Source organism: Sabethes cyaneus, chromosome 3, assembly GCF_943734655.1.
Source record: "Sabethes cyaneus chromosome 3, idSabCyanKW18_F2, whole genome shotgun sequence".
Classification (NCBI taxonomy): domain Eukaryota; kingdom Metazoa; phylum Arthropoda; class Insecta; order Diptera; family Culicidae; genus Sabethes; species Sabethes cyaneus.
In genome coordinates this window covers 42,244,588-42,301,008 of record NC_071355.1, presented here as the reverse complement: position 1 = coordinate 42,301,008, position 56,421 = coordinate 42,244,588, and the positions used below count along the sequence as shown (strand labels likewise).

At 40.3% G+C, this 56,421-nt stretch overlaps 8 protein-coding genes across 8 annotated transcripts; 4 read left to right on the top strand and 4 right to left on the bottom strand.

Annotated features, from left to right (window-relative positions):
* Positions 1–18,506: 18,506 nt before the first annotated feature.
* LOC128743372 (leucine-rich repeat protein 1) lies at positions 18,507–19,807 on the bottom strand. Its single transcript, XM_053839929.1, has one exon. The coding sequence runs from the start codon at positions 19,805–19,807 to the stop codon at positions 18,563–18,565; it is 1,245 nt and encodes a 414-aa protein (XP_053695904.1). The 3' UTR covers positions 18,507–18,562.
* A 500-nt stretch (positions 19,808–20,307) lies between these two features.
* On the top strand, positions 20,308–21,246 carry LOC128743511 (protein ARV1). Its single transcript, XM_053840107.1, has 3 exons — positions 20,308–20,483; positions 20,545–20,824; positions 20,885–21,246. Exons 1-3 carry the CDS (start codon positions 20,349–20,351, stop codon positions 21,244–21,246), a joined length of 777 nt encoding a protein of 258 aa, XP_053696082.1. The 5' UTR covers positions 20,308–20,348.
* An 18-nt stretch (positions 21,247–21,264) lies between these two features.
* LOC128739507 (probable proline--tRNA ligase, mitochondrial) lies at positions 21,265–22,873 on the bottom strand. The gene is made up of 3 exons (XM_053835001.1): positions 22,596–22,873; positions 22,287–22,541; positions 21,265–22,233 (listed from the first exon to the last, which is right to left on the bottom strand). Exons 1-3 carry the CDS (start codon positions 22,695–22,697, stop codon positions 21,265–21,267), a joined length of 1,326 nt encoding a protein of 441 aa, XP_053690976.1. The 5' UTR covers positions 22,698–22,873.
* Positions 22,874–25,653: 2,780 nt separating this feature from the next.
* On the bottom strand, positions 25,654–27,111 carry LOC128741659 (uncharacterized). Its single transcript, XM_053837615.1, has 2 exons — positions 26,732–27,111; positions 25,654–26,670 (listed from the first exon to the last, which is right to left on the bottom strand). The coding sequence occupies exons 1-2, from the start codon at positions 27,069–27,071 to the stop codon at positions 25,919–25,921; spliced, it is 1,092 nt and encodes a 363-aa protein (XP_053693590.1). The 5' UTR covers positions 27,072–27,111; the 3' UTR covers positions 25,654–25,918.
* A 4,532-nt stretch (positions 27,112–31,643) lies between these two features.
* On the top strand, positions 31,644–32,719 carry LOC128741660 (ATP synthase subunit O, mitochondrial). Its single transcript, XM_053837616.1, has 3 exons — positions 31,644–31,772; positions 31,915–32,361; positions 32,425–32,719. Exons 1-3 carry the CDS (start codon positions 31,743–31,745, stop codon positions 32,578–32,580), a joined length of 633 nt encoding a protein of 210 aa, XP_053693591.1. The 5' UTR covers positions 31,644–31,742; the 3' UTR covers positions 32,581–32,719.
* A 525-nt stretch (positions 32,720–33,244) lies between these two features.
* LOC128742723 (protein SET) lies at positions 33,245–34,680 on the bottom strand. The gene is made up of 2 exons (XM_053839170.1): positions 34,091–34,680; positions 33,245–34,028 (listed from the first exon to the last, which is right to left on the bottom strand). Exons 1-2 carry the CDS (start codon positions 34,512–34,514, stop codon positions 33,694–33,696), a joined length of 759 nt encoding a protein of 252 aa, XP_053695145.1. The 5' UTR covers positions 34,515–34,680; the 3' UTR covers positions 33,245–33,693.
* A 4,546-nt stretch (positions 34,681–39,226) lies between these two features.
* Positions 39,227–56,171, top strand: LOC128744307 (eukaryotic translation initiation factor 2 subunit 3). Its single transcript, XM_053841186.1, has 4 exons — positions 39,227–39,403; positions 45,897–46,071; positions 54,660–55,770; positions 55,833–56,171. Exons 1-4 carry the CDS (start codon positions 39,329–39,331, stop codon positions 55,888–55,890), a joined length of 1,419 nt encoding a protein of 472 aa, XP_053697161.1. The 5' UTR covers positions 39,227–39,328; the 3' UTR covers positions 55,891–56,171.
* LOC128744306 (histone-lysine N-methyltransferase SUV39H1-A) lies at positions 46,532–49,159 on the top strand. The gene has a single exon (XM_053841185.1). It carries the CDS (start codon positions 46,595–46,597, stop codon positions 48,449–48,451), a length of 1,857 nt encoding a protein of 618 aa, XP_053697160.1. The 5' UTR covers positions 46,532–46,594; the 3' UTR covers positions 48,452–49,159.
* Positions 56,172–56,421: the final 250 nt, after the last annotated feature.

The window sequence follows — 56,421 nt, the reverse complement described above, 5'->3', positions numbered from 1 at the left end:
TATAAGCACGGGATATTGAAAGTAGGCTTGATTTATAGCCTAAATAAAAACTTAATTATATTGATAAAACTAACTATCACTCATCCTTTTTCGTAGTTGCTTCATAGTGTTTGTATATTGTAGCCTCTAGTTTTGAAACTAAAAAGTCTTCCTAATTAGTTAGCTAACATATGTCATTTTATGCCTAAAATAATATAAACTTAATTTGTACAAAATCGGTATTGTACAAAAATTTTAACCATCATTGATTAAAAGATAATATGGATCAAAAGATAAGAGGGATACTAACTGCCTTCTGTTAAGGGGGCATAGTACCTTTTCAATTTTTTAAAACCTAAATTTTTTGATTGATTATTTCGAAAGATTAACATTTTGACCATATGTGTTTGAAGTCGTTTGCATGAATTCCAAATATTGACAAAGTTACAGCTATTTGTACCACGCATGTATGGAGCGATTAAACAACGAGTAAAAACTTCAACGTCGTTTTTCTCGAAACCAGATTTTGAAAGTCGGTACCATAAATATCTCAAGAACGGCTCAAGCAATTCTTATGATTCTTTTTTTGTTTGAAAGCCAACAAAATTATCTAGTGTTTGACCCATCCTTTTCTTGATATTGTAATTTTTGTATTTTTTAGAAATGTTTAAAGTCAATTTTTTCGCTTAAAAACCATACTTTTATGTATTAATTGTCGCCATTTTGTTATGTGTTCGGATTCTAAAAAAGGATGGATCAAACACGAGATAACTAAATGTTCTTTCATGTCGTTTTGGAATTTTTCAATTCGGATAAGCCCCCAGCGCCAATCCATGGTACCGCAATTCATGGTTTTTTTGAACGACTATCTTCAAGGAGCCGTAGGGGCAAGGGCCAAATCTGTTCTTGCTTTTAATATATACGTTATTATTTTCCATGCAAAAAGGTACGAAAAGAAGACAAAAACGAGAGAATTTTTTTGGACGATTTTCGGAAACTACGAATTCGAATTTCCATTTCTGTTTCGTGCTAGAAGTGTTAAGTACACTCATTTTTCGAGTTTTTCAGGCTGTAGAGCATACGGACAATTGATTTTATACTCATAGCCTACAAATTTTTTTTTGCCCCCCGATTTTTCAAGCCAATTTCCAAAGGGGGGGTGACAAAAACTTAAAAAATATTTGGCAAAGACCTTATATTCCGCCGATAAGTAAGCAGGTTGACTTCACATCACCTTTTGATCGATTGACAGATCGATTAAAAATCAACCCGACTAACGTTGTACTACGTCATCCGTGGTCGCATCTTATACACAACCCCTCTGATTTTTTTCTTGGGGGATGTAAAGTTTTCTTTAAGCACCTCTCCCCTCTGACTTGTGACAAAATTAATACCTCCTTGTCCACCGAAATTGAGTGACCCTGAGATCTAAAATATTCAACTGTACCAGATAGAAAATAGGAAGGTTCACCTATTTTCTATCTGGTACAGTTCTTCATCGACTATCATTTAAAATTAAAACCTTGTATCTAACCTTACCTTTAAACCTAGTAGAATTACCAAGTCTAATTTTTTCAAGCACCATTTACAGTATGATTTCGAATTTGACAACAAATGCGTGTCGCCTATGTTGCCAAAATCGAAACCGTGGCAAAATCTAGACCATTTTTTAACTGAAAAAATTGCATATAAATGTGTCAAAAATTGAATAATTACCACTAATTAACGAATTTTTCACGATTGCAACGGTTTTATATTCAAAATGTTCGAAGGGGCTGTCGCAAACCTTTAGATACTTTGCAGTAAGACGTAGTCCTACGTCAGTAAAAGTCTGACCTTTCGAAATATGTAGTCACTAAATAAAAACTCGAACCCCACTGTACTTAATAAACTACGTTTAATACAAGTTATATTACATATTTTTAATGAATGGTTTAAATTTTTGAAACTAATAGGCGACATAATTTTTTTATGACGTAGAAATCGTTTCAACCATATCTGAACAACAGGTAATAATAAATTTCCAATATACAAATGTCACACACAGATACATACATAACGCATATCAAGTCACTGAAACATTGTTCAATTGTTGGGCTGACATAAAAACAAGACCCACGGCGACTGTGACTGATTTCAAATTTTTCAACCGACTTTCATACCTTTCTAACATAGTATAAGAAACGTAAAAGCTGTTCAACCTTGTGTCCTATTAATAAATAGCAGTAGTATAGTTGTACTATTAAAAAAAAGTTCTTTGTTATTATTTTGTTCATTTACATGGAAGAAACTATGACAATCCAAATTTAGGTCCATTTCAGAATCAAAAATAGGTCCAATTCAAGATCATGTTGGGTCCATTCAAGATCAAAAATAGGCTTTGGCTAAAAACGATATATTTAATAAAAGTTTCATCAATTATACATTTTTAAAGTACTGATAATGTAGAAAAATCGGAGGGGTTGTGTACAAGACACGACCGCATATATAGGTGACGCAGGACTACGTAAGTCTCTTTGTAGTGATAGTAGCATGTATTCATGCTTGTAATCATTCGATTCTTCATGTATACATGCTTTATGCAACATAATATATACATGCTACATGCGTTGTATGTAACATTTATCAAAGTAGTAACATTGCATACGTTCAATTCTCAAAAGATTGTGCATTTGAAAACAATTTAACAAAATCAAGAACACAAACTATTGCTTTCCTGCTACCTTACTGAAATTAAAGATTGTTTTTATTACCCATGGTTCCTCACGTAGAAGAGGTTTTACCAATTCAATCCTATTTTATCAACAGCACATCTTTTCACTACACTTCTAATGAAACGGTAAGCATGCGTATTCATACAGAGTTATATTATAACCGAACACTACAGCTGTAGCACATTTTTCCAACACAGATATCAAATTCGCCGAGGTTTAATCGTCTCGCAGTCGCAGTAAAGAATTTGCGATCTGTTGGTACAACGAACTTGTGTCATTTTTCCTGGCACACTTTCCTAACACAGACATCACATTGGACTAGGTTTAATCGCGTTCGTAAGAAATCTGTTGGCACGAGGGGGCTTCGTCACTCTCTCTGTCGTACTTCCCAAGCAAGGACATCAAAATGGTCTAGGTTGAACCGCGGTGTTAAGAAATCTTGTTGAAATGAGGAAGCTTTGTCACTTGTTTTGGCTTACTTCCCAAGCACAGATATCAAATTGGTATAGGTTTAGATCATCGCAAAGAATCTTCCAACCAATCACGAAGCGAGAATTCTGGTAAAACATAGGTTCATTATTTTCAATTTTTCAATAGTTCAACATCAAGAATCCATACTTTTCTTCATTTGGGTCAATTCTTAGAAGATTTTCCGATCGATTGGTGTAAGAATATTAAAAATCTATCGGAAAACCGCTGAGCTATTAGCGCTCAAAACCTTTCATTTTTCGTGACGCTCGCATTTTTCGATTTCTTGGAATGACACCCTATCTCAAAACTTGCCGTAAGACGTAGTCCTACGTCAAAAAGGTGGTACTTTCCAACAAATAGTAACATCACCACATATTATTTATAAATGACGAGTAAACTGAGCAGGAGTGCGAGTGGTGGTGTTAAAAAGCGCTAAATAGGTCCATTCAAGATCAATTACCCTAGGATATTATCGTATAGAAATCTATACCTATAAAGAAGGATTTCTGTCTGTCTGTCTGTCTGTCTGTCTGTCTGTCTGTCTGTCTGTCTGTCTGTCTGTCTGTCTGTCTGTCTGTCCTGTGTTCCTTATAGAATCAAAAACTACTGAACCAATCGGCGTGAAAATTTGCATGTAGAGGTTTTTGGGGACAGGAAAGGTTTTAGTGATGGTTAGAGACCCCTCCCCCCACTAAGAGGGGGGGCTCCCATACAAATGAAACACAAATTTCTGCATAACTCGAGAACTAATCAAGCAAATAGAACCAAATTTGGCATGTGGGTGTTTTCGGTGACAAGAATTTATTCTAGGGTAATTTGAGACCCCTCCCCTCTTTATAAGGGGAATTATAACTCCTCTCCCCTTTAAGAGGGGGGGTTTCCATACAAATTTCCTCATAACTCGAGAACTAATCAAGCAAATGGAACAAAATTTGGCATGTGAAAGTTTTCGAGGGCAAGAAAATTTTCTATGTTGAATTAGGACCCCTCCTCACTTTAAGAGGGGGGGCTCCTGTACAAATGAAATACCAATTTCCTCATAACTCGAGAACTAATCAAGCAAATGGAACCAAATTTGGCATATGTGTGTTTTTGGAGACAAAATTTTTTTCTATGATGAATTGGGACCCCTCCCCACTTTAAGGGGGGGGGGCTCCTATACAAACGAAATACAAATTTCCTTATAACTCGAGAGCTAATCCAGCAAATGGAACCAAATTTGGCATGTAGGTGTTTTTGGAGGCAAGAATTTTTTCTATGATGAATAAGAACCTCTCCCCACTTTAGGAGGGGGGGCTCCTATACAAATGAAATACAAATTTCCTCATAACTCGAGAACTAATCAAGCAAATAGAACCAAATTTGGCATGTGGGTGTTTTCGGTGACAAGAATTTATTCTATGGTAAATTGAGACCCCTCCCTCTTTATAAGGGGAATTGTAACTCCTCTCCCCTTTAAGAGGGGGGGCTTCCATACAAATTTCCTCAAAACTCGAGAACTAATCAAGGAAATGGAACCAAATTTGGCATGTGAAGGTTTTCGAGGGCAGGAAAATTTTCTACGGTGAATTAGGACCCCTCCCCACTCTAAGAGGGGGGGCTCCTGTACAAATGAAATACAAATTTCCTCCTAACTCGAGAACTAATCAAGCAAATAGAACAACATTTGGCATGTGGGTGTTTTTTTTGGTGACAAGAATTTATTCTATGGTGAATTGAGACCCCTCCCCTCTTTATAAGAGGAATTATAACTCCTCTCCCCTTTAAGAGGGGGGGCTTCCATACAAATTTCCTCATAACTCGAGAACTAATCAAGCAAATGCAACCAAATTTAGCATATGAAGGTTTTCGAGGGCAAGAAAATTTTCTATGGTGAATTAGGACCCCTCCCCACTTTAAGAGGAGGGGCTCCTGTACAAATGAAATACAAATTTCCTCATAACTCGAGAACTAATCAAGCGAATTGAACCAAATTTGGCATATGTGTGTTTTTGGAGACAATTTTTTTTTTCAATGATGAATTAGGACCCCTCCCCACTTTAAGAGGAGGGGCTCCTGTACAAATGAAATACAAATTTCCTCATAACTCGAGAACTAATCAAGCGAATTGAACCAAATTTGGCATATGTGTGTTTTTGGAGACAATTTTTTTTTTCAATGATGAATTGGGACCCCTCCCCACTTTAGGAGGGGGGGTCCTATACAAACGAAATACAAATTTCCTCATAACTCGAGAACTAATCCAGCAAATGGAACCAAATTTGGCATGTAGGTGTTTTTGGAGGCAAGAATTTTTTCTGTGATGAATTAGGACTTCTTCCCACATTAGGAGGGGGGCTTCTACACAAATGAAATACAAATTTCCACATAATTCGAGAACTAATCAAGCAAATGGAACCAAATTTGGCATGTGGGTGTTTTTGGAGGCAACCATTTTTCCCATTATGAATTAGGATTTCTTACCTTTTTAGGAGGGGGGGGGCTCCCATTCAAACGAAATACAAATTTGCTCATTACTTTAGAACTAATCAAGCAAATGGAACCAAATTTGGCATGTGAGAGTTTTAGATGGCAGAATTTTTTTTCTGTGGTGTATTACGACCCCTTTCCCTTTTAAGAGGGTGGGCTCCCATACAAATGAAATACAAATTTCCTTATAATTTGAGTACTAAACAAGCAAATGGAACCAAATTTAGCATGTAGGAGATTTTTGAGTCTTGAATTTATTTTATGATAGTTAGAGACCTCTCACCCCTGTGGTAGGAGGATATGGACTCTCATACAAATAAAACAGAAATTTTTGCGAAACTCAAAAACTAATCCAACTCGAGAAATTCGAGACTCTTCCATAAAACATTAATCAATAACAAGACCACAAAAACTATCTATAGTAACACTAGATCATTCAGGACGAGCCGGTCGCGAGTGTTGCCGGTGACCCGCCGTCGGAAGCGCCGCCCACTGGGGGGCTTGCAAAACTCGAGATAGTGACAAAGATCATCCGAGATTCATGATTTATGTACAACACAGGTTAATTTGTGGCAATACGAAGTTTGTCGGGTCAGCTAGTATCTACATAAATGAATCATTTAAAATTACTCAGTGCGTATAACGAATCCAAAATACTACGTAAAAACTGGTTTTGCGTATCGAATAAGATTATGCTGGATTATCGGTACGTAATTCAAATTTGTAACCTTAATATATGAAAATCCTAGTTGGGCAGTACTTTGTCACACTTAATCGGAAGGCTCTTTCGAGTTTCGTTGGTCCTGCAAAACAGCTTCACTAGGGTGTAGCAGGCTTTGAAAATCGCTACCGCAAAAAAAGCTAAAGCACTGAACGAAGAATAAGGAAATTCGGACTGGACCATCGGAATAGACCCATGCGACGAAAACGTTCTACGGATCTCGTAACTTCCAAGGGAGCACTCGAGTGCGTTCCGGTGTATTAAAGAGCCGCAAGTTCGACATCGTAGCGTTGCAGGAAGTGTGCTGGAAGAGCTCAACGGTACGTACGATCAGAGATGGACATACCATCTACCAGAGCTGCGGCAACATACGAGCTGGGTACTGCTTTCATAGTGATGGACAAGATGCGGAAACGGGTCAAGGATCGGTTCTTTAATATAAGCATCATCAACGTGCGCAGCCCTCACCTTAGAAGTAACGATGATGACAAGGATGAATTCTACGCGCAGTTGGAGAGTGAATACGAGCGCTGCCCCAAACATGCTATCATGATCGTCATCGGAGATTTCAATGCTCAGGTCGGCCAGGAGGAGGAATACAAACTGATGATTGGAGGGTTCAGCGCATACCCGCACACCGGCTGATTAATGGAATGGGCCTAAGACTTATCGACTTTGGCCCCTCCAAGAATATGGTCGTACGTAGTACCTTCTTCCAGCACAGACTCCTACACAAGTACCTACACCTGGAGGTCACCAAAGCAGATAGAATTACAGATCGACCATGTTTTGATCGACTGTCGGCACTTCTCAAACATTATCGACGTCAGATCCTATCGAAGCACTAACATTGACTCAGGCCACTACCTAGTGATGATTAAGATGCGCCCAAATGCGCATCTCTGTTGTGAACAACCGACGCCAGTTTCGATTAGATCTCGCGCAGCTGAAGCAGTCTGACGTTGCCGCAAACTACGCGCATTCACTCGAAGCTGCGCTGCCGGAAGAGAACGAGTTGGACGAAGCCCCTCGTCAGTTGTTGGAACACCATCAAAACAGCCCTCAGCAGAGTAGCGGAGAGCTCTATCGGGCATGTAGCACGGAATCAGCGAAAAGATTGGTTTGACGATGAATGTATGAGGGTGATAGATGGGGAGAACGCTGCGTGGGCGACCAAGATGCGCAGACGAAGCGCTACCTGGAAGCGCAGGAATATACAGAGTTGTAACGGCTGCATCGTTCTCAGGAAACGCGAAAGTCCTACCAGAAGCTGAACGGATACCGCAAAGGCTTTGTGCCGCTAACCGAAATGTGTCGGGATAAGAATGGCAGTATTCTGACGGACGATCGTGAGGTGACCGATAAGTAGAAGCAGCACTTCGACGAACACCTGGATGGCGCCCAGGCGGAAAACCATGGCGACAGGGAAGGCGATTTCGGCGGTGCAACAAACGGGGAAGAGGTGCCAGCCCCAACGATAGGCGAAGTTAAGGAGGCCATCATGCAGCTAAAGAACAACAAATCAGCTGAGAAAGATGTCATCGGAGCGGAGCTTATTAAAATGGAACCAGAAAAGCTGATCGTTTGTATGCACCGGCTAATTGTTAGAATTTGAGATACGGAAGTGTAGAACGATGGGGTTATCTGCTCGATCTATAAAAAGGGCAACAAGTTGGACAAGTCCAAAAGGGCCGCGAATACAGAGTTCCCATGTTATTTGTTCGTTGACTTCGAAGCCGCATTTGAGACCATCGACCGGAAAGAACTATGGAAAACCATGTACGAGAACAGCTTCCCCAGGAAGCTCATCAAACTGATTAAATCTACGATGCATGGTACACAGTGCTGTGTTCGGATTTCGGGTGGATTGTCGAGTTCATTCGAATCACTGCTGTTCAATATAGTGCTGCAAGGTGTCATAAACCGAACACCAGACTAAAGCGCGACGCAGAAAAGATTGGCGTGTAAAACAAAGTTCATGCTGGCCAGCGGAACCGAGCATGGTACCAGCCGTGAGATTCGAAGACATATCAGCGGAAGTCGCGCTTATTGTGGGCTCCACAACCAATTGGGGTCGAACAGACTAAGCCCCCGTACAAAGTGCACCCTGTACAAAACGCTTATAAGACCGGTTGTTCTCTACGGTCATAAAAACATGGACAATACTCGAGGAGGACCTGCGAGTACTCGGTGTATGGTGTTTGCCTCAAATGCGGTAGAAATAAGACGACTAGGAGCGCAGCGAGCAAGATGATTAGAACGGGTGGAGCGAGATTTGGCGGAGAATAATCGGTATACGAGGAACTAGACAGCGGTAGCCCACAACCGACTTAATTAGAGAAACCTTGTTCTTTGACAGGCTTTGTCTTAGGACGGCAAACCACTTAAATAAGTATGTAATTCTCACCCTTTTGGCATCTCTATATCGAGCTGCAATGAGTAACAGCGTCAGGATGTCCCGGGCTCAAAATTTGACAGCGGGTCCAAATCAGACTGCTGGTATTTGAGTGAAATGCAGTGGTGAACTGCTATTTCATTTTCACACACACGAGATGTGTGGTAATTCCACTAATTCCAAAAACTTCAGCCGCGTAGTATCCCGACATATACGCAATCTACACGTCGTAAAGGTATGTTTGATAGTCGGTATTCGAAAATTACCGAGAACCTTTAAGAGTTATTATGACATTGTTAAAACAAATAAAAAAAACTAAGAGTCCGAGATGGCTACCTTGCGGAATTCCGAAGAAAGCGGTGAAAGCCTACGAAAGCAACCTGTCGATAGATACATTAACAAGACGATTCGACAGATACTATTTTAACCGTTGAAGCAATGCTGAGTTTGCTTTGTTTAGCGTTGGCGATTTGATGATTCAGGTTGTCAAAGGCAGCAGGGAGGTACCCCAAGTAGCACACGTTGTCACAATTGAGTCGCAGCGGCTGATATGCGACAAATTTAAATGTAAAACTTCGGTTACAGTAACCTAAAATATAACAGTTGTGTAACCGAAATAGCGCAACTTATGTAACTAAATCTGGTTGCATTAACAGTTACTCAATAACCAATATGTAACATGTATAGTTACAAAATGGTTACTATTGAAGTTACACATAAACTGTAAATTGACTTTCAATTGGTGGCAAATTAGTTATCCTGTAACTTTTATTGCATAGCGAAAATGTAGCAGGTTTATTATTTCAATCTATGGCTGTCAACGTCAAGCAGTAAATTTAACTGTTGAATATAGAAGAGTGTATAAATTATTATTTCAACACAAATTTTAATGCAGTTTCAAATTTATGGTGAAATGCATGATTCTAGCTTTGAAAAATTCACGCGCTCTTATTTAATATAGCTTTTCGTTACTTACTTCTTTGAAAAATTGATGTTTTGTAAATCAAATATAAAAATTTAAATTTTAATTTTTTGATTTTTTAAATTTATTCTTAGCAATAATGAATTAGTGGAGCATTCACCTAGAAACCATTAAAATCCAAGTTGTTTTCGCTATCACTTCTATCACAGTAAAATTCATAGCCATTTTGCTTTTGGTTCTAACTACTACACCATCGTCCTTGAAGTTTTGTATCGTTTTCGGCATATTGCATGAAATGATTTTAAGCAGCCATTGTTCATTGTTCACATTGTTTATATCGGGAAAAGGTATATTTTAGTGATTTTTGTGAAAAGAAAGTGTTAATTTAATATCAAAGAATAGTTTCAGTTTGAATAAAACAGTTACCACCAGTGTTAATCATAGAAGGTTACATTTCAGTTACATTCTAGTTGTACGTAACCTTAGCCTTCGACCTGGTTACGGTATCGGTTATACGGTAACCAATATTAAATCTGTTGTAGTCACTTATTTCTTATGTCGTCATTTCTAAGTTACACTGTAACCTATTTTCATTGCCGGTTTCGTTTCGATGTAACTTGATCGTTTTGACGTTTGAGAATAATCATCATTTGTTTACTTAATACCAATGTCTGGGCGGAGAAGTTTCCAAGTACCATCAATTAAGTAAATAAACGCATTTACAAGAGCATTTCACAACCCGTGTACCAATTGTTTATCTTTACCATTAGCAATATTCTTCAGGTCTAGTTTTTCCTTAATCCGTTGTGTTTACAAGGAACAGTGAACAAATTGTTGCGAAAATGTTACTAGCCGACTTTTTTTTGACTTCGTAACTGCTCGTAACGGAAAATTAACTGTTTTGCGACTAGCAAGTTGATGACAGTTTGGAAAAAGGTTTCATTTGTGTCACTTGATAACTATTTGGTAACTCGTAACTGAAAGGTGACTGTTTTGCGACGACCAAGTTGTTGACAGTTCGAAAAAAAGGTTTCAATTTGGTCATTTGGTAACTACCTGGTAACTTTTTGAGATTTTTGTCACTAGAAAACTAAAAAGTAACTATTTTTAATTTTATGTAACCTAACTCGTTACAAGCATCCTAAATGTAACTGCTGTGCAACCTTTTTGTATTTTTTTATTTTTATGATTAGTTACAAGTGCTACTTGGGACGTATAGATGACGTCTGTCTGAGAATGGTCGTTGAAGCAATCCATTACGTAGGAAGTGAGTAATAGTAGATTTGGTGGACGTTGAGAGCTTGGGCGTGAATCCGTGTTGCTCATTGGCCATGTACTGCCAGACGAGCTCGAAGAGTTTTGATAATGGCCATATGGCAGCAATAGTAACCGCGCCCGCAATAAAAGCCAAAATCAAACTGAAATAGCGCCCTTCGTTAAGTCGATTGTCAAACACCGTTCGTTAAGATCAACATAGCGTTTTTGTTTTTTAGCAAATAAATAAACGTTTTCAGGTTGTCGGTAATTGCTAATGACGGGTTTAAAACTGTAAAAATACCCAGAGCGAACCTGTCATCTAATGTTTTGACAGCCGTTCAACAGCCGAAACTGGGGCGAATCTAAGCAAAAACAAAAACGCTATTCGCGTTAACGGCATTAAACGATCTCTTACACACTCATAGAAATGCCCGTATGTACGTGTGGTTGAAAATCTGCCAAAATGCTTCGATCTCTTGCGCTCTTTAAGAAATTCCTATAGATCATTTCACGGGAGCTCCTAACCACACTTTTCTGACAGCACTTGGTGGTTTGTTTATATGGTGTTAAATTTTGAATTGAGTTCTCTATCTTTGTCCGGCAGATAATGATAGAAATTTATAGTTTTTATTTAAGAGAAAGTTCCTTACATGCATTTTACAGAAACTGATGCAGTAATCCTTCACGAAATTTCAAATCGAGCTGCTGGATGTGACAAAAAACATGTAAACAAACCACCAAGTGGTGTCATTTGACGGCAAAATGACGTCATCGCAAAATGATCTATTCAGCTTCACCCATACAGTAAACTTTTGGAGGTGGCAGCAGCTTACTTCGTCAACGCGAATAAGACTTTGCTTTTGTTAACTTTGTTTTTGTTTCAATATCCTTTCTCGACACTATACCGAGATTTGTAAAAAAAAACTAAAATTTTGATTTTCTATTTTACCGTGCAATGTTACAATTTTCGTAACAAACACGCAAAGAACACATAACCCACAAAACCATTCGACTTTCTTGTCCAGTGCCACTGTCGATAATTTTATTTACCTGATTAATGTCGGTGCTGCTCACCAGTCTAAACATTTTTTTCTTCTGAAAGTTGTGCTTGAGTGCTTGTTACTTGTTTATCATTCTGGGAGCGTAAATACATTCGATCTGGAGACGCCATTGCGGACGGTTGTGCTGAGCGCTAGTTGCGGCTTACTTATCGAGTTTTTTTTCGGTTTATATAAAAACGTTCTCAATAGTCTTGAAAGTTGTCTTTTGTTAAATAGTGCATTTTTTAAAACCCATTAGTGATAGAACACGCCACAAAGAAAAGTAATTGAGTGTCCTCAAAATGGCGTCAGGTGGCGGGGGACCGGAGCCCCCTGACGAAAACGCTAGAAACGCAGAAAACAAAATGGACGACGAACACGAAACATACCTGTACACGAAAAATGATGAAGGCCCCTATAGGATTTATATAGAAATACTTAACAAAGCAAAGCCCATTAACAAGTTCTCGCTAGGAGCATTGCTGAGGAAAATTCCGGCATATCGAAATTCCATAGATGATATGAAGTACCTTGGAAGATCCAAAATTATTCTATTTTTCCGTTCTTGGATACAAGCAAATTCTCTCATTAAAGAAAAATCTCTCAACGAAAAAGGCTATATCGCATACATACCACGCCATCTTGTCTGCATAACCGGAGTGATAAATGGAGTAGATTCTGACATCGACATAGAATACATCAAGCAGGAAATCGAAAGCAACGTTCAGGTGGAAAATGTATACAGACTAAATCGATGGGATCGAGAAAAAAATAAGAAGGAAGCCACAAATCGTGTAAGTGTGACGTTCAGAGCGCGAAACCTACCGGAGAAAATAAAGCTATTTGGAATCACGGCAAAGGTTCAACCGTTTGTGCGTAAAGCAGAATTGTGCTTTAACTGTCACCGTTATGGGCACAAATCCGCAAATTGCAAGTCGAAGAAGAGATGTGAGAGATGCTCCCGAGTACATGACGAGAATTCCAGTCAGTGTCAGAACGACGTGAAATGTTTGCATTGCCGTAATTCCAACCATCGAAGCATAGATGAAGAATGCCCAGCACGAGAGCGTGAAGCTGGAATAAAGAAACTGATGGCTAGACAAAACCTTACATACGTGGAAGCAAGAGAGCTGGTAGCACCCGCTCTATCAAGCAACAGATACGAACTTTTGACATATGCTGATGACTATCCCACAATTTCGGAAAGTTTTGCCAAAATGACAGCGGGAAAGTATGGGTATAAGCAAATCGATAACAGCAACAAGGCGAAGATTCAGAATAATACAACACAAGAACAAAATCACAACGCTGGAAAAAGGAAGAAGATTGATGAAGAAAATACAAAACTTGACAGCGCAGTTCCATCTACCTCCACAGTAACGACATCAACCACAAAGAAACAGACCGACGCGGCCCGCGGAACCGGTCTAGCTAACCCACATGCCACTACCTATACAGAGAGATTACAAGCGATGTATGAAAAAGGAAAGACGCATGCTCAAGAAGCTGCCTTTCGTAGCGTGCGAGGAGAACTCATGAACTTCTATACAGATCTGCTACAAATGCCTGAGGTTACTGAGGGAGTTAAAGAACAAATCAAAGCTTGCACAAGAAAACATTTTAAATTTGATTCTGTCATATTTTAGGTCTGCATATAAAATGGATGCCCACTTAGTAAAGTTTAACTCTAGTCTACTCGTGTTCTAAAAATGGCTCATTACAAACTGCTACAGTGTAACATTCAAAGCCTAACGAAAAATAAAGAAGAATTACAACGCGTTCTAACGGTGGGCGACTATTCAGCAGCCATAGTTTCAGAGACATGGACGAACGTGGAATTAGAAAACACTAGTAAGTATAATATTACTCGATACCAAAAATTTGTAAGATCTAGATCAGATAATTATGGTGGATGTGCCATCTTTTTAAAAAACAATTTTGGATATTCTGCAGTCAATCTACCAATAACATCTGAGCTCATGCAAACAATAGCAATTAAGGTTTATACATGGAATATGGTTCTAGTTTCAGTTTATATTAGTCCCTCAATTACCAAAACCGACTTAGAATTGGATATGAATAATCTATTATGTTTTTTGAGACAATTCGATAGAGTTCTTATCGCGGGAGACTTCAACTCTCATCACATAGCATGGGGTAATGACTTCAACGACGTAAAGGGCAAAATAATCATGAACTTAATAAATGATCATAACATTATATTACTTAATGATGGATCAAAAACCTTTGTGCCGATCCAATTTAACAAAAAAAATACAGCAATAGACCTTACACTTTGTACACCAAACTTGTTCAATGAGTTTACGTGGAAAACTCTGAATGATAGTATTGGGAGCCATCACTTGTTAATAGAAATAGAATTTACTAAAACGGTAGCAGAAAGACCCCAATTTACGTATAATTACAAAAAAATCAAAGAGGATTTAAATCAGTTAGATGCGGGAGACATTACAGATATCGAGAATTTTCAAAAACAAGTTTCTGATATTCACCATAAAAACAGGATAAAAAACAGGCGCACCCCTAAGCATTGGTGGTCGGAAGAGCTCTCCAAAGCGTGGGATGAAAAGAAAAAAGCTCGTAGTACCTTTAACAAATGTTCATCGATAGAAAATCTTATCCTATTCAAGAAAAAACAAGCAATATTTAATAAAATTAAAAAAGAAGCAAAAAGTAATAGTTTCCAAACTTTTGTACAAGAAATTAACCCTCTTATGAGCTCCAATGAATTGTGGCTCAAAATTGGAAAGTTGACTGGCAAACGAAAAAGAATTCAAACTAACAATCTCTTACAAGAGGATCCGGACTTGGCTGAAACCTTCCTCGCCAAGCATTTCGGTCCACATGAACCGTACTACAACTCCGCGTCGCGTTTTAGAATAAATTACGACCTATTAAATTTTGAAAAATTTAATAGCATAATTTGTAGGAAAAAGAAAAACAGTGCCCCTGGTAATGATAAGATCTCATATACATTACTCAAAGAATTAAAACCTGAAATCAAAGTCGGAATAATAAAACTATTGAATATAATATGGAAGGAATGCCACCTCCCATTGTCTCTAAAAACGATCAAAGTAGTTGCGTTACCGAAACCGAATAAAGATCAAGCTTCTATTGACGGTAAAAGACCTGTGTCATTAGTTCCTACACTAACTAAAATAATGAATTCAGCAGTATTAGACAAACTAACACAACATTTAAATGACCATAATTTGATACCGGACACATCTTTTGGCTTTCGTAAGGGTAGCTCAACTATCTCATGTACAAATTTCGTCATAAACGCAATTAAAAGTAATAAAAGAGAAAAAATGTTAACAGCAATACTCTTCCTAGATCTCTCTAACGCTTTCAATGCCGTTAGAACAGATATACTAGAATGGGTTTTACACCATGCCCGGGTTCCTGAGGAAATTACCTTGTGGATCGTTCAATTTCTTAGAAATAGAAAAATAATATTTGAAACCAATGATAATACCTTGTCGCGTTTGGTATCAAACGGTTTGCCACAAGGGGATGTATTATCTCCAACTTTATTCAATATGTATACAGCCACTCTGCATAAGATTTCAAGTGATGATACTATACTAGTACAGTATGCAGATGATTTCGGCCTCATAGTTAAAGCAAAAACGCTTGAAGCATTAAATCGAAAGCTTCAAGAAAAAGCAGACATTTTGACAAACGAGCTCGCCGAACTGAACTTCAGTGTTAACCCCCAAAAAACAAAGATAATCTTGTTCCAAAACAGCAATAACATTCTATCGGTTAAAGTTAACGGTGAAGACATAGAAACAGTAAAATGTCATATGTATTTAGGCATAATCCTAGACCGATTCCTAAGTTTCGGTATCAACATTAAAAACATAAAACAGAAAATAATAGATCGATTAAATATGATAAAAGTCATAAGTGGCGTAAAACTCGGCGCTCACCCGGAGACTTTGATAAAAATATACTTAGCAATATTCCGAAGTGTAATAGAATATGGGTCACCGATTTACAACAATGCATCTAAAACCAATAAACAAATACTTAAAACGATAAATAATCAATGCTTACGTAAAATTACAGGATGTACTAAGACTACGCCAATCAATTCATTGTTAGCAATAGCAGCAACAGAACCGCTAGAAATTAGACACCACTTCGTTGCTTGTAAAGAAATAGCCAGGTACATATGTAACCAAAATATAATAGCTAAACAGTTGATAACGATTAGAGAACAAAATGTCACAGACCAGGTCACGTACTTAGAGTCCGTGTACTTAGAAGAGATCTCCACTTTTGATAAGATTTCGCCGTTAGTTGAAATGGGCAAAAACTCCTGCCAAGTTGAAATTAAAACACAATTACCAAATGTGACTACGTCGAAAAACAACACAAATCCGGTTGAATTGAGGCAGGCAGCTTTAGGACTAATACGTGGTAAATACTATAACCGACCAGCAGTGTTTACAGATGCGTCTAAAGACACTAATGGTTGTGGAATAGGAATATTCAATGCTTATAATAAGCAGAGATATTCATACAAACTAGATAACGAAACGTGTATTACTACAGCAGAAATAATCGCAATAGATACAGCCCTCCAATTACTAGAACTAAGCCAAATCTCAAATGCCGTGATTTATACGGATTCAAAATCGGCCTGTCAGATTTTAAAAACCGGTTTACAAAGTAATCTAATTCCAATGTTAATCAAACAAATAATCACAAAGGCTTGTGTTTTGAAAACAACTATTCAATGGGTACCAAGTCATGTCAATATTTTAGGGAACGAAGTTGCAGACAAACTAGCTAAACTTGGTGTAACTGAAACTAGAACCATATCAAACAGCATTTTATTATACGATGCTTACGATATATTCAAACGAAAAATGTATGACAAAACAAATGACTGGTATCGAGAATATTCCGCGACAAAGGGACAGACCTTCTATAAATTTCAAAATACTATAGAAAAAGAATCATGGTTTTTCCACAAAAATTTAAATAATCAACAAACTAGGTTGTTGAACAGGTTGCTCACCGGGCACGACTGGTCAAAATACTGGAAAGCCAAAATGCGTATTACCGACGATGAAAACTGTGAAACCTGCAATGAACCGGAAAACGGCGAACACATAGTGCTGCACTGTAGCAGATTCGGGCCGATTCGCGCTAAATATACATTTGATTGCAGATTTAAAACCTTAACTGAACTTTTTAACACAAAAAATTTGAACTACTTCACGGAAATCTGTGAGTTTTTAAACGAAACTAAGATGGACATCTAAATCGAAGTTTAAATACTATAAAGGATTAACTTTAGCTCTCTCAAATAAAACCTCATCAGGTAGTAAGCAAACTGCTCAAAGTATCGGGTGTTAAACAAGGTACTCAACATCAATGGTTTATTAATGCTCCCGCAAAACGAAAAATGCTTCGTAAGAATAGAAAACCACAGGGCTATATAGTCATCGTTACTGAGCCCTACCGGAGCTGTCAAAAACGCAGTTCCACGCAGAGAAAGAAGAAGAAGAAGAAGGGAGCGTAAATAATTGCCAATGCCATGGTTCGAAACTGTGCCGTATTGGGATGCAGCAACAGTGATGCAACGATTCTGTGCCATCGATTCCCAAAGCGACAGGACGCCTTCAAGCAGTGGCGAGAAGCACTGCATCTAACCAGCATGGATCCAACCTGTTTGCTGCGGCGATTTGTCGTTTGTACGCTGCATTTCCAAGCTTCCGATTATCGAAACGCAAACTCTAGGATGCTTAATTCGGTAGCCGTTCCGAGGGTGGCAATTATCAACAAAGGAGGGTTTTATGATGTACCGACTATAAACCAACCTAGTACGTCCAGCAGTGGCAATAGTACAGAAATTGTAATCCAAAAACAAAACGAGATTACAATTGTTGCAAATAAGAGTAGTCCTACCAGATCAAACAGTATCGAGGACGTGGTGGATGACAAAATTGAAGCACTCGACGAAACCGACGATGACCAAAATGAGACGAACATGATTGTCTATATAGATGATGAACAATCGCTTAGAGAAATGACGGAATCATCATCGGTTGAAAACGAACCAGAGGAGAAATTTGATAAACGAGTTTCTAGAAGGGGAACTAAACGCCCAAAACCAACCTATTTAAAGGATGAGGACAATGGTAAAAAGCCAAAAATTCGGCTGGACAGCATAGAAATACTAACAAATAAAGTACAAACAGTGGCAACCCAAACTAGAGACGTTGTAATTCTGAGCGAAGAAGAGAACTGGGAACGAGAAACTGCTGATGAATTTTATCCCGAGTACGCCAGCCATACCCGGTTAGAACTAGTCAAAATATTAAAACAGAATGAGGAACATATTAAGGAACTAAGTAAGAAACTGGCTAATTTCGAAACTGCACATGCAGCCATGTTGAAGAGCATGGAATCATTTAAATCGATAATAAGCTAAAAATAACAACTGTTGTATAATATATCTCCTAAATTAATTAGATTTTAATATTACTTTCGATTTTTAAATAAAATTGGAAAAATTACACATAAATAACATAAAAAAGTGAACACTTCCTTCTACTGCCTCGCACTGCACCGTTGACTGCAAAACACGCTATCGGCGTAAAGAACGTGATTGCTGTTCAAAATCAAATGCTGGCAGTTCAGCTTTATCACCTTGGCTCGTTCGTAAACTTTGGAGGTAAAACAGAGCAATCCACATCCGCAGATCGGCGTCCGGTTCATAATCTCAACCAGCAAGAATGGAATCATTCCCGTTGTGTAATATATCTTACGGGCCACGACGACTCGAGCAGCCATTTCCCACAGGGCTGGAACTTGACCGCGCACGTCCGCGATTCTCAGATCCGGCACCGTCAGTGAATCGGTTGCGAGTTTATTTTCCGACAGATCCACTTGGTCCAGTTTCATACGGCTCATGGATTCTGGCACGGCAGTTATTTGGTTTTTTGACAAATTGAGGAAACGTAGCTGGGACATTTTCCATACGGCAAACGGTAGCTTTTGGATGTGATTCGACTGTAGGTCGACTTTGACGAGCGCACGTGTGTATATGAGATTGATTGGGAAATATGTTAAGTTATTCTGGGCAATGCGCAGACTTTGAAGGCTGGATTGGATGGCAGGGTTCGTCAGCCACTCCCATTTGTCGTTTTGAAGTGCGTTTCCCGATATGTCCAGATCGCTAAGCCTTAGCTGACCGAGTGCGCTAGGCAGTCTTTCTAAGCAATTGTTTGTCAAATTAAGAGAGCGTAGGTTTTTCAGCAAAAGAATTTGCGGATCAAAACGTGACAGCTTGATATCCGAAATCGTTAAACTCACAAGATTGCGGGAGAATCCTTTCAGTGGGTAATCTCCCCTGCTTTTGATTACACATTTCGTGGCGAGTACTTTCGCGGAGGATAAAACTGAAGTTTTCTTGTTCGCCACTGTAAGGCAGGGTAATTTCACCGGCACCGAACTTCCATCGCCGGTTGCCTGTTCTCCAGTTAGTACTGACTTGAGCACTTTCAGAAATCCGGTCAGTTGAACAACCTCGCTTTTTACTTGGACGTCATGCTCCGGAATGCGAAACGAGATGGTAACCTTTCCTTCCGATAGGAAGCGCGTAAAAATTTTGCTAATATTCTTTTTGATATTGTACTTCGTACCTGCCTTATTGGCATTCGTTATCAGCATGATGACCGTTTCCTCGGATTTTTTGTCAACGTTCTTACCGATAGCCAGAACAGTTTTTTGAAACACTCGCTTAGTAGACGGCACCGCTCGGCTAATCACGCACGTTTCGCATATTAGCTTCATTGTGGGTTGTGGCACTTCACTATTTTGTTTTCTTCGTTCCGCAGCACAAACAACCCAAACAACATGTCTTATTTTAATGGTCTTATTGCAGAGTAATTATTTATTTTACGCAAATTTCAGAAATTATTCCCGGGCAAATTTTCGGCTATGTTCACTGCCTTTCCACCCTTTCTACACTCTTCACCAACATGGTCGGAGATGCCAATTGGACAGATATTTTCTATAATTAAAAAAAAACTAATTTGCTATCTAATCGAAACATTATCAATTTCATTTGTAACTTTTTTTTAAATAAAAATAAAAGAAAAAAGGCATTTGCACAAACTGATAACCTAAACATCGAAAACTTTTATTTATCAAGGCATTTAATCGATTTAATCCATTTAATAATCAGTCCCTGAAGTGAATCTGGCAGTCCTGATCAAAACATAAATATGTCGCAAACAAAAAAAGCAAAAGTAAACAAAATCAGCTGTAAAAGTGTAAATTTATTCTTCTTATTTTCAATTTGAGGAAAAAAACTTTGATTAATTATCAAACTATGAAAATATTTCATGGATACTTTACTACCATGCAGAGAACCAATAATAGGCAACTTGTTTGCATCAACTGTGGTGGTTCCGTCACGGAGCTTTACCGAAAAATCAGCCCGACGGTATTAAAAATTACTGAATGCGTAAGTAATGTATAAACACAGAAACCAATAGTTACTAATGACCACAATCTTTTAAATGTAGACCAAATGTAACAATCCAGCCGATAAATACATAGAGTTTGAGGTGTTGATAATCCTTATTGATCTCGTCCTGTTAGCCAAACCGGCCTACAGACACATACTGTACAATTCCGACTGCAAGAACCTATGGAAGATCGGCATTATTCTTGTTCTGCTCGAAGCGTACTGCCTTTGGACGGAGGCGTTCAGTCGGTTTACCAATGTAAGGTACCGATCGGATCAGGCTGATCCTTTCCTAGCAGAAAAGGGATTCTACGTGTCATCGGTGCATATTTTAATTGGTGAGTGCTTCTCAAGGTTACAAAGCTTTTGACCTACGTTATTTGACATAAATTTCACAGGAACGATTCTACTGTACACATTTCTGTACATGCTGACAAAAATCTTAAACCGATCCAGCGCGGTTTCGAACGACAGCGACAAGTGTTACCGGACAGTTTTGCTACACGGCGTAATCCTAGCGAGTATCGGCAAGTTCTTTTTTATTCCAATCATTATCTGGAAACAGAACGTATCCGAATCGAGTATGGCCATCCACATTTCGCTAGTGGTTGCCTATTTTGTGATCTCACTCACTCAAATCCACTCGGTGATTACACGCAACTGCTCCCGGAAAAAATCGGCTGTCATCGTACTGTTAGCGTTTATCATAAAAACTTTTTTTCTAACACAAATTAGTGTACTGTTAAAAACCTTTATGTAAAACTAGAATTGTTTCTTGTTAAGTATGACTATCACAAATCCTTTTAACTTCCGATAACGTCTCATTAAATCCTAAAACAACCTGAGTTCCCTGCTGCATATTGAATACCTCGAACAATTCATTCCCTACATTAGTGGCCTTAGAACTAATAACAACAACAACCGGAAACCCAGTTTTTCGAGCATCCATCAGTCTTTTACCAATGGTCAAACTGGTTCGATCATCTACAACTACGTCCGATCGGAGCGCAGGTAACCGGTCCATTTCATCTAGCATCTTTTCTAACCACGGTCCAGCGCCCGGCTCTTCCTTACTTCCCTTTTTCGGAGGAATTAGACAAACTTTAAATGGAGCTATCGGAAGCGGCCAACGTATGTCTTGTTCGCTGGACAATACCTCAATGCTTGCTGCGATCAACCGAGTAATTCCAATCCCATAGCAACCCATCTGAAGAACTGCCGGTTTACCGGTTTGATTCAAGTACTTTGCTCCCAAAGCTTTGCTATACTTGTCCTCTAAAATAAATGCATGGGCTATCTCAATACCAGTTTGCCTGGCTATGCTTTCACTATGGCACTGTTCACATTTACTTTTGGAAGTAAGTTTTTCCTGATTGAAACTCATTCCACAAGCATTACAATGTACCAACTGATCTTCCCCAACTTCGCTGAGAAAATGATACTCGTGCGAAATGGAACCGCCCATAAGTCCAGAATCACCACTTACCTTCACATAAGGCACTCCCAAAGCATCGAAAAATCTCCGATAAGCTTCGTTAACCAGCTCATAAGTTTCATGCGCTTCCTTTGTGCCAACGTCAAACGTGTACATATCTTTCATCAAAAATTCTTTCGCCCGCATCAACCCGAAGCGAGGTTTCATTTCGTCTCTAAACTTCGTTGTTATTTGATACACGCGTAACGGAAATTGACGATAGGACACCGGTGAAATAGCAGCAAGCAGTGCGGTGACGCTTTCCTCATGAGTCTAAGAATAACCGAAATTTAAATTTAATTTTCCAATAAATTGTTTCCACTTACCGGTCCCAAGATTTGCACCTTTTCGTGACGATCGATCGTTTTCATAAGTTCTGGCCCAGCCGAATCGAGCCGTCCACTTTTGCGCCAAAGATCGGCGGACATCAGCGTTGGCAGTGTAAGTTTCTCCGCTTCCGCATACCGCTGCATATGAGAATCCACTAGTGCAATCGTCTTCTGGAGCGATCTTTGCAGCATTGGAAGGATGTAGAATGTGCCATTACCTGCCTGTCGGATTAGTCCCTGTTCGACCATCAGCTGAAAACGGAGGAGATTATTACTTCAAAGGGACGATGAAACAAAATCTGTTACCCGTTGACTTTTCGATGTAACATCCTGATGCTTGATAACGGCATTTTTCGGCACCACCAAGACCGGTTGGAATATCTTTGATAACCTATGCATCGCAGGCATTACAGGCGAATTATTGCAATAGACTCAGTTGACAAAATACTGCTTAAAATATTAATTTGCTGTTTAGAAATTCTTGCCAACCAATCCAATTATAATGTTTAAATGCCGAAATTGCACCAAGATGTATGAAAGAAATAAACCTTGCTTCTAGTAGCAGTAGTAGGTAGCAAATAGTGCACTAACTGTTAAGTTACTATTAAATACCACTGCCATAAACATAAACAAACTTTGTTAAACCGGCGTGATTCACTTCCTAATTCAATATAAATGTTGTAATAATATAGACCGGCCGATCGAAAATTATCACTGCAAAGTTTTTTTGAAGGTTGTGTTTTCAAGGTTTTTTTTTTTAAATAAGTACGAATCCGTGCACGAATCATTGATTTCTGAGATACTCAAAACCTAGCTCAAAATGATAGTATAGGTAAAACCCTGTATATAGAGTTCTTTTTTCACCAACACGAAAGATGCATTTCACTTCACTCGAAAGTGCAAACAAAATGTTATCCACAGAAATTAAAGATTGTGGACGACATCTTTTTCACTTGGGTACTTTTCTTTCGCGCGTGCATACGCTCGTGTACAAAGGCTGCAGGAAAGGGCCAAACAGAAGCTGCGTCAGCGCCGATTTAACGGTACTAGAAATGGTCAGGAGTAAAAATTTGACTACCGGCGGGTACGGGGCGGGTTTCGGGTAAATTTTCCGCTACCCGACGACCATCTCTACTATAGGTACTGTGATGGCCACTACTGAGTACGCGCCAAACCTCGAGGCAATGCTACCGGATGAGCGAGAGCGAAGCCCCTCTTGAGGACTGCTGGGATAACGTTAAAGCAGCCATTAACAGCGCAGCGAAAGGGATTTTTGGTTCACTAAAAAGAGTTGACTGACTAACGATTGGTTCGACGAGGATGTCAGATGATGTTAGACGAGGAAAAACGCAGCACGGGTGCAGTAATGCACCCGTCAAAACGAGGAACGATATAGACAGAAACCCCGATTTTTTCCGGAATAAGAAGCGCCGCCTGGAAGAAATGGAGTGCAAGGACGTGGAACAGCTGTATCATTTTCAGGAAAAAAGTAAATTTGTGCCGCGAGCCGCAACATGTCGGGATAAAGACAGAGGGATCTTGTCGGAGGTGATCTAAAGGTGCTAAATGACGCGGGGACGGAATACCAAGGGAATGACTACATCAGTACGGTTGATGATGGCGATGTGTCGACTCCCGCAATAGATGAAGTGATCGAAGCCATCAAGCAGTCCAATATAAAAGGGCGACAAGTTGGGATGTGAAAACTATCGAGCGATCACAATTCTCAATGCCGCCTACAAAGTACTTTCTCAGATTATCTTTCGCCGCTAGCAAGTAAATTCGTGAGAAATTATCAAACCGATTTTGTGGACGGGCGATCGACCACTGACCAAATCTGGTGTGTTGCGACTGATCGCCCAAAAGTGTCGCGGATACCAACTCTCTACGCAACACCTATTCATAGATTTCAAGGCTGCGTACGATACCTTCGACCGTGAAAAGTTATACAAAATTATGACCGAAAAGGGCTTTCGCCGGAAGCTAAAAGGCCACGATGGATGGCACACTACTGTGTGAGGATATCGGGCGCGTTATCATGCCGATTAAAACAAGCAGAGGACTTCTATAAGGCGATGGTGTTTCCTGCCTCCTATTCAACATCACACTAGAAGATGCTATGAAACCTGCGGGTTTTAACATGTGGCACGATCTTCAATAATTCTCGCCAATTTACCTGTTTCGCTGACGACGTGGACATTGTCGCCAGGACGCTCCAAGTGGTTGCTGAGCAGTTTACCAAGCTGGAACGCGAAGCAGTGAAGGTTGAAATAGTGGTGAATACGTTTAAAACCAAGGAATTGTTAGCAGGAGGTACCGAGCGCGATCGACCCCGCATAGACAATAATGTGGTAGCTCATAGGAACGAGTACGAGGCGCTGGATGAATTTTTTCATATTCTTGGCCGAAGTCATGCTTACTACGCATTCCACAAGATCCTATGGTGTAGTAAGCTTCACCTAAGTACTAAATGTATGGTGTACAAATCGCTAATAAGACCGGTAGTCCTCTACAGGCGCGAAACGTGGGCAGTGCTCGTCATTGACTTGAAAGCACTGACCGTTTTTGAACGTTGTGTACTTTGGACAATCTTTGACGGGGTATGTGAGAACGGTGTATGGAGGAGAAGGACCACGAGATGACGCAGCTGTTTGGCGAACCCAGTATCCAAAATGCCGGTCAAGAACCCCGCAAAAATGGCATTTGTCTCGAATGCGGTTGGTACCAGACGCAAAGGTGTGCTGCGTGTTAGTCCAAGCTGAACAAGACATGGAAAGTGTGGGACAGTCGAGCCATGGACCGAGTTTGTTGGCGGAAAATTGTTATGCAGGTGAAATCCTATGGGACATCGCACCAGGATAAGTAAATAAATATGATTAAGTCTGAAGCTTGTAAACTTTTTGACTATCAATCGTACAATGTACAAAGCAAAGCGAAGCAGAGCCTAGGTGCTACATTCCGTTATCGAAACTTGACCTTCTGTTTTTATTCGACAGACTTGCTTCGCAGCCAGCTGTTAAGAGTACAGGACAATTGCAGGGCCAATTGCTACGATCGTATTGACTCTCGTACAATGTACATCATTCCAAAAAGCAACGATCACAACCCTGCGTTTAATCAAAAATACTTTTTAGTTCAATAAATTTAGCAAATGCTGTTCAAATTCCAAACAGTTAAGAGAGTTAAAGGTCGATTGATTCGTGTTAACTTAAAAATGATATAAAATTATTAGCAATTTTGTTTTTATCATAGCTAAAACGCTAAACATTTATAGTAAATATATTTATTAACCCGTGTTGGGCATGTTAACAGCTAAGTAGTTCAAAAAGAGATGGACACAGCTTATTGGTCTTTATACCAGGTTAAATAAACGAGCTACGTGCTTGTTGTCATATCATGTGTATTGGGGTTAAACACGTTAACTAAGTTCGTTGTAAAATGATACATTACCGAATGATTTAACACTAGATGAATTTACTTACAGCAAATATCAAATCGATTAACTTTTACCTGTTTCTGTTTCAGACAAAATCGGGTAGTTTTTAAAATCTGTATTGCTCAGAAACGGATACCTGATCGATGAAAAGAGACTTCTGGCAACCGAAGTGGCCGCCCACAGTTTTTTGCATTCACTCGTACTTCTCCTCTTGCAAAGCGTCCAAAAACTCCTTCAGATCTTTTACCACTTGGCGATAGTAGTCTAGCTTTTTCAGCAGCCCAGAAGCTTCCGCTTGTGATTGGGTCAGCCGGTTTACCAGCTCATTCCGCTCCTCGTGGTACATGGCTTTAGGCATTTGAATATACTCTTCGCCTTTGAAAATGAACTCGTATATCGATTCGTTTTTATTCTCTGTCACGTTGGGTTCCTGGCTACGGCTACTGCATGATTGTTGATCTTCTTCGACGATTTTGGATTTGGCAGACCTGCTACTGAATGCTGCTCCGGAGACCGTTAGTTTTGGTGATGATTTTAGGACAGAGATCTGTTTTTCCGGTGAAGAACTGACGGTCGTTTCGGCTGGTTCTTTCGAGACTTGCAGTAGCGGGTCGATAGCTGTTTTCATATTTTGAACGGACTTAGTACAGGCATCAAACGGAACAATTGTTGGCCGCTTCTTTAGTTTGACTTTGCGAAGAATCGAACCCATGGGAGGTGATTGCTTTTTTAGAGTACTGTTGAGGATTACACCAGTAGGAGTAGATGAAGAAACCATGGTGGACGTTCCTGGAGCTACGAGTTTCTCTATTTTGGCAATTTTCAGTGTTGTGCTGGAGTGTTGCGAACCTTTACGTTTGGGAGTGTTTGTCTCAGGTTCATCATCTTTCATTTGATCCACGTAGATAATCTCTGTAAGAGTTCCTTCGCTCACTTCTATCAAGCCTAAGAGTTAAATAAAAATACTAATTAAAAGCGCAAACCAGTACAACCATTAGGTATTTACTTTCATCCAAATGCTCTTCTATCGTTATATCATCAACGTCTAACGACGAACTTTGCACTTGTTCCGGTTCTGCCTCGTCATTTTCCTCAGAACCGTACGGTATAGGAACTGCGGTATTAAGCAGTATCTTTCGTCGAGAACTGAAGCATACATAGATACGAGAAAAATGTTTGTCACACATGAATGGTGTGCCGTTCTCAATGGGATCGACACAACCAGCCTCACGCCATTTCTTTGCTCGCTCTTCGTCTTTGGGAAATTGGAACAGTGTACGGTGTGGATCACTGCGACTGTTTACGTTGCAATCCTTGTATACGCATGTCCTTTTGACACGATTCATGTCGGAAAGAATTCACCGAGCTACGAACAAAGCAAATAAAGCGTATTTACGGTTTTCAAAAATCCTGGCGTCTGTTCTGTTTACGTATGATATGACACTAGCCAAGCACACAGAGGCCATCAAACCGAAAGCGCAACCATCAGCGGCATCACACGCTCGTTTATTTTTACTTTAAATAAGGTTAAATTGTACTCAGTTTATATTGCTGACATTTACCGCACGCACACGAAGTCTTCGCCGCATATATTGCTGATTGCAAGGAAAATTGTACCATCCAAAGTGCGAAATCGCTCATAAAACTGCGATCCAGCATTAAATCGTTTCGGTGTCTTCGGCGCACTTTTTCGTTTCATTCCAAGCAATAAGTGCGCCGAAGAGACCGAAACGATTTAAGCCAAAATAGCACTTTTATGAACGATTGCGCACTTTGGATGATAAAATTTTCCTTGCAATTAGCAATATTGCTGTTTGCAAGGAAGACTGTCCAATCTCGTGTCCAATCAATAAGTGCGGAATCGCTCATAAAGGTGCTATTTTGGCTTAAATAAATCGTTTCGGTGTCTTCAGCGCACTTATTGCTTGGAATGTAACGAAAAAGTGCGCCGAAGAAACCGAAACGATTTAATGCAGGATAACACTTTTATAAGCGATTTCGCACTTTGGATGGTACAATTTTCCTTGCAATCAACAATATATTGTCAATTGCAAGGAAAATTGTACCATCCAAAGTGCGATATCGCTCATAAAAGTGCTATTTTACATTAAATCGTTTCGGTATCTTCGGCGCACTTTTTCGTTATATTCCAAGCAATAAGTGCACCGAAGAGATCGAAACGATTTAAGCTAAAATTGCACTTTTATGAGCGATTGCGCACTTATTGATTGGACAATTTTCCTTGCAATTGACAATAATAATTGAGATTGCGCTGACAGCTCCCGTAAAGTAATGTACGGAAAGAAAACGTGCGATGTATCCAGTTTTTTACGAGCCATAATGGCGGCGGGCGTAGCCAGAAATTTTTCCGCTAGGAGATTCAGCGGCATATTCAAACAGGACATCGAACCTACTTTGCCCTTCGCAAAACGCTAAGATCAAGAGGCATAAGCCGCCGGACTAACCTGACAATGTACAAACCTCCTATTAGACCAATAGTTTTTATGGATTTGACAATGCTCATGGAGGACACACGCGCCTTTGCGGACGACATTTGGCGGAGTACAAGCTGCAGCTACATACCTACGATTTTCAGCACAAAGTTGTATAGCTGTATGAAGCTGGTCGCGCCTAATAGTCGATTGCCTAATCTTATCGTATTGAAATACCTATATGAGTGTATCGCTCTAAATTATTACTTAGTGCGTAAATTTTGGAGGCGATATGCGCAAAGCAAAGCAAAGCCTAGGTGCTACATTCCGTTATCGAAACTTGACCTTCTGTTTTTACACGACAGACTTCGCAGCCAGCTGTTAGTGTACAGGACAGTTACGGGGCTAGTGCAAAAATCCTACTGACTCTAGCATCAGGGCCTAGGCGAGATTCGAACATACGACGACTGGCTTGTTAGACCAGTATCATACCTCGAAGCTTACTGGGTAGGAAGATCGAATTGAATGGAACTTAAAACAGCACGAACCACCCCGGCTCTAAGCTGCTGACAACGATGTCGAGGATCATACAACCAGCCCCGTAAATTTTCCTGTGCATTACACTTGGCTATGAAATTTCAAGCTTGAAAGTGTAAATCAAATTTTCTTCTGAGGGGGGGGGGGTTTGAACCCCCAAAAAACCCCCCGTCGCTACGCCCATGCATTTTAGGCTGTGAACCATTTCACGAAATTTTTAACTTTTTAGTTAAAATTTGACAGTTCGAAGGTTATTTCTCCTCGAGTGGTTAAAATCAGTTCAGAATGCGAACCATTTCATATTTGACAGATTGATAGTTGTTGTACTCAATGAGAGCATATATAAGGTGAGGATGAAGATATGTTTCTATAACAGCGAATTTATTTATTCAGTCCAGGTTGGAATTGGATGAATTTTTTGTGTTCATTTGCTCCTATTTGATGGATAACATTTATCTCGCTTCATTTCGGGTTGAATAACATCCATACATCGATGAAAAAAAATTCCAGGAAAAATCAGTGAAGCACATCGAAGCTCTTTCCTCACCTCTGGCATATCTCATTGGCTCTCAAAACTTGGTTAAAAATAACCATGCTCCCGAGCAGGGTTATTTTCGAAAAACCACCGAACTGTCAAATTTTAACCAAAAAGTTAAAAATTTCGCGAAATGGTTCACAGCCTTAGTAATACATCACATGTTTTCTTTCTGCAGGTTCCTTTGGTTTTGCCGTAAACGCGCGCAAACAAAGCGTGCGATGTATTGCTACAATGTCAAAAATGTTGTACAAATATTACGAAAACGTCCGCCATTATGGCTCGTAAAAAGCTGGATTAGCGAAATGTCAAAAATGCTGTTCAAATATTACGAACACGTCCGCCAATATGGCTCGACCTTTACAACAGACCTCATAGTTCCTAGCACCACAGTTTGCAGCAGATTTTTACCGGTTAGCTGATACATAAGCGAATTCATAAATTAACCTGGGTTCGTGCTAACTCGAACCCGAAATTTATGAACGATACGGGCAATTTGACAGATCGACCCGTAAACCGTAATGCTAGACAGTTTTAACCTGCGCTTCTAACTGAATGCTGTCAGTTTAACCGAAATGCAATCCCGGTTAATTTATGAACGCTTTGACAGCACTTCGATTGAAACTGAATGCTAATCGACCTGAGCCAGGTTATTTATGATTCGCTAATAGTTTGAAACACATGACACAACAACCTTCGCGCTGTTCCAAATCCAGTCAGAAATATTGCGGTTATTTACATAAATTTTCATCCTGTTGCGGCGGTAACCCGCATCGTCAATCACCGCAACGAGAACAAGGAAAGGTGGCCAAATATTTTTTGGTTTATATGTGCAATAGAGGTTTTCCGTCAAAAATTTTTTTTTTCACTAAATGTTCGGTTTTGACTCTTAGAAATGATACCCATATAAAACTTTCTTTATTAAAGCCTCTAACTACTGTAAAAATGAAAAACTAAAATACGTATATTTCAACCGGTCACTTCTCGGATGTCTTACATGCCTTTTTGTACCAGTGTCCTCTATTTTCACCACTTCGAAACCATTTGTGCCACTCTTTACTCTTGTGGCAAGCAACAAACGAAATGAAAAAGAAGGTAATCATTAGCTTTTCATTCGTTTTATCCTTTTCACTCTACCGCTGATACACATATGTCAAAAACTGTTATGCAATGCTGCCAGAAAATCTGAAAATTTTGATAAACAGTGCAGCCGAAACGAATTTTTTAAAACTCAACATTCGTGATTTGGTGAAAAGAAACTCAACATTCTTGCAATTTGCATTGTTTAAAAAATCGTAGTAAATTCTAGAGTCAACGAAAAAAATATATTTTTGCACCATTGTCACTCGTATTGGGAGTACTTTTGAGAAAAAATAAGAAAAGGAGAGGTATGATCTGACGGAAAACCTCTATTGTTACTGATGCTTTAGCAACTAAAACTACATAAATAAATGTCTTTTAGCATCTTACATTCAAAAATATGTATTATATAAATTCATTGAATATCATAAGTATAAAAATATGTGTAAATATAGTAACAAAATTTAAGAAGTACGGAATGGGGTTGCAATATCTAAACAATAGAAATTAATCTATTTGTATGGCAGCTCTGGACAAAAGCACATCCTTCAATATTTGGCGAGGTCAGCATTAGGCGATAATGTATCGATATAACTGGTACCGATATTCGTGGACGAAATCTCGATAGTTTTTTTTCGAAATAGTTAATTGCGGCATGCATATAACAGCTTTGTAAATGTTAACGCGTTATAAAACAAGTCAAACGGAGTGTTATAAAACAAATGTAAAATGCAGATCGTCACGTGATGCGAGCATTTTTGCTGATTATGCTCTCAGCTGAGTATACGTGTCGTTGGGAAAACGCAATGTGAAACAGATTAAACACGCTAGATCAGCACAAACAAATCGTGTTTATGAGCATTGTCTGCATAAGCAAACGATGTTATATGGAGTATGACGTTTGAACCATTTTTAATTTGCACGTCGTGCAAACCAACGGGGTTCAAATTAAAAAGTGTTCAGATTAAAAACGGTCAAACGAACGGGGGTCCACGGTATCGAACTGCAGTAAACGTCAGCGACAGCATGTCCGGGGCTCAAAATTTGACAGCGGGCCCAAATCAGACTGCTGGCAGTTGAGTGAAACGCAGTGCTGACATGCTATCTCATTTTCGCACACACGAGATGTTGGCGGCGAAAACATGGTTGTCTGCCGATGGGGTGGCTTATCCGCTCCTTTCAAATGTTGGTCGACAAATTATGTACAGCTGCTGATGGGGTTCAAAATAGGTTGGTTACCCTACTTCCATGTTAAATAAAACATTTTTCGAACAATATGAAATAAGCGTGCACCCGTGATTTTGACAAGTTGCGCAAAAAAATCGACATGTTCTGTTCCTGTCATATTAACGTTTAGATCCAGACATCTCGAGCCAAGGCGAGCTATCCGAAGCATTCGAGAAAAATAATCATTCAGATTTCCTAGCGAAAAAATGGCTGCATCTGGTAAATTATCGGTTTTGGTAAGTAAATTACTCTAACGTCTGAAAAAATAACGTAAAGAGATTAATATTAAACTTGTTTTTGACGGCGAAGGTTATGCCACAGCTAATCGGAGCATTAGTTATGTAATTTTGCATTGAATGTTCTTTGTATTTGTTTCAGGCCCGTCAATTGAGCACTAGCTCCGCAACAGCCCAGCTGGTCAAACCACCGATTCAGGTTTTTGGTTTGGAAGGTCGCTATGCTTGCGCCCTGTACTCGGCCGCTTCCAAGACCAAAGTGCTAGATGCCGTCGAGAAGGATCTCAAGGGGCTACAGAAACAGATCCGTTCCGATCCGAAGGTTCGCGATCTGTTGATTAACCCGACCACCAAACGAAACGTGAAAGCCGCCGCTCTGAAGGAAGTTTCCAATCGGGTTAAGCTTAACGCTGCCACTGGCAACCTGCTCGCGCTGCTGGCCGAAAACGGGCGTCTGGGTCGACTGGATGGCATCATCAATGCCTTCTCGCTGATTATGGCCGCCGAACGGGGAGAGGTCGTGTGTGAAGTCGTAACCGCGAAGCCTCTGGACGATGCTCAGCGCAAGCAACTGGAGGGTGCCCTGAAGGTAATTGTAGATGCTTGATTAGGTTGAAATGGGTTTTCTTTTTACGTGCGAACTGTGTTGTAGGCGTTCCTAAAACCGAACCAAACCATCCAGCTTACTGCTAAGGTTGACACGGCGCTGATTGGTGGAATGGTCGTCTCCATCGGCGATAAATACGTGGACATGAGCGTGGCCAGCAAAATCAAGAAGTACACCGACATCATCACCGCTCCGATCTAAGATGGGTTGGGTGTAGCGTTGCGAGTGGTAAATGAATTTGTAGGATTTGTTGTAAAGTTAAAATATTTCTGCAGTATATCGAACAGTCATGCAGAAACAGAATAAAAGGGAAACATCTTCAAATAGTTTTTTGTATTCATATGTGGACCGTCAATTTATATCATACAATCATACAATTACAATTACAATCTACCCTTATCCAAAGCCCATGTTCTGAGTGTGATGATCCCAAAGACAATTCTATTCAGAAAGGGTGAAGCTGAAATGGAGAATTTCGTTGGTTTTCAATTTTTAAAACTATGAAGGCACCAACTGCGTGTAAATCGGGCTAACATAAATCTAAGGTCTCCTTAAGCTTTACAGACATATCCTGTATACCAACGGATTCACGGTTTGTCGAACGAATGATAGATGATATTTTCCCCTCCACCAGCAAAATCAAATGGCCGAATCCTGGCTCTATAAGATTAAGCGCAGCTTTGGAGCTTTCAGCACTAACAAAAAAAATTAATCAAATCATCTGACCGGATTTCCAAGAAGATATTCAAAATCAAATGCAACATTATATATAGAGAAAAGTGCCTGTTGTTGAGCGTAAGGAATTGCGCGCAGTTCATACCCCATGTTTCGGATTGAAAATACTTGTTTTTTATCTTATATTAAGTGTACTTTATTATACGATAGTTCAACTACGTCTTAGTGCATTCTTTAATTTAGATTTTAAATCATTTACATCTGAGAAATAACTGAAAATTTAATCTGATTATATTTTGTCTCCAATTAGTTTACCAACCGCAGTCATGAGTTTTGATGAATGTAATAGATACATTTAACTATTGTTCTATGTAAAATGTGGAGCCCTTCATGTATAATTATCATTACAGATTCATGTTCGAGCAATAAACTTTTTTTTGTTAAATCAAGAATGTTAATAGCTACTTTTGTGACTGATTAACGAACTTAAGATTAGGTAGCATTTCAAACGCACAACTCAACCGCACCGCGCCAGGTCTTAGCGTTACTTACTTTGTCCACAAACATATGCTACAGGGGACATTAGAAAAACATGATACATCAATTTTGCTGTCTTGGCATCGACCGGACACTGGAAGCTTAGGCTTCCTCTTCCTCCTCGTCGAGTTCGTCTTCCTCTTCTTCTTCACCTCCTTCATCGCCAAACTCTTCCTCGCCGCCATCCTCTTCAGCTTCCGGTTCGACCTCGATGTCCGGCACCAAATAGTACTGCAGTGGGTTTGGCCACAAATCGTCTTTGATCAGCTCTGCAATATCGTCGTTGATCGGATCATTGTTATCCGTGAACCAGTCGAAGAAAGTTCGATATTCCAGACCGCGCTTTCGTCGATTTGCCAAAGCCTTTTTCGGCAACATCTTAGTCAGATCACGGTCCGGTTTCCACTTGATTGCTGTACTGGTCGAGACTGGAGTTTCTGTAAAATAACAAAGTTTTATTAGTGTACAACTCAAGCAAAATAGAATAGTTTCAACAAACCTTTACCACCGCTGGACCCCAAATTGAATTCCTTTGTCAACATCTTGTTCTCGAAATAAGGATTCGCGTCGAAGTAAAAATGAATGCGATAGCCACTCTTGATGTCCTCAAACTCTTCTACCTCCAGTTTCTCCATGAACTGCAGGCATTCCTCTTCCTCCTCCTCGAGGATGCCGGATATTTGCGGATGGTTTACTATGGCCGTAACCCAGAAACTGGGAATACGTTTGATGATTTCATTCCGCTTTTGGAAGTACGGCTTTCTCAACGTATTATACTTTTGCTCCACTTTGAGAATTTCCTCGCTTGCCTTTTCATTTAGCGCATCGATTTCATTTTGACAGCTGTCGATTGCCTCCAACGCTTCCGATTCGTCCTCTAACGCGTCATCCGATTTTTTCACCTTTTTGGCAATCGTGGCCATTTTTAGTATACCGTAGATCACTGGTACTTACTGGTGGATTAAAGTGGAAATAAACCAACACGGAACTAGCAAGTTAATCCGAGACAATCTGAACAATGATCGACAAGGAAAATGCCGGTTAAACGCAGCCTCGTTCTACAAAGTGTTTTTCGGTTTTTTTCCTGACGGATGAAGATGAAGCAGCTCGCAACGTCGCAAACAGAGATGCCAGAAATTTTGAATTAACAATCTGCTGCAACTACTCGAAATCTCGAAACCCGTTGACCGAAAAAGTTTCACTCAAGCAACTGTTTTCAATCATAGAGAAATAATGAAGTCGAAACTTATGTGCTGCTCCTTAAATAGTCAGTTTTGTGCGAGTAGGTAATAAATTTAAAGGTAGAATCGGTAGAATCGGATTACCTACTTTTTAGTAGCGGTGTTAAAGCTGTGCTATTAGGTAGCGGTGCTGTGCTATTAGGTAAAATTAAATGCGTACAGTCAATAATACCAATACCAACAACCGCGAAGAATGTTTTTTGTAGGGAGTACGTATCATAAAAAATTATAGAAATATGAAAAACTGCATTGCATAGATCACTATAATTTGCAGAAAACTGTGAATTATTTAAATCTGCCTTTACTACTCAAAAGTTGCGCTTCTGGTAACCCTGGGTCGCAGTGGTAACAAAAAAATAGACAGCCCTGCAAGCACCATTCGAAACATTCGAACTTTCAGATTAGAACCGATTCAGCTGTGAGGAGAGATGCCAAATTCGTGGAAATCTCGTATTAACTTTCTGTAATCAATCATCAGATGTCCGGATTTAAACTTTTAAAAAATTGGAAAACTAAATAATGTGTATACATAGTTCAAACTGAGTTCCACAGAACTTTCAGGCTAATTTTTTTTCATATCCTTATCTTGCTTTTATTAAAAGTTGTTATACATAGTCATCCAAGTTATGTACATTAAGATTTTCTGTAGAAATTATTAAGAACAGATAGAAATTCTCAAACAAGTACTGTTAAGAATTTTTATTAGCGTCATTATTCATCATTGCAAAGTAAATTGTACTATCCAAAGTGCGAAATCGCTCATAAAAGTGCAATCCAGCGTTTTCTTCTGAGCGCGTTATTACCGCCACCACAGGTAGTGATGTCCGAAATTGTCAATTATTCGATTACCGATTAATCCGTGAGCATTGTCTGCCCTAATCGATTAATTCAACTATCCGTGCTAGTGGTGTTCGATTAAAAATATTCGAATAATTCTTTGAATAATTCGATTAATCGAATGATTATGAACGATTATCGAGCATTATTCGGGGATTATTCGTACTGATTGAACTATTCGATTAATTCAACTACTCGTGCTGGCAGTATTCGATTAAAAATTATTCGAATATTCCTTGCGTTATTCGATTAGTTGAATTAATCGAACGATTAACGGACATCACTAACCATAGGTTGATTTTTCATAAGCGCCGCAATACATTCCAAGCAATAAGTGCGCCGAAGAGACCGAAATAGCACTTTTATGAGCGATTACGCACTTATTGATTGGACAATCTTCCTTTTGCAATCACCAATAGCAAATTGAGAAAACTTTGAGGATTTTTTGTATTGCTGAATGCATGAAAAGTTTTACATTTAAAAGTGTGCAATCATTCATTAAAAGTGCTATTTTCGATTGAATCGGTTCAGTGTCTTTGGCACACTATGATAGTTTGAAATATAACGAAAAAGTGCGCCGAAGATGTCGACGCGATTCAATCGAAAATAGCACTTCTATGAACGATCGTGCACTTTTGAATGTAAAATTTTTCATGCAGTCAGCAATATTTCACTATTAGACCATTTTATGTGACAAGCGACAAGGTAGCCTGCTGATATTGATATTGCGCTTTCCCGTGTTGGTACTTTGACAATCCACAGGAAGCAATATCAATATCAGCAATGTTGTTAGTTCGTAAAATGGTCTATCACAAAACTTCATAAAACCACAGGGACAAGGTTTTGGATGTTTCTGGAAAAATATATTTTATTTTAAAAACGGTAAATAAACTACATTTTCTATTCTATTAGGTATGGGGATGGGGATAAAGATTTTTCTTGTCCAGTAGCACACGAATCTAAGTAGCCCAAGTAACAACGGTAGCTGAATTGCAAGAGCAATGGCTGTTTACGGGTTGGTTTAAGGCGATCAAAGCTGCATAAAGTAAGCACTCAAATGGTGTTTAAATCAGCGATGTTTAAGCTACTTGAAGCTTTTCAAACCAGTTCTCTCCCAAAAGCTGATAAAAAAGCTTAATAGCGGATTTTTCTGCTAAACAATCTGCTTCTAAACAACCATAAACATCAAACCATTTTACGGCTGTAGAGTATGTAGAGTGGAAACTTTCCTTAGGTTCACAGTAGAGATGGTCGGGTAGCGGAAAATTTGCCCGAAACCCGCACCCGTACCCGTACCCGCCGGGTTCGGGTCGGGTTCGGGTATTGAAAAAAAAATAATTTGCTGGTTTGGGTCGGGTACGGGTTCTTAATTTTAGTTTTTGAAACCGGGTACGGGTCGGGTCGGGTATCTCTATTGACCACATTTAACACTAAAGATGGTCGGGTACCCGGGCCCGTCCCGTACCCGTCGGGTTGCGGTCGGGTTCGGGTATCAAAAATAATAAACTTGCGGGTTCGGGTCGGGTACGGGTTTTTAATATTTTTCTTGATCGGGTACGGGTCGGGTTCGGGTATTCAAATTTTCATACCCGACCATCTCTAGTTCACAGCTTTTAAAAAACTTTAAGTCTGCTTAAGGGTGTTAAAGTGGCTTTACAAACCTCTACCAAGTTTTCTTTCGGCTCACAGCACATATACTGTCAGATCATAGAATTTCGCAATTCGGCTGACAGCAAAAGTTTGTCAGTTATCGACATTATCGACTGCTTCACGCTAGACGGGCTAGGCTCCAGGTGTAAAGATATTCTCACTGTCTGTTCTGCAGATGCAAATGGGGCGGATCATACGGTGAGTGCTTATGGATCAAAAGATGGCGGGTTTCAATTCCCGGAAAAAAGACATGCATTTTTAATTAGGTAAGCTTATACTTGTACGAATTAAAGTTATTCGAAATTAAAAATATCGCGTTCACGGCGAAATAAAAATGACGCGTTCCATTTTTTTAAATTTAAAAATAGATTTTTTTTTAGCTGCATAAAGGTTGATGAAGCGTTGATTAAGCGACTGGAAAGGTAGATTGCAAAACTATTTCTCGTTCTAAAAATAGAATTGACAGTATTGCGCAAATTGGCTATTTAAAAGTGCAAAAAAGTTTCTATTAGGCTTCATTGCAGCTTCGAAAGCAGCTATTAATTACCCAGGTAACCAATAAGCATTAAAATAAGCAGTAAATCAGTCGTTTATTAGCATCCCTGGCGTTTTATACTGCAGGTTGTTGTTTATCAGCCTTTTGACTGCATAACTGTTGTAAATTGGCATCCACAACTCTATTTAAATTCTTCTTGTCGGTAACTAGCTGCAAATAAGCATTGTCAGCACTATAAGAGGGCTAGCAGAAAAGTAGCCGCATATTTTGCTAAAATAGCATTTAAGTAGCATTTAAGGCAACTTAAATGCTTATTGGCTTGCATTTAAATTGCATTGGAAATGCTTATTGGTTACCTGGGTAGCCTGAAGCTTGATAAAATCACCAGATTTTGATGTTTAAGACAGGGCTTCGACCGATCCTTTTTTTCTACCGCAGTCCCACCAACGCGCATTCAAGTTCACACCGTCCGTTTAGTGATGGAATACGAACGCTATGCATAACACAACTGGTAGTTTGCTCAGTCAAACGCCGATGGCACGCAGTAGTATGAACGGATTCTAAAGCTTTTTAACATTTTCGTTTCGATCAAGTTGCCTTTACCGTTTGGAGCAGCGAATGACTGCAAAACGGTCAAATGACTGGCAGTCACCACGCTTACGAAAAGCAACCGCACAATCGTATGATTCAATACTACAAAAAAAAACAACCACTACATGTGCATGGAAGAAGTCGGTTGGACTCCGTCCAATACAAACGAATATTTTGCTTGCGTCGGACCGACGTCCGGGTGACAAACTATTACTGTGAGCAGCCGATTTGGAGACAAAAAGAGAAACGAAAAAATACGTCACCGTATGCTTCCAGTCAGTTTGCAGTTTATATTCTCAAAGCGCAAAGCAAAACGGGAGATCGACTGTTTGCTTTTGCAGAGATGCCGCATGAATTGTAAGACGGCAGCAGCGCAAGCGGCAGCTTGACTGAATTGAAAAAACAGTCAAATGATCGTTCAAAAAGCGGAGTTTGAATGCGGAAAGTTCGCATTCACGGCAGTCACATTCAACTTGCGATCCCTTTTCAAGCCCTGGTTTAAGAGCTGAAAAAAGGTTTTCATTTCTAAACCTCAACCATAGATCAGCCACAGGTTGAATAAAATCAGCTATAAAAGCGTTTGATCAGCCCGAAATTGTTACTTGGGAGGTTGATAAACGACACAATAATTGTTGAATTTAATTATTAAATTAATTTTATCGGGATGCTAGCAATACTCCAAAAATTAACACATATGGCACCCTTGAAGGTGAACCGGTAAAGCGCGGTGAAGCTGAACAAAGCCGCGCGGCTTCGATGACAGCGAAAAAGAAGTACGCAGCAAAGAGCAAACGAAGAAGAAGAGCTCTTTTGAAGTGAATTAAAGTGGCAACACACGCATCGCGTAAGAGTGCAGTCCAGCTTTTCTGGTGAAAATTAGCGTATTTGTCATCCAAAAAGTGCTGCAAATAATCCATTCACGATGGCTTCAAGTGATCAGCAAACGCAGGCCACCACCGGGCAGCCGCATCTGCAGAAACAGGACCTTTCGCAGCTGGTAAGTTCGCGGTGCCATCCATTTCCAATCCGATCTCTCGCTCGCCCTCGCGTATGGGTGGCAGTGGAACGTAAGCAGTAATTTTTCTCTGCTGGTGCTGTACAGCAAAATGCCAACATGCCACAAAATTCCGGTTTAGAAAGGGGACGTTTTTCTAGTGATGTGTCGGATATGTGCATTATGAACGCTTTCTTTTGTTATTATATCGAACTTTTAGGATTTCAGGTAACATGGTTTTGAATCTCTCAAATCCTGAAAGCTGACGAAATTAGTGCGATAGTTCTGCTTCTTATTTCTAGGTTAGATTTTCTTCCACTCCCTCTTGCAAGTGGTGAATTCGTTTGTGTTTGGTGCCGTATGCACCACGACGAATAAATAGCACCTTTATATTTGAACTTCCATTTACTCGGCAGAATAGTTTGCGATGTGTCTACGCATTTAGTGGATAGATCGTTAATAAAGATGTATCCTGTATGATGGCGATGCAATGAAACTCAACCCATATTTTTATACAAATAAACCCATGAGAGTCATTTTACTACCAACGGGCAATAATCACAATAATGCTTGCTGGTCCATACATAAATTTTTAAGATTCTGCTTGCCTTGGGCAATGGACGGTATATAGGTATAGCCAATAAAAATTAGGGTAATTTTAGTTACACTTTTGGCTCTACCTCCACTGATTTTTGTTCGATTTTTATATGGCAACTAGTTTTAAAAGAACCACGTTAGATTGACCTTTAACGGAAAAAAATACGTCGGTGAAATATGGTTCAATTTCACCGGAGATATTTCAGGTCTCAGTGGGGTTTTTGTGGCGTAAGCAGCGTATGGCGTCCCAGTTGGCCTCGAGGTATGATGCTGGTATGATAGCCAGCCGCCGTGTGTTCGAATCCCGACTGGGAGAGGTTGTTAGAGTCAATAGGGTCGTAGCAACTAACCCTGGGATTGTCCTGCACTCTAACAGCTGGCTGCGAAGTCTGTCGTATAAGAACAGAAGATCAAGTTTCGATAACGGAATGTAGCACCTAGGCTTTGCTTTGCTTTAAGTAGCATATGGAATAAAACTAGAAATCTGGTTTTAACGGTGAGATGTTGCCAAATACTGTTTCGAATATTCACCGTAGAACAATTAAATTACTTGTACAACAAACTACAACCTATTAGGAGCTCACGGATGACAAAATTCATCCTACCTCGTCATCGTACAGCCAAATACGGTAGTTCGTTCTATGTCAGAGGTGTGGCCCAATGGAATAGTTTACCTAATAATTTAACGATTAAGTTGAGTGCAGCCACATTGAAGAAAAGATTGATTGAGCATTTCTATGTTTATGATACTCAGTAACTTAGTATTAGTCGAATATTGAATTGAGTTTTACGTGACGCTTCAGTGTTTATCATTGTAACTAATAAAAAGACAATCGTCTTACAGTTACGCGATGCAAAATAAATAACAAATATATTATTAGTGACTTTTACTACCATCGTATTCACTGTACACGGGACTTAAAGTATTAAATAAGACGGACTTTAAAATAATACAAAAACATATTTCTTGAACAACGGGTTCATGTTCCTTATTACGTGTTTTCCTAATAATAGGCAAAAGCGTTCCTAATTATAGACAGCAAAAGAGCCACAGAATTTATTCATGACAATTTAATTTAGGCTACCTTTTAATTATCGTTTTTTTAATTGGTGTTTGATTTATGCGTGGATCGCTTGCTACATTTGGCCAGAATCGAGTTCTTTCTTGGAGCCATCCAGGTTCATAATTTTTTTCTGCGGAAATGTATGTTGATACTTCTCCCCAGCAAACCATTTCCGAATTGATGCCTCTGTTACACATGTTCTTTGTATGGATGCCATTTCTAATCTAAACTAATCTCACACTAAAGCAGTTAATTCTTGAAAGCATCCTGGAAAATGACGATTACTTGAATCAATCATTTTTCTTGTCAACGGCCAAGCCAACTGCGCAGCATGTACCGCAGTGAGAATTCCGTGAAATCAAGTGGAACCAGAAATAATACCTTAAACTCCCTGAAATCAAGGGGAAGGAAGAAAACGTGGTCGTACCGTACGAAACGCTTTCCATATACATAGATAATGATTTATTTACAGTCGTTGGAATATCTGCTAATAACGGTTAAGTGACACTCACAAGCTTGGCTACTCAATTATATAAATTGAAATATTTCCAGGTATGTCCACGTGGAGGCGCTAGGTAGCGGCTTGGGATGGCTATAGCTATGTTGAGCGCTTTTTCCTAGTTACCTTCCCGATTTCATACCTTTGAGCAATTTGCAAATGCTTTTGTTAATAAAGAAGTCCGTTTCCTACACCGAATGCTGTTCCGAACAGTAGGGTACTGACAACGAAACCGTGTAGAGAAGTAGCATTCCTGATCGAAACACGCTTTTTACGAACGACCTACTCCATCCAGCCATTTAGCATATCCGTTTACAATAGAGAATCATCAATAAAAATCGGTGCCCAAAATTGAACGTCTAATTTTACGAAACAAGCTCGTGCAAAATTATTCTTCCTTATTTCTATTGTCACTTCTGAAATCAACAATCCAAAGCCCAGGATTGACCCAAGAATTGCACTCTCCAAAATACAATAGACGAAGGAAGAGGCATAATTTCCGTCTAAAAATAACCCACCAGTTTTGCTGGAGCTTAACACGTCCCACCAGGAGCGTAGTTAGAAACGTTTCTTGGGGGTTAGCAAAAAAAATCGGACATAGACTAACCTTGAGCAGTTTATTCAAGAAATGGGAAATTTTTTCAGTTAAAGGTTGAAATTGAGTGTTCTTCATTTGACAACAAACTCGAATTGAATTTATTGAATTGAATTGAATTGAATTGAATTGAATTGAATTGAATATTGATTTTATCAGACAAATGTTAAAATTTTGCCTCTCAGTTGGCATCGAGGTATGTTGTGGCCTCGGTTTCTCTCGGTTGGGAAAGGCTGTAATAGTCCATAGGATCGAGCCTCTTCGAGACGCGGTCAGGGCCGAAACAAGCTAACAATTTATCCTGCATGCTTTTCAAGATCGCACGAAAAAGAAGAAGAAAAAACGGATAAAAAAAGAAAATTTTGTCTTCTTTTTCTTTTTTCTCAAGCTGTATTTCGTTTACAAAACTCAAAGGTTATAAAAGTCTTTGCCGAGCTCCTACCAACAAAACAAAAAAAGTTTGTTCCAATACGTTGTGTAGTTTCTGAGAAAAAGGTACATAAAGTTTGAAAATCAAAAATCAAAAATGGAAATAAAAAAGTAATGGAATTACTTTAGTTTTAGTGGTTTATGTACCCTTAAAATAAATGCGTCGAAGATCAAATACATGTATGGTAGAGGCTCAAACGAGAGCAACGTGCGCTTTTCGTGGACGGCAATTGTTGGTAGCGACGAACCAGAAGTAATAGATGAGCTCGTGTATGTGGGATCGCTGGTGGCCACGGACAGCAACACAAATGAGGAGATCCAGCAACGTATTCAAGCAGAACATCAAGCCTACTTCGTAAAACGGCACGATCAAGAGGCATAAGCCGCCGTACGAAGCTGACAATGTATAAACCCCCTTCTGGACCGATACGTGCCCTTAACCCCTCTAAGGTCTACATCATTTTTAGCACCGCAAAATTTACTAAAATGACCGTAACTTTTTTATGTTTCAATATTTTTCCACCAAATTTTGGAATTTTGCCGAAAATATTTTCTATTTTCATAATATCTATAGATAATGGCCATATGGCATATGGTCCCGGAGTTATTCCGGAGTTCCTTGGGGGACCGAGATATGGCTTTTTTAGATAAAGTTGCCAAATATCTAAAATTCGTTTGAAATCTGTTGATTTTTGCAAACATATCATCGACTGTGGACATATCAGTTATTTTGCCGCAGTTAGGAGCCATGGTGCGCGCCATCCGGATCCGGGGGGACACTATAAATCCGGAACCGGTTCCCGTAACGGGACATTTCAGCATCAGCAAAGCATGTCGTGTCGCATATCAAAAAACATCAGCATTTGACAAAATAGCGATTGGTGATCATCTCATGTCTCTCAGAGGCCGTATGACCGGTCCGGGTCCGGGGAGGGTTTCTTTTGTGATTCAAACACGGAACGGATTTCGGAGGAACTTGTCCGGGACCTGGAATCGGCCATATGGCCTCTGAGAAACATGAGATGATCACCAATCGCTATTTTGTCAAATGCTGATGTTTTTTGATACGCGACACGACATGCTTTGCTGATGCTGAAATGTCCCGTTACGGGAACAGGTTCCGGATTTATAGTGTCCCCCCGGATCCGGATGGCGCGCACCATGGCTCCTAACTGCGGCAAAGTAACTGATATGTCCACAGTCGATGATATGTTTACAAAAATCAACAGATTTCAAACAAATTTTAGATATTTGGCAACTTTATCTAAAAAAGCCATATCTCGGTCCCCCAAGGAACTCCGGAATAGCTCCGGGACCATATGCCATATGGCCATTATCTATAGATATTATGAAAATAGAAAATATTTTCGGCAAAATTCCAAAATTTGGTGAAAAAATATTGAAAGATAAAAAAGTTACGGCCATTTTAGTAAATTTTGCGGTGCTAAAAATGATGTAGACCTTAGAGGGGTTAAGAACGGTGGACTACAACTTCAGAAACGCCTGGGAAATGGGCGACGAATAACCCAAGATCGAGTTGAATGAAGCATAAAACAGCACGAACCACCCCGGCTCTAAGCTGCTGACGACGATGACGAAGATCGTACAACCAGCCCCGCAAAATTTCTTGTGTTCTAAGCCAGAACCCAGCATAGTCGATATAAATAAAAGACGCTGACTTTCTCTTACCTTCGCATCGTAAATGAAGCATGTTTCAAGCAAGCACCAGCTGAAGTTAGTGACTGTTTCAGTGACAACAACTTAAAGTCAGGCACGAACACGATTTGCCGATACTAGGTTAAATATTACATGCGTTACACGTTAGGAAATATTACTCAAATTCAATTCATTTGAGTTAAAAGTTACTGACCTTCTACTGAATGGTTGATAGGAAAATTAAAATGAAACTTCAAAACCGATCGACATTCTGACGTGAAACCTGTTTTACTGACGCAGATTGAAGCCAGCGTTGAAGCGAAGCGGTGTTGCTTCAGTTGAAACCGAAGCTTCATTGCTTCATTGTCGAGTGACAATTTGCAATTGAAAGTGATGTCGGGCCCTGCTCTAAGCTGATGGCTGTGAAATTTCAAGCTTGAAAGTATAGAACAATTTTCCTTCTTCCCTTTAGTCCACTCCTCTGTGGCAAAGGGTCATTACTACCTGCGATCCACAGGGCCTGAGAGGTGAAGTGGGTTCGAATTCGGTTATGAATGGCTCCGATTATGGCCTGGTTCGATCCGCGGATTCCCCAGCTTTTTTTTTACCGTCCCCTGCGTCGATTAGAAAAAACATCCGTAATAAAAAAATCAATCTAGAGCCACTGAACCGCTGAATCAGCGGATAATTTGGACCGACCCAAAAACCGTACTTTTCTGGGTTCAATCCGATCATCGGCGCTACATCATATTGCTGATGCTTTCAGAATCTTACGATACTTCTTGAATGGCATTGAGTTTCTACAAAGGACAATATCGCCGACAATTTAAATGTGCTTTTCTAGGCTGCTATGCTAGAATCTAGACTTCTGAGCTTCATAATTCAAAGCCACTCGGTTGAATTGAAATTGCGTTTTTTTTGGACAGCCTCTCAAAAAACGTCCTTTTTGTTGCTTTCGGAATCGAAGAAATCCTCGGTCTTACCCTTTAAGAGATTTCATGTATGCTATTGGGTTCCTGCTGTATAAGAGTGGACAATGTCGTCGACAAATTGAATAATAGCACCGAGGACGCAATCTGAATTCTTATCGTTTCGAGACCAAAATTTGTTGCATCTATCGCGCGATTCATAATTGAAGTATTCACGAATTTCACCAAATGTGCCAGAGGAGAATTGCACCCGTCTTTGCTCTTTTTGCTACCATCGACATTGCAGCTTTATAGTGCTAGAAATACAAAAGATAAAACACACTTTATTCAACCATGTTGCAGACAATACTACTTACTCTTCCGCTTCATCTTCCTCACCGCACATGGGCGGAATATGGGAGCATCGTGCAGGATTTTTGCTGAATCTTTAATATCATGCGGCTTAAACTAATTAATAAGGGGAGAAAGAACAAAAGGTGAAAAGAAATAGAAAAGTTAACTTGAAATTAATAGAGTTGAAGCAAAGCAAGTAACTTAATGTGGGAAAAACCAAAATTAAGAATAATTAAAATCTCAAATTAAAAAAAATTTTAGCTGCAAGTAGCTCCACAAAAAGGTTTCTCAAATATATGTCTGCCCAAATATCTATGCTGTAGTACCTTTCTAGATTCCTAAAATTAGTGAAAACCTATAATACAGTAGGGTACTTATTTTTTCCGCCTTTCAGGATATCACCAAGTTGACTCCCCTTTCGCCGGAGGTTATCTCGCGCCAGGCAACTATCAACATCGGCACCATCGGCCATGTAGCGCACGGAAAATCCACCGTGGTCAAGGCTATCTCCGGAGTGCAGACTGTTCGTTTTAAGAACGAACTGGAGCGCAACATCACCATCAAGCTGGGTGAGTTTTTGTTTTCGGATCATTTTTGCACATGCTAGTAGAGTAGAAAAGTATTTCTTATTTCCCAAAATGTTTGTTTTTCTGTTCAGTCCCACAATTTTGAGTATTTTCGCGTGATATATTTCGTTTATTAAGTGCATATGAATACACGATGAAATAAACTTAGTTGTGATAGTGTCTTGAAGATTAAAGCTCAAGGGAAATTTGTATCTGGATTCAGAATCAACATTTGAACTTCGTTTGAGGGGCTAACGGTCGGTTGTTGCTTCCCGCAGGGAAGTAACACCCCCAGCAGAAAATCAAATATTTTTATCAAAAGAACTGTTAGAAATCCAAACTTGTGTAGTATCCTTTTGAGACTGTAATATTAATTATGCCCTATTTGTAAAAAAAAGTTTCATCTAAGTAAAAACTGATCCAGACGCAAACTTCTCTTCTGCTTTTCAATCTTCCAGAGCCACTGTCGGACGAATTGATTAATCGGTTAACGACCAGTCCGGTCGAGTTGGCCCAATATATTAAAATGACTCACGAGCGGTACAAAATTCAAACTCCTCCGGCAGCGGTTGGACAGAAGCGTGGCCGCGGTTGGTCCGATTCCAGTCCGGCCGATGTCGATGAAAATCGTTTAAAGCAGCCTAAAATATCTAGCTACTTCAGTGGCGGAGGATCCGCTATAAGTCCAGATAACAAGCTAAAACAACGCAACATCGAGTTCTATTTTGGTCGAGCGAATGGAAGCAACAAGTCAGCAGTCCAAAATGGGTTTCATGTAGAGAAAAAGAAACACGAAACTGATCACGAGGCCGATGATACGGATTCATTGATCAGCACTGAATCGCGGCACAGGTCGCGAAGAAGTCATACGCCGCGAATCTCCGCAAGGCGTCCATCAACGACCAGTATTGGTTCATCATCTCGAATGTCTCGTCGCGCGAGTTCTGTTATATCAGTGCTGAGCGACTCTAGTACTGGTTCACCTGCTGCGCGAAGCAATCGCGACGGTACAGAAACACCCGTATCAACCGGGGAAAGCAAAAAACGTAAGTCGGTCAACAAGAACCCGAAAGCGAATAAAGCTGGCGAATACGCGGTGGAACAGATAATTGACATTCAGGAGATATCGAATGCTCCTTATTTTGAAATTAAATGGCGCGGATACAGTGTAAAAAGCAACACCTGGGAGCCGCTGAATAACATTCGAACATGCGACTTCATTCACGAGTTTATCCAGTATCAAATAGAAGCACACCAGGATACAATTGACGAAATTTTGCAGGAGTTTCGTAAAACAGATGGGTATCAGGAGAAACTGGAAGCTCAGGAAGCTAAATCCCCTGCGGAAATTTTTAAAGAATATGAGACGTTTGATCCTTTAGCCTTCGACAGTGATCTTGTTCTATACGCAAAGATAGTATTGAGTGGTTCAAAAAATAAACGTGTCTACGACCGGCTTTTTGCCAATATCTGGCAAGAAATGTCCTATCGAAAGCGTCATCAGCAATTGATTAAAATGAAAAACTTTGAAAATATGATTAACGAGTTTGAGCCGAGCAGTAAGATTGTGGTTGAAAATTTTGAAGACTTTGACGCACCGGCAGAAAATTTCAAGTACATCAAGGAAAATCTTGCTGGAGAAGGGGTTGTAATTCCGGATGATCCACCATACGGATGTGAATGTGAGCAGTGTAATTACCGTAGTGAATGTTGCGGTAAAATGGCTGGCTCTCGACTTGCATACAATTATAAGAAACGTTTGAATGTAGCCCCGGGAACACCGATTTATGAATGTAACAAACGATGCCGTTGCAGCACCGATTGTGCCAACCGTGTTATGCAAAATGGACGCAAGTTTAACGTTTCTCTCTTCAAGACATCCAACGGTCGCGGCTGGGGAGTCAAAACTAACCAAACCATATACGAAGGCTGGTACATCACCGAATACGTCGGAGAAGTCATTACTTATGAGGAAGCAGAGAAGCGTGGACGACAATATGACGCCGTAGGCCGTACCTACTTATTTGATCTTGATTTCAACGGCAGTGACAATCCTTATACGATCGATGCAGCTTCCTATGGCAATATTGCACGCTTCATCAACCACTCCTGCGATCCGAACTGTGGAATATGGTCTGTTTGGGTTAACTGCCTGGATCCAAATTTGCCCAGATTGGCCTTCTTCGCGAAACGAAAAATCGAAGCCGGCGAGGAATTGACGATCAACTATCAGACCCAAATCAACGAAAGCCGTGGGAAGGACGTTAGCCAAGGGGAAGAGCAGCTGACGGGCGATGGTGGACCCGGCAGGGGTAAACCGGATCCGGAAAATTTAACCGAATGCCGATGCGGGGCAGACAATTGTATGAAGTATGTGTTCTGAGATTGCTTTCTGAGACGGGAATAATTGTTTTAATTTTCCACACGATTTGCCTTGCACAAGTTAGGTAATTTCAATAGCATGTAAGGTATGAAAATTATTGTATTTTTACAATTTTGAACACGTTTAATTACGCTCGAAAATATAGACAGTTTATGCTGCCATCGGAAATGTTATTGATCGATGAGAAACTCTTCCGAATGTTGGAATATGTTCATTTTATAAAAATCATAAAACTATACTTTCTGAATATTGTAGATCAGCGGTTTCAAATCTTTTTTTATCCGCTATTACCGTTCGTCGGTAACTTCATGTTTGTGTGGAAATGTAGGGCCTAATTATGTATAGATAGTTTAAAAATGGATTGCATGTGTTGGTGAATACGGTCGACTGTACGATCTAAACGGCAAAGCGTTTTCCGTTGAGCGACACTAACTGGCTCAGCCGAAATCCAGCAAATCAACGAAAGTGGAGGGGAATTGTCCATCACGAATCCTTATTCAGCACAGTGAACAGTTGGAACGAGATGGCGGAAGACGTTATGTAGTTATGAGCTTTCGACGTCACCCATCATATACCAGTAACTCGGCGTACGTAATTTGTCCTCATTGTACGCCATTCGGCGGATGACCAGTTGTGGAGATCAGCCTGCAGTCTATCGTGCCCAATCACGACAGGCGCCCTCGTACCCACCGGTCGATAGAAACAACAGTTTTGGGGATTTATCTGCCGCAGATCGTAAGTGGTATTTCTACTACGAGTCGCTACTCAACACCGTTGGCATCAATCTTGTTGAAACTGAATCACGGTATGTTACTAAGTTTCCTGCTTTAACTTAACTTTGCCGAAGTCCAGCGAATCTTCGAGTGACGCCCCTTGCCGCGCACTAGGCGCCACCAGATCGCACCAAAAGCTGAGCATGCCGAATACGAACCGATAGGGGGTTCACATGCATCGCATCAACCGGACGACCGACTTACCCGTAACCAACGATAGACATCCCCTCCGTTCACGTCAAATAAAGCAACCAAAAACATACGTTTTGTGTATAGGCCAAACTACACATCCGAAATCTCTTCCATAAGCATTACGCACTGGGACTCGGAAACAAGAGAGGCCTTGTGTGCCCACTCCACGACTCCCAGACGGCGCAGGTAACAGCTAGTACCGCGAATCCCCTCGATTCGATTTACTATCAATGGCTCTGATTTAAGAGTGTTCTCCAGATGTTTTCAAGATTTTCTTTTTTGAAATTAATAAAGAAAGTCTTTCTTTAATGTTCTCCAACCTGCTACCTGACTGATCGTCGACTCTGCCTAAAACTAGACTCAATAGAATCACAAGAATTCTTCAGCCGTTAATAGATCCCACAAGGTATTAATTTTTTTCCTTGTTGGGGACCTTGGACCACTGCGACCAGTTCTTTGATCTATTGTGGTGTGTCCTCTTTTGCTGTATGCCTTTACTTATGAACAACTACTATGTTGTTTAGTAATTGTTATTTTAATTCAAGCCATCATCCCAACACGGTAATATGTTGAGAATAAATTGTACTACTTTCTGAGGAGAACTAGCCCATATTTCCGAAGGCTCCAACAGTCCTTTATCAAGAAATTTGCGCCTTTTATTAAATAATGCCTTGTATTTGCACAGTATAGGATGAGCACTTTCTCACTCTAGATTGCAGAAACGACATATCATCATTAAGCTTTCCTATTACCTTCAGGTGATATTTGCTTGGACAATGACTAGTAACCACTCCGCTAAAAGTACTCAAATCTTTTTTTGAAAGATTCAATAGCTTTTGCGTGATTAAGGCATTTGTCTTAATAAACCTTTTTGCATGACGGGCTGATAGAGTATTATTCCAGTTCAATATGACCTGATTCTCTTCCCATTTTTTCAGTTCCATCTTGCACGTACTATTGGATACCCCACAGAAAGGTTCGGGACCTATAAATTCCATAGCAGATCCAGATCTGGCTAACTCGTCTGCTCTTTCATTACCTTCTATACCACAGTGCCCGGGAACCCAAAAGAAGTTTACCCTGTTGTGTGTAGATAGCTGTTGAAGCAGTTTTACACAGTCCTAGACTAATTTGGAAGTGCAAGCAACGGACTTTAGAGCTTTTAGAGCTGCTTGACTGTCTGAGAAAATACAAATATTTGCATACCTATATTTTCTCTTCAAGCAGATCGAAGTACATTCTAGAATAGCATATAGGGGGGTGAAAGGGTGAAACTTATTGCTGTTTGCATTCGTTCTGAAACTGTTGTATCAAATTTGCTACGGACTATAATGACGACGTCGTCCGCAAAACCAATCACTTCAAAGCCTAGCAATTCCAGGTTTTTTCGAAAGGACATCTACCACCAACGACCAAAACTCCCCCTTGTGGACAACCTTTAACAGCTATAACTTTTAATGAAGATTCTCCAAGATTGGAAAGTATCTCTCGTTTCGACAGCATTTCAACAATCCACTCAACCAAGCAGTTTGCAAAACCATGTCTTTTCATTGCATTTTCCATTGAGATATAGTTAGCATTATCAAATGCTCCTTCTATATCCAGAAATGCTGCTAGTAAGACTTCTTTGGCTTCAAAATTTTTTTCTATTTTATTTACGATAGAATGGAGAGCAGTAACTGTTGACATGCCACTTCGATACGCGAATTGATTTTTGCAGAGTATTTTACCTTTAACATATTCATCAATTAGTTTTTTCATTACTTTCAGGAATTGGTCTAAATGATTTTGGTGAAGATTTGTCTTTTTTGTTTGCTTTTGGTATAAACACTACTTTGGCCTGTCGCCATACTGTAGGAATATATTTCAGCAAAAGACTTGCTTTGTATAGCTTTGTTGAACCAGGAACTAATACAGTCTTGCTTTTTTGAAGAAATATTGGCAAAATTTCATCAACTCCTGGAGATTTGAATGAGGCAAATGAATCAATTGCCCATTCTACTCTTGGGTGTGTGAAAATTTTATTGACCAGACTTTCATTCTCCCTATTAGATCTTTCTTATCTATCCAGCGAGTCGTTTGGTCTAGTCTCAGCACACTTGTCCATTATTTCAGAGTTTGAGTCTGAAATGTCTAACATTTGATTGGGAACTGCTAGAGAATCTGGAAAATGTGTTTTCATCAGTACTTCTAGCGTTTCCTTTGTATTTGAAGTGAAAGAACCATGAGAAATCCTAAGCCATTAGAATGAGATTTTGAGAGAACCTTCTGAAGCCTACTAACAACCGGGACACTTTCAATGTTTTCACAATTAAACCTCCAATCCCTACGTTTAGATCTTCTGATTTGGACCAATTTGATGTGGTTTTGGCATGATTAAATAATTTCCTGGCCCTTTTCCTTAATTTCTCTAGCCTATCGTTCCACTACGACACATCCCTATTTGTAGAACTCGGACAACTCGAACGATAGGCTTGTTTAATTTTGTCTATTAGAATTTGTGAACCCTTTTCCAGCTCCTGATAACAGCTTAAAGGTATTAATTTAAGGCCATTATTGTTTATCATATTCTTCAACGACGTGTGCCAATGCTTACCGGAAGGTTGCAAACTGCTGTATGCCGACGACCTAAAATTTTTTTGAGTAATCAAAACCTTCACTAACTGTCAGTTGTTACTAGGAGTCATCGACAAATTTCAAGACTGATGCAAACGAAACTTGTTGGTGATAAGCATAGCGAAATGCTTAGTTCAGTAGTAGTCACTTTTACAAGGAAAAGCACCCTATTCAGTGGACGTACAGGGTAGAAAACGAACACGTAGATAGAACAAACGTAGTACGTGACCTCGGGGTCATGCTAGACTCAGAATCAAACTTTCGGGGGTACTGCAGTCACATCACTCGCAAATCCCGAAAAAATCTTGGGCTTATTCTTCGCGTCTCAGCAGAGTTCCGTAATTCATACTGCTTGCGCGCCTTGTACTTCAGCCTGGTTCGATCTGTCTTGGAAACAGCAGCTATTAGGTATACGGAATCCGTTCAGTAGCATTTGGACAGCTAGTATCGAAAAAATCCAATCACGGTTCATAAAGCATGCCTTGAGATTCTCTCCATTGTGAAACTCGATGAGCTACCGCCGTACGAAGCACGATGCCGTCGCCTGGGAATGGACTCCCTTGAAAAGCGGTGAAACATCCAAAGGATGATCTTCATCGGCAAAGTTCTACTGGGAGAAATTGATGCACCTTGGATTCTCGCTAGAATAAAGATCTAAGATCAAAGATCTCCGCTGCTGACAGTTACCCGTCATGGCTTTTATCTGTCGCCAGGACAGGTTTTCGGCTACAGCCCGGATGGCTAAGCTGCGTCGCCATGAGCCTCTGGGTCTGGCCTTCTGCCTCTTCTACGCTCTTCTACCTTGTGGATTCCAGTCGAATACTTCTCTGCATATCTCGTTCGCTTCTTTCTTCAAGATGCTTCAGGCGATCCACTTCCACCTACGTTCACGAATTTCTGTTGCTATCGGCCGTTGATGGCATCGACGATAGAGTTCCGTCTTTGGATATTCAGTTATCAGGCCACCAGGCACGAATCTTGTTCGACTACTAGGGAGTTAGTCCAGGTTCTTTAGGGCCGCCTACAAGCTCTTTTAACAGCCCTCTCCAGTTCGGCGTATCGTTGACGGCCAGCTGTCTTAGCCGATCTAGTTCGCGGCCGCTCAATGCCAGCTTTCGCCTCTCTCCACTCGTCGATCTTCCTCCATGTTTCATCTGAAATCCACTCCCTCCTCCCGATGCGCGCTTTGCGAGGGTCATGATCAAGGCGTTTTTGATGCCGATCCATTGCATCCCAATGCTCGGGATTCAAGTTGTTCGGCAAAGGCCCTCTTCCCCTCAGTATTCTCCAATCGGCGGACGTCGTAGCGGCACCCAACTTTCTTTTCCCGTCGTTGGACACGTGCGACGCGAAAACATATCTCAGCGAGAACAAGGTGATGGTCAGCGCTGTGTTTGTTGCGTACATCAAGAAAGCTCCTTCGCCATTTTCTGCTGATGCAGATGTGGTCGATTTGGTTTTCTGTTCGGTCGCCGCAGGAAACCCACGTGACCCATGTTTTTATTACTACAGAATTCTGTAAACAGCTCCCCGTTTTCGCTCATCTCTCCTAAACCCCGTGGTTTGGCCAATCTTTGCGTTGAAGTCGCCCAAGTAGATTTAGATACCCTCCTTCGGGATTTTCTCAACCATGCTGTTCAGCTGGCTGCCTGTAGAAACTCTCTCTTGCAGGTCGGCAACATCTACTGACGCATAGCACTGGATTGCTGTAAGGTTTCTGACCCGTGTACTGAATCTGGCAACAATTATTCTTTCGTCTATCGGTTCTCACTTTATCAAGGCCGTATGTGTCCATGGGCTCAGTATAGGAATCCAACTCCTCTTTCTCGAGTAGCATTTTCAGGGTACTCAGAGTATTTCAGAGTCCTCTTTCTCGAGTAGCATGCCAGAGTCGAGCAAGACAGAATTTCAAGCTTCAGGCGGCCAGCTTCCCTTGCAAGTTGAGCCAGCTCGCCCTGCTGAGTGCTGGGCAAGGTTCAGTATTCATGTTCCGATTCGTGTCCGTGTTTTCATGCTAAAGGTAGTTTCCAATAATCCAGATTGACTTCTTTCATTTTCATTAAATTTTTGTTTTCCGGTACAGTAGGTCATTAATCTAAGGTCCCGATTCCATTGACAGGGCTGTAATCTTAAGGTGGGCGGCAGCCACTGTGGAATTGGTGATCAGAAGTTATGGAATGAACATGTTCACCCTTTGCCAGACCCTGATGTTGGTAGAGTTATTGAAAAAAAACTGTAGTCATCGACTTTCGCCAGCTGTACAATTGGAATTCAAGCAGTACCTGTAGCTCGTGATTCATACGCCTCCATCACTCTTCGCTTTCAGTTTTTACTCTCCGCTAAATATCGTCCGCAATACCCTCCGCTCCGCTCGAACCCGGCAACGGCGCGTCCTGCGTGAGCAGCGTCAGGGCTTCAAGTCCATAAAAAACTTGTACATTGTACATTGTCAGCTTCGTACGACGGCGTACGCTTCTGGCGAATAAATAGTTGACAAGAGAAACTCTCAATGTTACTTAGGTCCTTGTGAAAAGTCACGCGAGAATTCACAATAAAATTTATTTAACATTTAATGTTTCATGTTCAATCAGGTGACCTAATCAAAATATATTTTTTAATTATTCCAGGCTACGCGAATGCCAAGATCTACAAGTGCGACAACCCCAAGTGCTTGCGCCCGACATGCTACACCTCGGGTGGTTCCAATAAGGACGACAGCTTTCCCTGCTACCGACCTGCCTGTACCGGTCGGTTTCAGCTGGTTCGTCACGTCAGTTTTGTCGATTGTCCCGGTCACGACATTCTGATGGCTACCATGTTGAACGGTGCCGCCGTTATGGATGCAGCCTTGCTGCTGATTGCTGGCAACGAATCGTGCCCGCAGCCTCAAACATCGGAGCATTTGGCCGCTATCGAGATTATGAAGCTGAAGCATATAATCATTCTGCAGAATAAGATCGATCTGGTCAAGGATACGCAAGCGAAGGAGCAACACGAACAGATCGTAAAGTTCGTCCAAGGGACGGTCGCAGAAGGAGCTCCGATTATTCCTATTTCGGCACAACTGAAATATAACATTGAGGTGCTGTGTGAATACATTACCAAGAAGATTCCGATTCCTCCGAGAAATTTCACATCTGCACCAAGATTGATCGTTATTCGATCGTTCGATGTTAACAAACCGGGTTGCGAAGTTAAGGATTTGAAGGGTGGTGTTGCTGGTGGTTCAATTTTGCGTGGTGTTCTGACTGTTGGCCAAGAAATCGAGGTGCGACCAGGTCTGGTTAGCAAGGATTCGGATGGCAAACTCACCTGCCAGCCAATCTTTTCGAAGATTGTTTCTCTGTATGCAGAACAAAACGATCTGCAATTCGCCGTGCCCGGTGGTCTGATCGGAGTGGGTACAAAAATTGAACCAACTCTATGCCGTGCCGATCGTTTGGTCGGTCAAGTGTTGGGAGCTGTCGGTGCCCTGCCCAAGATTTTCGTCGAGCTGGAAGTGTCTTACTATTTGTTGAAGCGACTGCTCGGTGTTCGTACCGAGGGCGACAAAAAGGGTGCCAAGGTGCAGAAGCTTACCAGGAACGAGATGCTGCTGGTCAACATCGGTTCACTCAGCACCGGAGGACGTGTAGTGGCCTCGAAGGCTGATTTGGCTAAAATTGCACTGACCAACCCGGTGTGTACGGAGAAAGATGAAAAGATCGCACTCAGCAGACGTGTCGAGAAACATTGGCGGTAAGTTTTGGAAGGTTGTCCGAACGTAATTTAGCATTGAATGTTTTTTCTTTCTATTTCAGTTTAATCGGATGGGGACAAATTCGTGGAGGTACTACTATTGATCCGTTGAAAAAGTAAGAAATATCAGGTGTATCAGGCAATAAATAATAAACGAAGCGAGAACTAAATAAAGCTGAAACACGAATATCTAACAAGTTAAACGAGACACACCGGTCCCCGCTGTAGCAGTTATTTAATCAACCAATTTGACTCCGGTCACGGTAAGAAGAGCAGCAGTTAATTCAGATAAATTAGTAGATTCAGGGTTGCATGAGTGGATATCTTGTTTTGGGTTTTATCAACCTATCGACAGAGAATGTGCGTTCTGTATAATCCAAGAATTGATTTATACAACTATTTAGAATCAATGCTTGCGTCGTTTGTGAAGTGGAATGGAAAAGAACACTGCCCTTGTGTAACGGCTGCACAACCGGAGTTTATGGGTGGGATTTATTTATGACTGCCGCAGCACGGCAGGTACTGCAAACATGTTGCAAATACAACAAAGCCTCATGTATCGCAAGCTCTAATGAGTAGAATCATGAAAGCGTGTTTATTCGAAAAAACGTCCGAGCAGTGGTCGCCAAACCTTACCCCTTAGCCCAGAAC

What these genes read in the sequence shown, in the direction of transcription:
- LOC128742723 (XM_053839170.1), bottom strand. Translation starts at nt 34,514, where the DNA reads ATGGCCACGATTGCCAAAAAGGTGAAAAAATCGGATGACGCGTTAGAG. An exon ending in GGGGTCCAGCGGTGGTAAAG is followed by an intron (nt 34,029 to 34,090) that starts GTTTGTTGAAAC and finishes GTTATTTTACAG; the next exon opens with AAACTCCAGTCTCGACCAGT.
- LOC128741659 (XM_053837615.1), bottom strand. Translation starts at nt 27,071, where the DNA reads ATGAATCGTGTCAAAAGGACATGCGTATACAAGGATTGCAACGTAAAC. An exon ending in AGAAGAGCATTTGGATGAAA is followed by an intron (nt 26,671 to 26,731) that starts GTAAATACCTAA and finishes TTTAACTCTTAG; the next exon opens with GCTTGATAGAAGTGAGCGAA.
- LOC128741660 (XM_053837616.1), top strand. Translation starts at nt 31,743, where the DNA reads ATGGCTGCATCTGGTAAATTATCGGTTTTG. An exon ending in CTGGTAAATTATCGGTTTTG is followed by an intron (nt 31,773 to 31,914) that starts GTAAGTAAATTA and finishes TATTTGTTTCAG; the next exon opens with GCCCGTCAATTGAGCACTAG. An exon ending in AACTGGAGGGTGCCCTGAAG is followed by an intron (nt 32,362 to 32,424) that starts GTAATTGTAGAT and finishes ACTGTGTTGTAG; the next exon opens with GCGTTCCTAAAACCGAACCA.
- LOC128743511 (XM_053840107.1), top strand. Translation starts at nt 20,349, where the DNA reads ATGAAAATATTTCATGGATACTTTACTACCATGCAGAGAACCAATAAT. An exon ending in TATTAAAAATTACTGAATGC is followed by an intron (nt 20,484 to 20,544) that starts GTAAGTAATGTA and finishes TTTTAAATGTAG; the next exon opens with ACCAAATGTAACAATCCAGC. An exon ending in ATCGGTGCATATTTTAATTG is followed by an intron (nt 20,825 to 20,884) that starts GTGAGTGCTTCT and finishes TAAATTTCACAG; the next exon opens with GAACGATTCTACTGTACACA.
- LOC128739507 (XM_053835001.1), bottom strand. Translation starts at nt 22,697, where the DNA reads ATGCCTGCGATGCATAGGTTATCAAAGATATTCCAACCGGTCTTGGTG. An exon ending in TTACATCGAAAAGTCAACGG is followed by an intron (nt 22,542 to 22,595) that starts GTAACAGATTTT and finishes CTCCGTTTTCAG; the next exon opens with CTGATGGTCGAACAGGGACT. An exon ending in AGGTGCAAATCTTGGGACCG is followed by an intron (nt 22,234 to 22,286) that starts GTAAGTGGAAAC and finishes GGTTATTCTTAG; the next exon opens with ACTCATGAGGAAAGCGTCAC.
- LOC128744306 (XM_053841185.1), top strand. Translation starts at nt 46,595, where the DNA reads ATGACTCACGAGCGGTACAAAATTCAAACTCCTCCGGCAGCGGTTGGA.
- LOC128744307 (XM_053841186.1), top strand. Translation starts at nt 39,329, where the DNA reads ATGGCTTCAAGTGATCAGCAAACGCAGGCCACCACCGGGCAGCCGCAT. An exon ending in CAACATCACCATCAAGCTGG is followed by an intron (nt 46,072 to 54,659) that starts GTGAGTTTTTGT and finishes TAATTATTCCAG; the next exon opens with GCTACGCGAATGCCAAGATC. An exon ending in CGTGTCGAGAAACATTGGCG is followed by an intron (nt 55,771 to 55,832) that starts GTAAGTTTTGGA and finishes TTTCTATTTCAG; the next exon opens with TTTAATCGGATGGGGACAAA.
- LOC128743372 (XM_053839929.1), bottom strand. Translation starts at nt 19,807, where the DNA reads ATGAAGCTAATATGCGAAACGTGCGTGATTAGCCGAGCGGTGCCGTCT.